This window comes from Camellia sinensis, chromosome 13 (genome assembly GCF_055761805.1).
Source record: "Camellia sinensis isolate YWXY chromosome 13, ASM5576180v1, whole genome shotgun sequence".
In the NCBI taxonomy this organism is placed as follows: domain Eukaryota; kingdom Viridiplantae; phylum Streptophyta; class Magnoliopsida; order Ericales; family Theaceae; genus Camellia; species Camellia sinensis.
This window is the reverse complement of record NC_138973.1, coordinates 76,333,129-76,405,217: the sequence shown is the minus strand read 5'-3', so window position 1 is coordinate 76,405,217 and position 72,089 is coordinate 76,333,129. Positions and strand designations below refer to the sequence as shown.

At 36.6% G+C, this 72,089-nt stretch overlaps 2 protein-coding genes and 1 long non-coding RNA gene across 3 annotated transcripts; all 3 read right to left on the bottom strand.

The window, feature by feature from the left end:
• Positions 1 to 33,681: 33,681 nt before the first annotated feature.
• On the bottom strand, positions 33,682 to 36,695 carry LOC145805497 (uncharacterized). The gene is made up of 3 exons (XM_082900643.1): positions 35,369 to 36,695; positions 34,536 to 35,287; positions 33,682 to 34,449 (listed from the first exon to the last, which is right to left on the bottom strand). The coding sequence occupies exons 1-3, from the start codon at positions 36,693 to 36,695 to the stop codon at positions 33,682 to 33,684; spliced, it is 2,847 nt and encodes a 948-aa protein (XP_082756769.1).
• A 2,953-nt stretch (positions 36,696 to 39,648) lies between these two features.
• LOC145806225 (uncharacterized) lies at positions 39,649 to 47,700 on the bottom strand. Its single transcript, XR_014349062.1, has 5 exons — positions 47,430 to 47,700; positions 40,526 to 40,571; positions 40,266 to 40,289; positions 40,078 to 40,155; positions 39,649 to 39,983 (listed from the first exon to the last, which is right to left on the bottom strand). It is a non-coding gene; the product is annotated as an uncharacterized LOC145806225 (long non-coding RNA).
• A 424-nt stretch (positions 47,701 to 48,124) lies between these two features.
• Positions 48,125 to 50,521, bottom strand: LOC145788721 (uncharacterized). The gene is made up of 4 exons (XM_082900642.1): positions 50,484 to 50,521; positions 49,116 to 49,428; positions 48,781 to 48,831; positions 48,125 to 48,172 (listed from the first exon to the last, which is right to left on the bottom strand). Exons 1-4 carry the CDS (start codon positions 50,519 to 50,521, stop codon positions 48,125 to 48,127), a joined length of 450 nt encoding a protein of 149 aa, XP_082756768.1.
• Positions 50,522 to 72,089: the final 21,568 nt, after the last annotated feature.

The following is a 72,089-nucleotide window of genomic DNA, read 5'->3' as shown; positions in this document are numbered from 1 at the left end:
CGCTTGCCTGTTCCCTTTTGGATAGTAGGGTGTGGATTTGTGATGATTCACTTGGTAAGTCTCTAGGAGGCTCTTTACATATTTGTTTAAGAAGGGTGTGCCGTTGTCCGAGAGGATGGTGTTCGGCACTCCGAACCGGCAAATGATATTTTCCTTGATAAAGTTTGCGACTGCGGGCCCCGTAGCATTCTTTAGAGGGATTGCTTCGACCCACTTTGTGCTCAATTCTGTAGCTGCGAGAATCCATTTGTATCCCTTAGAAGGTGTGGAGATGGGCCCTATCAGATCAAAAGCCTAGGTATGGAACGGCCATGGCGTTCGAATGTTATGCAGGTCTACGACTGGAGCATGAATCAAATTTCCGTGTTTCTGACAGGTCTGGCACCTCTTCACGTGATGGGACGCATCTGACTCTATGATCGGCCAATAATACCCAAGGTGTATAAGTTGCTTGAACAGTCGAGCCCCTCCTTGATGCTCAATTTTATGGGCTCTTCTGAGGACTAGATCCGACTCCTCCTTGGAGAGACACCTCAGGGGAGTGCCCTCAATACCTATTCTGTAAAGCTTGTTCTGATCAAGAAAGTACCGCCTCGCTTTCCTCTTGAGGTGTGCAATGTCCCTTGGGCTCTCAGGTAGTGTTCCCTCTTTGAGATAGTCAATGTAGACTTGTCTCCAATCAGGGGTATCAATTTCAAAGTAACTCTCATCCTCCCGAATGTATGACTGACACTTGGGGCATTCTTTCTGTAGTTGATTCGAGGCCTTCTCCATCTTGGGCCAATAATAACCTTGTCTTTGGATCCTTCTGTACGGACTAATATGCCCATCCTCGCAGGACTTGTCATGAATCTGTTGTAGTCGGAAGCTTGCTTTTTGTTGGTTAACACACCGGGCTAGGAATCCGGGACCTCCTCGGAAATAAAGTTCACCTTGAATAATTATAAATTGGGCAAGCTTGGCCATAGTAACTTTTCCAACTTTGTTTCTAAGTTGTTTGAGGACTTCTCTTCTCCAGTCCTTCGGAAGGTCTTTATCCTCGGGTATTATTGAAGGCTCTGTTCTCTTGTTGATAACAATTGTCGCCTCCTCCTCTGGAATGTCAACTCTTGCCCCTAATGTTGTGAGGGCATCTGAAAATTTGTTGTCGGAGCGAGGCACATGCTCTATTTCAACTTTCTGAAATTTGTCAAGAAGCTTTTGGACTGTTGTTCGATATGTGGCCAAGGCAGGCTCCTTTAAGACGAATTGTCCTGAAACTTGCTTCACTACCAGCTTTGAGTCCCCTCGAATCCGAATCTTCTTGATACTATGCTTCTCAGCTGCTATCAAGCCTAAAATAAAAGCCTCGTACTCGGCTTCATTATTCGAGCAATGTAAATCCAGTTTATAAGACAAACATAACTTGTCCCCATTTTTTCTTGTAAGGACTATCCCGATTCCTCCTTTCCCTCCGGCTGCTGCTCCATCAAAGCTCAATATCCAAAAGCTTTCCTCGGAAGCCACACCTGAATGTACTTTTCCTCTTAATTCTTTATTCACTGGTTCATAGTCACCACTTGGAAATTGGGCAAGGAGATCGGCTAAGACTTGGCTTTTGATTGCCTTGGGAGCTACACATGTGATCTCGAATTCACCCAGCGCTAACAACCATCTTGCCACTGTGGACGCGCCCTCGGGCCCCCGATGCCACAGTTCAAACTCGTTTTGTTGTCGGTTCTTAATCTGATCTCACAATGTGCAATGTGAGACTGATAAATCACCAAAGAGTCCAAATCCGACAAATCGTTTTGAAAAACAGATTTTTAAGAAAGAAGTGCCAAACATGAACTGCTTTGCCAGATACAGAGTCGCCACCTAAATATTTTTTATGGGGAAATTTAGAAAACCCTAACTCGTTTGCCTAAGGCCACGTGTCCGTCATCACCAAAGTTGTCTCGGCTCGAGAACTTGGCTACAATTGGGGAAGGTCAGCTATGAGCACCCCCGCTCGCCCGATCCGAAGATCGGCCTCTACTAACCATGATATCTAGTTTTGAAAACGTTATGTGTTTCTTATTCCGGTTAATTAGCTAATCTTACTATGTGATGCGCACAATACAAAAGTATAGACTAGATCGCCTAATTTGGAACAAAGCATCGCATATCCGTTTGTTTGGAAATCGGTTTGAAATTTGCTACTCGCAAGTAGGCTAAAACACGGATTTCAAGGAGTTGTTCCAACTCAAACAATCCAACCTTCACCCACAGGCATTCCGGCAGATATATCGCATAAGCACATAGCCACATGGTAAGCATGCTGTCATGTCATCATTCACACTAATGCGAGATGCCAAAGCATAAATACTTACATCGTACTCCAAGCCAAAACAAGGAACTTGTTAGCAATCAAATGTATGATCCAAGTCCATGTTAAATGACTAATGCATCGCATACAAAATACAACTAGAATAGGCTCGGCTAATCTAGGGATGGCATGTGAAATGCAACTAATAGCATGTATTCAAGTTTGGGTTTGAAGTACTTATGCAGTTAGTATGATGCGCCGAGCCCGGTGCATGCAATATGAATGAATGATGCACACATGCATAGCATAAGGTATGCCAAATGAAACGTGCCCTAGTACTAACCATCAAAAGCAGGTAAGTAAAAGGGAGAAAGAAGTGGGGATTGGAAGACATGCACACATGCACCCACACTTATTACACAATTATGCTCTCTCTCGGAGAGACCGAATAAATAATACAAACCCGAATAAATAATCAACTATTCTAGCTAATTAAATATTACAGACCACTTAACTAGTTAAGCAAATTAACTAAGCTAAGAAAGCAATAAAACAGCCTCGGGAAGAGGGTCCAATGCATTCGTGCTCGGGTTCTCTTGGAAATCCGTCGCCATGCACAAGCTGCCTCTGTTTACATTGCTCTGCATCTCTGAGATTTTCACAAATCCCAAGGATGCTTCAGCATCACTCCCTGAAGGTTGTGGGATGTCACCGGCCAAGGGCGAACACCACCGGCTATAGGGAATTGGTCATCGACCATTGATATGGCTCTCGGCCTCAAATGTTTGGTCGGCTGGCAATAGAGATGGTCGGCCGACCATGTATCCCTGCAGAATCCTATTTTGACAGTAGCAGAGGACAAACATGGCATGGCAATACATTTCAAGCAAATGTGTGCACCAATACCCTCCTTATCATGTTCATGACTCAAAGGAGGATGGGACGACAAATCGCGCATTTCAATGCGTGATGATCCAAGAAGCCAAGTATGTATTTTGATGTCAAAAGTAATGCAAACCAAACAAACAAATGGACCCAACCTCTATCATAATCGATTCAAGAGGCAAGGCATGCATGCCAAATGCAACCTAAGCATATAGGCTAGTATGCAACAAGAACATGGAGACAAGTATGCAAACATGTAACAAGTATGTAAGCTAACAAGCATGCAAAATGTAATGCCAACAAACAAACATGCAAGACATGTGACATGCTAAGCAACCAAAGCAAAAGAAATGCATGCCAAATGCACTACGACCTAAGCATGCAACAACATACAAAGGGGTCAAGTGTGTGATAACAGGCAAGGCGAATGTACACACAAACATTCATGCACGCAAGGTCCAACACTTATGCATCAAAGAACAACTTTTAAGCACACTTAAAAAGAGGATGAAAAGCATGCAAATGTGACAATGTTGCAAGCTCTGAAATGGTGCTAAGAGTGATGCCAAATCACATAAACAAACCAAGCATGACATGCAATAGAGCTTAAAGCCCAAAATAGCAAGAGGGCTTGAACCAAAACCATGCAAAACAGAGGGCATATGGCAAATGCGACCCAAGACAGTCCTAAAGCAGGGCAAAGTAAGCTTAACACATGTGATGACCAAAGCCAACAAGCTAAAAACAAAAGGGGCAAGTGCATGAGGCATGCAAGGCCACTAGAGAGGCATTACACCACACTTAATGCAACCAAACATGGCATGAATTAAGCGACCAAAACAGAGATATGACATGCTAAAATGAGCCCCAAAACCCACCTAGATGGCATCTAAATGGCCTAGACCTAAAGACATGCAAAATGACCCAAGCATGAGGCATAAGGCATCAACCTTTTAAAGGATTAAAGGAGCATCAAATGCAAACATACAAGCATGCCACAAGGACTGAAATGACATGATAAGTGGTTCCAAACCACTGAAACAAAGCAAGTAAAGCATGTTAGAGGGGTCAACACTCATGGCCTACAAGGGAGATTTTATGGTAGCTATACAAAGCAAAGCATGGATAACCCGAGCAACCAAAAACAGACCTCAAGCACACCAAAACATGAGTAAAAGCTTCACAAAGCTAGGCCAAAATCATGCTAGACACAAGGCTCAAAGCACAAAGCATGTTAAGGCAATTTCATGGCATTACAAGACAAGTATGCTAAGCATGCATAGTGCGTCTAAACCAATTAAAAACAGTGCTATATCATGACAAAATAAGTACAAATACTACTTAAGACATGGCCAACATGAACTTAAACAAGATGCTCACACATGAGGCTAAAATGACCAATATTGAAGGCAACAAGGAGAGAAGATGGCCCTCTCCTTCTTAGGACCTTAAAGCACCATCCCCACCATTGAAATCCCTCTGGATTTCAGTGGTGAGGAGGCCAAGACAAGGTAGTCCCGGAACTCACCAAAAATGCACAAAAATGAGGCCAAACAAGGCCTAAGAGGGGTTAAACAACCCCAAACACCAAAACAACCTTAAACAACTATTTTAAGCACTTAAAATAAGAACTTTTATATGTTATAAGTTAAGCTTAAAAATAGATTCAAGGATGGCTAAAAGCCTATGCACAAATGGGGAATAAATGGGGAAAAATCTCACCCTTGTAGACCTCTTCAAGAATGGAGCTCCAGCAGCCTTTCCAAGCTTAAATCCACTCAAAAACCTTAGCAACAACCCTTTGGCACCTCAGCAACCAAGGTAAGGTGTGATACTAGGTGTCCTAGTACAAAACTAAGAACAAATGCACCGTATATACATACAAGATTGAAATAGAGGGAGATATAGAGATAGATAGATACACAAGACCTAACCCTAATCTCAGAGCTCTCTGGAATTTTTTGGAACCCTTGAGGAGGGAGGAAAAGGCCTTTCTTTATAGAGATTCACTTTTGCAAAGCTTACAAAACAAGCTAAGCAAGAGTGAAATCCCCCCATACACGTGTATGGAGGGGGTACAAAGTGGGTGCCAGCTATCACAGTTGGCACAAAATATCTGTCAAAAGCAGATGCACAGTGGTCGGCTAGCCAAAAATGACAATTTGACCAAAACAATGGTCGGCCGACCAGAAATAGTGCCAACCGGCCAAACATTTGGCCGATGGGAACAAAACAATGGCCGGTGGCCTCAAGCCATGGCCGGTGAGGTGTGGGGATGGCCAGCAAGCCATTCCTTGCCCCTCACAAGCAAAACACAAGTGTTTGGTACAAAACCAAACACAAAACAGGCAATTCGAGAGGTCTTGAGACAAGGTGCGTGGTCGAGACCTCCGAGAACTCAGGACGAACACGAACATGGATGATCACCGAGTGTTCAAACGGTGACGTCCAAGTCTTGAGGACGGTCAAAAATGGGGTGTCTACAGCCACCTTCCCGGTTAGAGCAGGCTTGCTGAGGAGGTATCGGATTGGATCACTTCTAATAACAATTTGAATCTGATGTGCTAAAAAGTAATGTCTGAGCTTTTGGGCGGTGAATACCAAAGCTAAACAATGTCTTTCTACCGGAGTATCGGACTTCCGCTCCTCGAATCTTCCGGCTGATGTAATACACCGGGCGTTCTGCTCCATCTACATCTTGGACCAATAATGCCCCTATGGACTTGGGGGTTGAGGTTAGGTATAACATTAGAGGCACCCTGGGCTGCGGGGCTATCATGGTTTGAGGCGAGGTTAAGGTCGCCTTGATTCCCTCGAAGGCCTTTTGGTGCTCTTGGTTTTACTCGAACTTGGCATCTCCTTTTAACAATAAGCCGAAAGGGGCAGAGATCTCTACAAGTACTAGGATAAACCTCCAAATATAAGACACCTTCCCGAGGAACTTCTTTAACTCCTTCTGAGAATGCGGGGGAGGCATTGCTCTGATAGACTTGACCTTGTCTTCATCTGCCTCGATACCATGTCTGTGTACAAGAAACCCGAGAAACTTCCCAGCTGTCACCCCGAAAGCACATTTGAGAGGATTCATCCTCATTTTGAATTTCTGGCACCTTTTGAATACTTTCTCAAGGTCTCGGAGATGGTCCTCTTCTTTCTTGGATTTCACCACTAGATCATCAACATAATCTGCCACCTCATGATGGATTATGTCATGAAAGATTGCAGTCATAGCCCTGTGGTAAGTTGCTCCGGCATTCTTTAATCCGAAAGGCATGATTGTATAGAAGAAGTTTCCCAGAGGTGTTCTAAAAGCAGTCTTTTCTGCGTCCTCTTTAGCCATCTTAATCTGATTGTATCCGCTGAATCCATCCATGAATGAGAACATCTGGTGTCTTGAGGTGGCATCCACGAGGGTGTCGATGTGAGGTAGGGGGAATTCATCATTCGGGCAAGATTTATTCAAATCTTGAAAGTCTACACATACTCTGATTTGACCATTCTTCTTCTTTACTGGCTCTATGTTTGCCAACCACGTGGGGTACTGTATTGGCCGGATGAAACCTGCCTGTTGAAGTTTTTCAATCTCCTCCTTAATCTTCTCTTCGAGATCTGGATGATATTTTCGAATAGCTTGCTTGATTGGCTTGGAGTTTAGGAACACATCAAGATAATGGGAGACTAGGTCAGAATCTAATCCGGGCATTTCTTTATATGACCAAGCAAACACATCTGAGTACCGGCTTATCAATTTTAACAATTATTCCCACTTCTCTGGGCTAAGGCTCGAACTTATGAATATCGGCCTTGGTGCATCTTGTCCATCACTCAGATCTATTTCAATAAGTTGTTCGGGCTGAGGCTTTAGCCCATCTTGCATGCATTCTGGAGCCACTTCAGGCTTTATTACTATGTCATTGTTAGAAGACTCTTCTTTTGACTCGGAGTCAATGACTGAAGAAACCGACTCCTCGCACCTTCACAAATAGTACACCATCTTGCCCCCTTCTCGGACTTTTATCACCTTCCGAGGAATAGGTGGACTTTCTGGTCGAGACGTCGCCCGTTTACTTGATTCTGCCCTTGGCTCCTTGTCATCTTTGATATCCTCCCAATGAGCAATTTTGACCCCCCAAGGCTTAGAGGTGGTGGAAATTTCTTCGACAGCCAATTCGGTGAAGTAGATGGCATCAGAATAATGAGCTTCATGGGTTTCAAAAGACCTTTATGTAGCCTGAATTGTCACCGTCTTCTTTCCCTATTTAGCCTTAACACATTGATGATAACTCGATGGTACAGCCCCATATCTATGCATCCAGGTCCTCCCTAGAATAATGTGACAATTTGCCTCGAAATCGATAATATGGAACTTGGTGGCCCAACGAATCTCTCTGATGGCTAAATCAATTGTTACGCATCCTATAGTACCTCTCCTTTCTCCACCAAAGCCAGTGATGACTAACGGCTGCTTCACGACGCGCTCTTCAGAGATTCCAGCCTTTTCTAGAGTAGCGCGAGTCATAATGTTGATAGAGGCTCCACTGTCCAGAAAGGCCCTTTTGAACTCAAACCCGTTAATAAAAGTAGTCACATAAAGCGGTAATTGTGAGAAAAGGGATACTTCCGATCAGCCTCGAAGAACGTAATGGCACTAGATTGCTCTTTTGCCTTCCTCGGGATAGATCCCTCAGTTGACACGCATTCCTTATGGTGTGCCTTGGCTATATTAATGATAGACTTGGTGATTTTTGTTCTTGCCTCCTTGGAAAGTCCAAGGTGGTCGAAGAATTGCTTGAACTTTACACAATCTTGCAGGGTTTTGGCATAGTGATTCGGATATTTTTCCATTCTTGGAGGCTCGTAGTTAACTATCTCCTCGGTCTCTTCAAAATAAGATGCCACATAAACATGGTGTCCTCCTCTTTCGTAGTACTCTTCTCCTCATTCTGGATCAAAGGGATCTTCGACACGAGTCATAAAGGTTCTTCCCTCTAGATCAAGAGCACTTCCATAGTAAACTTGCTCACCCTTAGGCTCGAGGATGTTGTCCAAATAACAATCATCATCATCGAGATTGGCAATAGCCTAAATCATCGGGCCTTCATAAGCTATCATAGCAACATTCTTGCCTTTGTCTCGGTGCTAAGGAAATGGTTGTTCTCGGATGTCTTGAGTCCCTTGCTTTTTGAACCTCAATTCGTCTGCTACGACTTTATCTCTGAAGATTCTCCTGAGAGTCCAACACTTTTCTGTCATATGTTTCAATGTGCGATGATAGACGTAAAATTCGGGGCTCTCGCGGTCCTTCTTTGATGGTATTTCTTCAATATAAGGAAATTTTAGCTCTCCGTCGGCCACCCATTCCTTAACTAGAGCTTTTACCTCCTCGATTCCACATGGATAAGAAATATTCCCCTTTTCACCATTAGATTGCTTCCTCTTCTGGCCTCTATGACCCCCTCCTTGTGACTTTCGGGTATCTAGAGCAGAGGCAGCAGCAACAATAGGTCCACGAGACGATTTGAAGCTAGTCTTGTAACTGGCCTTAAATCCGGATTCCTGAGCCTGAGGAGTGCTAATGTTCCGAGCTGCTTCTAATAGTGCCGAGAATGTGGGTAGCTTGTGATTAACTTAAAACATTTTGTACCTACTCAATGCCCCCTCTAGACAGATTTGAACCAGATAACTCTTCTCCACTGTTTCATGGCAATCCACTGCCTTGTCCTGAAACCTTTTGACATAGTCAAGGATGTCTTCACTTTCTTGTTGTTTTTCTTTACACAATGTAAGTGTGGTCACCTTCTCCGCCACTTGAAAGAACTTGGAGTAGAATTTGTTAACCATTTCCTCCCAACTTTGGACAAAGTTTGGGGCCATATTAACATACCAACTATATGCTCGGTCAGTGAGGGACTTAGAGAATTCTCTCAGCCGGAGGACGTGATTTGAATCATGAATACCCAGAGTCTCGATGAATCGCACAACATGTTCTCGAGCATTTCCATGTTTGCCATCGAATTTGATGAACTTCGGCACTGTGTACCCCTTAGGGTATGGATAACTCAGCATCTCAATAGGGTAAGGCGGCTTGACATCCGGATCAGGCAAAGAGGGTAAAGTCCTCTTGCCCCGTTCGAGATTGAACATGGCTTGTACATCAGCGAGAGTGAGAAACTGTTGAGCGAGAGAGTTTGATGGTGGTATTCCCGAAACTTGGCTTATGGACCCAAAGACTGAGCTAGGGGCGACTTGGCCATTCTGGTGTTGAGAATTCATCATTGGTGAAGACACTTGGCGATACTGGCCATCAGCACCTATGGACAAGCCAGTTGGTGATGGGAAATTGAATTGAGGCCCGTAAAGTCCACCACAGGACGTTGCTATACCGGGTTGTGCTTGCAAATTTGTTGTCGGCACCAAAGGAGGCCCGCTTGGTACTTGAGCAACATTTACTGGTGGTGTAACAAGATTAGATACGGGCAGAGCTCATTTTTGCGCCGTTATGCCCCTTATATTTTCCTGGACACCAACCGTCGCTGGAGTGCCATTCATTACACCAGAACCTCCCCTAGTCACCATTGGATCTTGGTATGGTGCGCCATGGAGCCTGGGCATGGGCAAACTGCTGCCGCCTACTGTGGTTTGAGCATGTGTTACTGCGGCTGTGTTGCCATGAGCCGTAAGCTGACTGGGGCCTACTTCTCCTTGGATTTGATTTTGCACTCCGGCGGGGATAACTCCACCGCCAGTTTGATTTTCGTTTGGCGCCGGTGCCAAATTAGAACTCATCACTAACATGGTGTGAGTGAGATTTTGAAGAGTGGCAAGAATCTTCTACTGAGTATTTTGAAGTCCTTGAAAGGCTTCGAGCAAAAGTGGCTGATATGGAGCCATGGTCTTATCATCACCACCATTAGAGGATCCTTGTTGGTGAACTTCTTCTTCTCCTGCCATCTTCGCTGGAGTTGTGTGGGTTCCAGATCTCGTTGAGACCATTAACCAATCTGCCTCTGCAGTGGAGTCGCCAAATGTATGAAAGGGTTCAAGACTACTGTTGGAAAATTCGAAGATCTTCGAAGACCCTTGAAGAAAAAACTTCGAATTCTCTAGAAGATAATGAGAGACTTAGATTCTTCAATAGTCTCAACTAAGAACACAAAAGAAAGGAGATGATGGAGATACGAGATTGGGTGAAGAAGAAGGTAAAGTAGCTAGAGAGAGAATAATGGCAAGGCTCTCCCATGGATCTCCCACTTTCACTCTCATGGTTGATAATGGAGAAGGGAAATTAGTTCTTTCCAAATAGTTAACTCTCCAAAATCCATCCCTTGTAAAGCTATGGGTGGGTGCTATTTACAGGTACCTCATGATGTAGGATGGAGCCAATGTGCAAGGCACATGGGGAATATTCTCTTTAACCACCTTGTTCGAGGAGCTGACCTCTCCGAGGTTGAGGAAAGCCCAGAAGAGGAGATCAATCTCTCGGCGAACCCTTTTTCTTAGCCACACCTAACCAATGATCCCCAATCCTCCCAATGGGCTGAGGTAGTCCTAGAGGACCCCCCGCCACTAAATATTGCAGAGTCTCATAGACCCCCCGAGGTCGTGCCACCTTGACCCGGGTATAGGCTTGTTTAACCAAAGAGTGAATTTATATCCACTCACCGTCCTCGGGATCGGGTCTTTTGTTTCAACTCCATTACGCTCATGATTCTGGTACGTAGATCCCGGAAAGCTCCGAGCCTGCAAATGTTCTGGGACTCATTAATGGAGCGACCTTTAGATTGCGTCTGAATCCGTTCGAAGCCAAATGCTTCAGATCTCTAGGTTCGTGGATCCAAACCCTTTCAAGTCCGAGTCTGAGTAAGTTTCTAAGTTCGTGGATTCGAACCCTTTTGAGGCTTAGAGCGATTCGGCCCGTTTGATGGTGATTAATCCGGGCCCACCAATCTTGGACTTGCGATAAATTCGGGCCCACCTGTAATAACCCTGACCTCCGATTAATGCTAATCCATGATTAGTTATGCCTAACAGTAATTTAGAAAGAATCCGGAATTAATTTGCATATGTATTGCATTGTCTTTGCATTTCTGTCTGTTTGCCATAGAATGACCTGTTCATGTTTTGACTTTGAACTGCAAATTGAAAGCCTTATTGGTGCCCGATTTCAAAATTGATTAGTGCTATGTGATAATTAGAATTTATGTGACTTTATGGTAGATTTAATTTAAATTTGATTTGGTATGATTAAATAAAGTCAAATTACATTAAATGAGTTTATTACATTTTTGCCCTTTAGTGGGCCACTTTGTTCAATCTTGATTAGGAGCTTTTGTTACATATCTCAGCTATTCTTTCTTAGACTAAACTGAGTGAGTGAGAGAGGGAGAGTAGGAGAATTGATTTCATCAAGTTTTGGCTAGGAAATTTGAAGAATTGAAGAAAGGATTGCATAATTAGGCTCCTACACCTTAACATTCAAGACCTAAGGTAGATATACATCCCCTTGAACTTGAATTTGAATTGTTCCTTTCTTGGTTCATGGTTAATTAGTGTCTAAAGTTAAGAATTGGTGAATCAAAGTTTAATGCATACATGTATGTGTAATTCATGGCATTTGGGGTTGTCTCTCTAAAGAATCCTTGCATGCATGTCATAATCCAAGTTTTGGTTTAGAAATTCTTCATGTTCCATGTCATATTATCATAGTTGATCTTGTTTTTGGGTTGAACATTGCATTTGGTCATGTTTTGGAGGACATGAGTTCAAGGATTTGCATAGAAGTCATGTGCATGAAATTAATTTCAAGTTTCAAGTTGAGTTTTGTACAATTGGTTTACTCTTGGGCCATGATTTCTTGAATTGAAGCTTTAAACATGTTGTTTTATGGGTTACTAAGTGTTTTCCAAAGATTTGGCCCAGAAAAATGAGTTTTGGATGGTTGAAGGTCGAGTTTCATGCTTGGAGGTCAATCTGGATTTTCCAGAATTTTGAACCACGCTCGAGCGGGGACTTTCACGCTCGAGCGTGAAGCCTGAGTACATGCACTTCCGCTCGAGCGGCGAAAGTCACGCTCGAGTGTGAAATGGGTATACCTAGAAGTTTGTGTGTTTTGCAGTCCACTCGAGCGGAGGAAGCCATGCTTTAGTGAGGGTCTGTGTCACACGCTTGAGTGGGGGCCGAGCACCCGTCGAGCATGAATTTCATCCATCCAGCACTTTTTCATAAGTTTGCAGTTCACTCGAGCGGGGAAGTCCATGCTCAAGCGGGGAAAGCCACGCTCGAGCGTGGACCTTATCTTCAGCAAAATTTGAGAAATGTTTTCCAAGGCATCTTTGCATCCTCATCCCATCCTAGGCATTCCTAGGCCATGTTTAAGACTCTATAGTGAGGATTTAAGGTTAGAAACACACTAATAACCAACGACGTAAGTTTTGTGCAATTAGAATGTATGTTTCAAGCGTGTGTCCGTTATGTGTTATGAAGGTCACGTGCTGCATGTCGTGTGATCAATCTGCTCCGTCTGTCTGTTTCAAGGCCAACTGTGAGTAATAATTTAGTAAAGTTATGTTCAAACTGTATCTACTTTCTGTGTGATAAAACAAGATCTGTTTTCCGAAATGATATGTTCTGTACAATGAATGATTGTTCAATTTCTGATATGTATTCGTGACATCCTTAGCATCATGTGATATCTGTTAGCTGTTACCTGGGATCGGAGGTTCCTTTACGGAACTTATTTTTGTCTGCACTCTGTTACCCGTACCGGAGGCCCTGTCACGGGGGCTCAGCTTCTGTTCTGTTCTGTTGCCCGGATCCGGAGGTTCCTTTATGGAACTGGTTATTCGTAACCTCACGTGTATACATTCTGTTCTGTTAATGCTAATGGATGTATCACGTAAACTTAATCATGACTTATGATTTCTGTCTGTATATGATCTAGACAAACTATGATTTTGATATGAACTGAATTATGATTTCTGAATCTGTACGAACTCATTCATTGAAACCCTTTACTCTATTATTATTCACTGGGCTTTCGCTCACAGTTTATATTATGTATGTAGGTGAGCCGACACATGACCAGGGCCAGAGTTGACGGCCTTTTGTTCTGTTTTTGTCAGCCAACCGTTGTGCCTCCCGAGGAGGTTCCGATCGAGTCTAAAGCCATGTCTGTTTTTGTATTAATGCTAGTCTCTGTATGTGTTTTGTAAGGACATGTCTTGGGATGTAATACTTTGTAAATATTGGTGCCCTTTGGCATGCTTATGTATATATACAAGTTTTGAAATGTTCTGTCCCATGTACGTTGTCACAGCTCATTGGACCTCGTCTATTTTGTATTATTGCTTCCGCAGCCCCTTATTATTTGCTAATCTGTTCAGAGGCCTTTGGTAATCCACGGATTACTGGCCGGTTACGGTGCTAAACCCATAGGGGCGGGTTTCGGTCGTGACAGAGTGGTATCAAAGCACGTGTAAGTGTGTGGTAATTCAACCGAATATGAAAACTTAATGTACATTGAAATCAAATGAATTGAAGGAAACGAATAAGATTATGCCTGCATTTATTATCGTCTGATGTCTGTATAGTAAGATGGAGAATACAAGGGGAAGTGGTGAAAGTGAATCTTCAGAGGCTCGCATGGGCCGAATGGAACAGATGTTAGTAGCGTTGACTGAAGCCTGGACACAACAATAGAGACAACAACCTTTGCCCCCTCCGCCTCCACCGGCACAAGCCGAGGCAGATAATATTGACATCATCAATTTGACACAGAAATTTATGAAAATGAAACCGCCAACGTTCTATGGTGGAATTGAACCTTTGAAAGCTAAGACGTGGTTGCTTGAGATGAAACCGCCAACGTTCCTTGTTCTGAAACTCAGAAAGTCCTCCTAGCCACCTACACTCTGAAAGATGAAGCCCGCAGGTGATGGTTACTGATTCGAAGTGGCAATGGGAATATGACATGGGCACAGTTCAATGCAATATTTTATGATAAATATTTTCCCCAATGCTTCAGGGATCGGAAGGTGTCCGAGTTTAAGGAACTCAAACAGGGAAGAATGTCTGTAGCAAAGTATGAGGCTAAATTCATTGAACTGGCATGGTTCGCTCCACACATGGTGGATACTGATTACAAGAAAGCACGAAAATTTGAAGGTGAATTGGATTTAGAGGTATTTTATCGGGTGGGCGTGTTGAAATTGCCTACTTATGTGGAAGTCTTGGACAGATCCTTAATGGCGGAAGCTACCATAGCCGCCATGAAACAAGGTAAAGCCCCAGCAACTACAACAACTAAGTGGAGAGGAAAAAGATCCAGGTTTGGTTTTAAAAAAAGCCGGTCCTTTGTTAGTAAGAAGCAAAACATAGGGACTTCGGACAGCTAGAGTCAGAGTAGTGGGTTTATTTCAGTCTGTTCTGATTGTGGTAAGAGGCACAGAGGTGTGTGCTACCGGGTGTCCGGTGCTTGTTTCCGATGTGGCCAGCCAGGTCATGTAGTGAAAGATTGCCCGCACAGGTCTAACATTACTAGCCGTCTTGCAGCAAGTTCAGCGGGATCCGTTTCTGTGGCTAGGACCAATGCCAAAGCCAATACTGGGAAAGAACCTCTGAGACAAGGCCGTGTGTTTGCCTTAGTGCTCGGTGACGTAACGAACACCTATACTGTGGTGTCAGGTACACTCCCTATATGTTCTCAAAATGCATGTGTACTAATAGATTCTGGTTCTACACATTCCTTTGTATCGCATCCTTTCTCTCAAAAATTGACTAGACCATTAGAACTTATGACATATGTGTTATCTGCATCTACGCCATCTGGGGATTCTATGGTGTGCACTCATATTAGCATGTGATGTTATGATTGACGATATGATGTGTATGTGGACTTATTACCCTTGGACATTAATCATTTTGATTGTATTTTGGGGATGGACTGGTTGACTAAATACTGTGCTACCATTGACTGTGCAAATAAACTATTGTGTTTAGACCACGGGGTATGCCTGAATTTATTTTCATTGGGAATGGGGTAGTTCCTCCCCCATATTTGAATTCGGCTGTGAAAGCTGTAAAACTCCTTAGGAAGGGATGTAGGGGTTATCTGTGTTGTATATTGACTACACCATCTGACAGTACTACTGTAGAAACAATCCCTGTTGCTTGTGAATTTTCCGATGTGTTTCCGACTGACTTACCTGGGGACTTAGTAGATAGAGAAATTGAATTCACTGTTGAGGTGTTTCCGGGGACACAGCCTATTTCCAAGACTCCCTATAAAATGTCTACCTCTGAATTGAAAGAATTGAAAACCTAACTTCAGGAACTGTTAGATGAGAAATTTATCCGTCCGAGTACTTCACCTTGGGGTGCTCCAGTTTTGTTTGTCAAAAAGAAGGATAGATCTTTGAGAATGTGTATAGACTACCGAGAACTGAACAAAGTGACTATCAAGAATAAATACCCTCTGCCCCGAATAAAAGTCTTGTTTGATCAACTTCAGGGTGCCCAAGTGTTTTCCAAAATTGACCTCAGGTCTGGGTATTATCAATTAAAGGTTAGAGCTGAGGACATAGAGAAAACCGCATTCCGAACTAGATATGGACATTATGAATTTTTAGTAATGCCATTTGGGATGACTAATGCACCTGCAGCTTTCATGGACCTAATGAATAGGGTTTTCAAACAATACCTTGATGAATTCATTGTTGTATTTATTGATGACATTTTGATTTATTCTAAAGAAAGGAAAGAACATGAGAACCATCTGAGAACTACCTTGCAGATTTTGAGAGGGAAAAGGCTGTATGCTAAATTGTCCAAGTGTGAATTCTGGCTTGACAGTGTGGTATTTTTGGGACATGTAATCAACAAGGATGAAGTTTCTGTTGACCCTCAAAAAATTGAAGCTGTTGTGGATTGGCCTAGACCGACAAATGTGACAGAATTCTGAAGTTTTCTGGGACTTGCAGGTTACTATTGGAGGTTTGTGAAAGACTTTTCCAAGCTTGCCATGCCATTGACTCAGTTAACGCAGAAAAATGTGCCATTTGACTGGAATGAACAAAGAGAGGCAACTTTCCAAGTTTTGAAAACCAGGTTAGTGACTGCACCAATCTTAACCTTGCCTAATGGTACTGATGGGTTCCAAGTGTACAGTGATGCTTCCTATAAAGGCTTAGGGTGTGTTTTAATGCAAAACAGAAGGGTGATTGCCTATGCTTCTAGACAACTTTGACCTCATGAAAAAAGTTACCCAACACACGATCTTGAATTAGCAGCTGTAGTGTTTGCTTTGAAAATCTGGCATCACTACTTGTATGGGGTAACTTGTGAGGTGTACACCGACCCCGACCATAAGAGGTTGAAATACTTCTTCACCCAAAAGGAATTGAACATGAGACAAAGGCGATGGTTGGAGTTAATCAAGGATTATGACTTGTAAATTTTGTATTATCTAGGAAAAGCTAATACCGTAGCAGATGCCTTGAGCCGAAAATCCAGTGCGAATTTGTCATGTTTGCTATCCAACCAAAAATAATTGTTGACTGACCTAGAGCAAGAAGGGCTATTTACTGCTATTACCGCTCAACCTACAATTCTTTACGAGATCAAACAGAAACAGTGCGAGGATAAATACTTGAAAAAGATCACGGAGGAACTTGATTCAAAGCCAATGCCAGAATTTGTGTTTGAGAATGATGTGCTGAAATTTCAGAACCGTCTTTGTGTGCCCGATTGTTATGATTTGAGGAAACGTGTTGTGACCGAAGCTCACAGTAGTAAATTTGCTATGCATCCCGGGAACACGAAGATGTATCATAATTTGAAACAGAATTTTTGGTGGCTTGGAATGAAAAAGAGTATTGTAGATTTTGTGGCTAGATGTCTACATTGCCAACAGGTTAAAGCCTAACATCAGCGACCCGCTGGTTTGCTACAACCACTCCCAACACCGAAATGGAAATGGGAGCACATTACCATGGACTTCATTGTGGGATTGCCTCGTTCTTCTCGAGGTATGGACTCTATCTGAGTTATAGTTGACCATTTAACTAAGTCTGCCATTTTCTGCCTGTTAAGACTATTTATAACGCTGATAAATTGGCCAATATCTATATGACTGAAATTGTAAGATTGCATGAAGTGCCAGTATCTATTATGTCTGACAGGGACTCAAACTTTGTATCGAGATTTTGGCAGAGTTTACAACAGGCTTTGGGGACTGAATTGAGACTGAGCAGTGCCTATCACCCACAGACAGATAGCCAAACTGAACAAACGAACCAAACTCTGGAAGATATGCTCAGAATGTGTGTGTTAGACTTCCAAGGGAATTGGGAGACCTACTTGCCATTAGCTAAATTTGTGTACAACAACAATTACCATTCGAGCATTGGAATGGCTCTTTACGAAGCTTTGTATGGAAGAAAATGTCGTTCTTCGATATGTTGGCCTGAAGTAGGTGATAGACCTTTGTTGGGACAAAACTTGTGCAAGAAACGACCGAGAAAGTGAAACTGATCCAACAAAGTCTAAAGACTACACAGAGTCGGCAAAAGAGCTATGCTGATGTTCGAAGAAGAGATAAGGAATACGAAGTTGGGGACCATGTGTTCATAAAGGTGACCCCGATGAAAGGTCAAACTCGGTTTGGCGTTAAGGGCAAATTGGCGCCAAGGTATGTTGGACCTTATGAGGTCCTTGAAAAGATCAATCCAGTGTCGTATCGGGTAGCCTTGCCTCCGGTAATGGAACATATGCACAACGTCTTTCATGTATCGATGCTTTGGGAATATTTGAGGGATCCACTCCACGTCATTGAACCGACACATGCGCTTTTGAAAGATGACTACACCTATGAGGAAAGACCTATCCAGATTGTGAATCGTCGGATCAAAAAGTTAAGAAATAAAGAAATACCGTTGGTAAAAGTTGATTGGTAAAACCACGGAGGAACCTATGCAACTTGGGAAACCGAGGAAGACATGATGAAGAGATATCCGTATTTGTTCCTATTGGACCCAATGTTGATTTCGAATGAAGGTAATTTGAGTTTGGAGGACCAAACTCTTTTAAGGGGGGAAGACTGTAATAACCCTGACCTCTGATTAATGCTAATCCATGATTAGTTATGCCTAACAGTAATTTAGAAGGAATCCAGAATTAATTTGCATATGTATTGCATTATCTTTGCATTTCTATCTGTTTGCCATAGAATGGCCTGTTCATGTTTTGACTTTGAACTGCGAATTGAAAGCCTTATTGGCGCCCGATTTCAAAATTGATTAGTGCTATGTGATAATTAGAATTTATGTGACTTTATGGTAGATTTAATTTAAATTTGATTTGGTATGATTAAATAAAGTCAAATTACATTAAATGAGTTTATTACATTTTTGCCCTTTAGTGGGCCACTTTGTTCAATCTTGATTAGGAGCTTTTGTTACATATCTCAGCTATTCTTTCTTAGACCAAACCGAGTGAGTGAGAGAGGGAGAGTAGGAGAATTGATTTCATCAAGTTTTGGCTAGAAAATTTGAAGAATTGAAGAAACGATTGCATAATTAGGCTCCTACACCTTAACATTCAAGACCTAAGGTAGAGATCCATCCCCTTGAACTTGAATTTGAATTGTTCCTTTCTTGGTTCATGGTTAATTAGTGTCTAAAGCTAAGAATTGGTGAAATAAAGCTTAATGCATACATGCATGTGTAATTCATGGCATTTGGGGTTGTCTCTTTAAAGAATCTTTGCATGTATGTCATAATCCAAGTTTTGGTTTAGAAATTCTTCATGTTCCATGTCATATTATCATAGTTGATCTTGTTTTTGGGTTGAACGTTGCATTTGGTCATGTTTTGGAGGACTTGAGTTCAAGGATTTGCATAGAAGTCATGTGCATGAAATTAATTTCAAGTTTCAAGTTGAGTTTTGTACAATTAGTTTACTCTTGGGCCATGATTTCTTGAATTGAAGCTTTAAACATGTTGTTTTATGGGTTACTAAGTGTTTTCCAAAGATTTGGCCCAGAAAAATGAGTTTTGGATGGTTGAAGGTCGAGTTTCATGCTTAGAGGTCAATCTGGATTTTCCAAAATTTTGACCCACGCTCGAGTGGGGACTTTCACGCTCGAGCGTGAAGCCTGAGTACATGCACTTCCGCTCGAGCAGCGAGAGTCACGCTCGAGCGTGAAATGCGTATACCTAGAAATTTGTGTGTTTTGCAGTCTGCTCGAGCGGGAGAAGCCACGCTCGAGCGAGGGTCTGTGTCACACGCTCGAGCGGGGGTCGAGGGCCCGTCGAGCGTGAATTTCATCCATCCAGCACTTTTTCATAAGTTTGCAGTTCGCTCGAGCGGGGAAGTCCACACTCGAGCGGGGCTTCTTTTCTGCATGTCCGCTTGAGCGGGGAAAGCCACGCTCAAGCGTGGACCTTATCTTCAGCAAAATTTGAGAAATGTTTTCCAAGGCATCTTTGCATCCTCATTCCATTCTAGGCATTCCTAGGCCATGTTTAAGACTTTATAGTGAGGATTTAAGGCTAGAAACACACTAATAACCAACGACGTAAGTTTTGTGCAATTAGAATGTGTGTTTCAAGTGCGTGTCCGTTATGTGTTATGTAGGTCACATGCCACGTGTCGTGATTTGTTTCGTCTGTGTGTTTCAAGGCCAACTGTGAGTAATAATTTAGTAAAGTTATGTTCAAACTGTATCTACTTTCTGTGTTATAAAACAAGATCTGTTTTCCGAAATGATATGTTCTGTACAATGAATGATTGTTGAATTTCTGATATGTATTCGTGACATCCTTAGCATCATGTGATATCTGTTTGCTGTTACTCGATATCGAAGGTTCCTTTACGGAACTTATTTCTGTCTACACTCTGTTACCCATACCGGAGGCCCTGTCATGGGGGCTCAGCTTCTGTTCTGTTCTGTTGTCCGAATCCGGAGGTTCCTTTATGGAACTGGTTATTCATAACCTCACGTGTATACGTTCTGTTCTGTTAATGCTAATGGATGTATCACGTAAACTTAATCATGACTTATGATTTCTGTCTGTATATGATCTGGACAAACTATGATTTTCATGTGAACTAAATTATGATTTCTGAATCTGTACGAACTCATTCATTGAAACCCTTTACTCTATTATTATTCACTAGGCTTTCGCTCACAGTTTATATTATGTATGTAGGTGAGCTGGCACATGACTAGGGCCAGAGTTGACGGCCTTCTGTTCTATTTTTGTCAGCCAACCGTTGTGCCTCCCGAGGAGGTTCCGATCAAGTCTAAAGCCATGACTGTTTTTGTATTCATGCTAGTCTCTGTATGTGTTTTGTAAAGACAGGTCTTGGGATGTAATACTTTGTAAATATTGGTGTCCTTTGACTGTCATGCTTATGTATATATATAAGTTTTGAAATGTTCTGTCCTATGTACGTTATCACAGCTCATTGGACCTTGTCTATTTCGTATTATTGCTTCCGCAGCCCCTTATTATTTGCTAATCTGTTCAGAGGCCTTTGGTAATCCATGGATTACTGGCCGGTTACGGTGCTAAACCCATAGGGGCGGGTTTGGGTCGTGACACCACCAACCTTGGGCTATTGGGCCTAATTAATTTAGTGGACTCAAATTAGCTCCTCTTACATATTCTATCTACTTTTTTTGATAAATCCGGTTCATTAGACTGATTAATTCGGGAGACCAATCTCACCGACCACTAACGGAGCCTCAATTAAAGTAAGGACAAAGTCCAATATGAATTGACTTAAGAAATTATTTACACATGGGAGATTTCGGGCATGAGATCTTGAAAGAAGCACACCCCAAATCTCAAGCCTAGACTAGAAAAATTAACGAATTTTTTAATCTTACAACTAATAATGCGAAATAAACATATATTTGAAATTATATATTGTCATATGTATTGCAAAATAAATGTGAGTAATTTAGTTAAATAATTAATCCTAAATTAATTTTTTATATATTGTTAATTTCTTCACTATTAATTTCACTAATCAAATACAACCTTAGTTTTTCATGTCTAGATAGAACAATTTTTAGGGATGAGATACTTATAAAAATTAAGAATTCAAGAAATTGGGCACGCAGCGAAGTTATTAAGCCCCATAATAATAATAATAATAAAAAAAAAAAACCGAAGTTGTTAAGCAAAAGGTTGAGATTAGGTGATTGATAAAATATCTCCCAAACTAAGTGTAAATTATTAATAGGTCTTATTTTTTAGATTAAAATTAACTATCAGGTTTTATTGGTAAATTTATTAAGTGATAAAATTTATCAATCTCATTTTTTTTTATGAATAATTTTATAGTAATAAATTTATCAACTAAAATTTATAAGTAAATAAATTTAAGGGATAATTACATTTCACCCCTTGTGGTTTCAAGTGTTTTCACATTACCCCCTTGACGTTTGTAAATGTACTCATAAACACCCTGTGATTTTGACTAAAGTGCAAAAGTGATGGGACGTGACAAAATTATAGAAAAGACTAAAATATCCCTAGATATTTATATTGCTTACATGCTAGAGTTCCTTCAGTTGTTTGATTATGATTTTCAGGGATAGAGAGAGAGAGAGAGAGAGACACACACACACACACATGGGTTAGGGTTTCAAAGGATTTGCAAATCAAATCAGTAACAATCAATTGAGACTACAAAGAATATGCTTTTCGAAATTTTACTCCAGGTAACAATTGACAAACTGAACAAAAATCTGTTTTGTGTGACTGTTTGCTGGTTTGATTGCGATTTTGTAAATTTATTGTATAATATGTTTGGAAAATGAATTTTTTGATGGTTAATATTTTTGAAAATTAAAAAAAAAAAGGGCTTTATTGGTAGGGTTTTTGCTTTACGATGTATGTTTGTTGGCTTGTTATTACCTTTTTGTTAAGGTTGTTGTCTTATTGTTAACTTTTTTGATAGGATTTGTATTTTGATAAATGACTATGATTTTTGTGCATGAAGGTAGAGTTGATAGTGGTCCCCTAACTGTTTGTTGTGTATATCTGGAATAATAAATTGAGTTTTTTTTTTTTTTTAAAAAAATTTATGCAAAAATGGCCATAGATTTGGGGTTTTGTTGATTTTGATGCATGGCTATGATTTTTGTGCATGGAGGTGGGATTGATAGTGGTTCCCTAACTGTTTGTTGTGTATTGGGAGGCAATATGTCTGTTTAGTGTTAGGTTTTTTATTTGTTTATGTATTCTTTTTTTTGTTTTTTCCTTTTGTGTGTTGTAATGTTCAAGCATTGATTTGTTTATGTATTATTTTTGTCTTTTGTGTCATGTATGATTAATTAAGGTGAGGTGATGGCAACAGAGTTTAGTGTAGAGTTACATTATGGAGGTTACTTTACTAAGCCTCCAAATATAGTGTACAAGTGAGGGAAAGTTAATTACTTTCAGTACTTTGATCCAGATAGGGTTGGGTTTTTTGATTTTCAAAAGTTTTACTTGAGCCTAGGTTATCCCTTTTCTCGCCAACTGTATTACAGAGTTCCTGGGGAAATACTGGACATTGGTCTTAAAGAGATGAATTCATATAGGGATGTAATTGATATGTTATTCCATTATATGGGTCTGAATGTGGTTGCCTTATATGTGAAGAAAGGCCATGAGGCTTTTCAGGTCTTAGGTCCAAATGGAAAAGTCATAAAAGGGCCACAAATTCTACAAATAGAAGTACAAATAGAATTGGATTTTGGACACAATAGAAGATTATGCAAAGGTCTAGTACACAATAAATCCACAATGTTCAAGAGGAGGGGTGGACCAGCCACCAGTTCCAGAAATCTGCAAGTCAACCAAGCAAGGTAAATTCATTTAAATTTGAATTGAATTCTTATTGCAGATCTCAAATGCTTCATCTCAACAAGCTGAAACACATACATCTTTATCCCAACCAGCTGCCACTCATCCTATTTTATCTCAACAAGCTGCCAGTACTCATCTATCTTCATCCCAACCAGCTACCAGTACTCAATCACAACCAACAATGCCTTGTGGAGTAAGTGCAAACAAGTGGATTTGCAGCACCTAGAATTAATGCAAAGGACAGGGCAAAGGATTTGAGGGATTAGGTTTAGGTGGCCTATCTTATGATTCAAACAAAAGAAGTTTTTTGTAATGTTGGAATGTTATCTTATGTTGGAATGTTGGAAGTTTTTTTTGTTGACATGTTGGAATGTTATCTTAAATGTTGGAATGTTGGAATGTTGTAAGGCTTGTTTTTTTGTCAATGCACAAGCTTTTATAATTGAAATGTTGGAATGTTGTTGACATTAAAATAGGTTTTGTAATTCAATTGTTGAAATGTTGGTCTTAGGGAGCAAGTTTTGTGAGTACAATGTTAAGATATTGATGCTTAATGAATATGCTTCAGGTGTTGGAATTGAACAAGTTTTGTAATGCTTCAAAAATATATTTCATTTATAGCAAAAATAGTCTTCGATATTACATATCTTCCTTCCTTATATTAGGTTACATAACATTTTTTTTTTTTTGCTTTCATTTGAGTATATGCAATATAGCATAAAAATAGTATCTAGCTTCCTAGCAACATGAGCTTTTTCCACTTCTAACTCCATATGACTTAATTGTTGCACGAGTCTTGGTAGTAGATTAGGCGAGTGGTGGCACAATGGTGGGTCAATCTACTCAAAATATTTACAAGTGACATGAATCTAAAAATTTTAATAAATAAGTTTCGATTTTTATTTCAATATTATATAACATAATAATAAATTAATTAATTACTTAATTATTAAATATTGAAAGTGATTACCCCATAATTTGCACATCTTATAAATCTTCTTCCCATATTTGTATTTGTCCAAGCTGTTCTCACCGGAGATCTTTGGTCATAGTGACATGTATGAGCTAAACTTTGTCCACTATAGTGGGAACCTTAGGATGATGACATCTTTAAAAATGAAAGTGGTCCCAGAAATTTTTTGGCTGGAAAAGTGGGTTTGGAATTTTTTTTAGTTGCAAAAACTGGGTTTGGTTGCTTCATGTTTATATAGGCAAGTGGATGGCCAAATTAGGGACAAATTGGTCATTTAATCCTTCCATTTGGGCGCCAAAACACTTAAAACCAGCGCAGGCACACTTTTTTAGCTCGTGTTCCACACTCGCTGTTAAGTCTATCGGATCCCGTTACTTTTGCACTTTAGTCAAAATCACAGAATGTTTATAAGTACATTTACAAATGTCAGGGTTAATGTAAAAATGCCTGAAACTATAAGAGGTAAAATGTAATTATCTTTAAATTTAATTAATAAAATTGATTGATTTGTGAATAATTGCATGTATTCACAGTTTACTCTATACAAGAAAAAATGTAAATACCTGCACGTGGGGTTCATTGTCAGGTAAAAGAAAAAATAAAATAAAAATTAATTATGTATCACTTGGGAATGTTTGACATTTGCGCCATTGACTTCTTGAGCTAATGGGAAAATAGTTTTGATTACACATTGATAAAGTGTTAGAAGAAAATGGAAAATGGAATCAATGGAAATTGGGGAATCATAAAAATCCCTATTCGTGGAAGAAGATGGAGTTCAAAACTTGGACTTGTGCCTAGTTTGGTAATATTCAATTTTAGTTGATAAGTTAAAAAATTATTAAAAAAAATGAAAAATTAATAAATTATACTAAAAAGTCAAACATTTGTTTCTCTTTATTTTTTACATATCTTTTTGTAAAAAATTAAAATATTATCTCAAATATATATATATATATTTTGTATCTCATATTTTAATTAAAAAATTAAAAAATTATTAAAATAACTTATTCTTAAATGAGTAAATGTCCATTTCGGCCTATTTTGACAACACGGTTAAAAGTCAATTTTTTTAATTTTTTTAACTTTTTTGAGTCATATTACCTATCTATTCTTTTGTACGTTCTTTTGAAAACAAAAATTTTAAAAATCAACTTTTAACTTACTCCCAAAAATAGGCATTCGGAAGAACATGGAGAAAGAATGATTGCTTACTCAGCATCAAAGAAAATATTACACTGGGTTTGTATTGTGAACTAGCTTCAATTGAAGGAAAAATTTATCTAGAAATCCTATATTAAGAAATGGTGATTTGTTGAATATCAATTTTTTTTTATAAACTAATTAGTCTCATAGATTTTAGAAAAATAGATTTAATTTATTATATAAAAATTGAGTTTACAGTTATACCTTTATTTTAATTATGTTAGTATTTCTTTTTCTTTATTTATTTATTTATTTATTTTTTGGTGGTAGAAATGTAAGATACACAACCTATAAGAATCAAATTTGGGATAAATTTTTTATATGGAATTTTGTTTTATTTGGAATGACTTGAAATGTGAGATTCTTTCAATATTTCAAAAGGAGTACAAAAATAACTTGAAATATGAAATTCTTCAAACATTCTAAAAGGATGTCAGATTCTTCAAACATTTTAAAAGAAATACATATACTCCTTAACAAGTTTTGGCCAAATGTATAATTTCAAACTGTAACACTATAATGTAACTCTCCAAAAAAAAAAAAAAAACTTCTTAATATATTTTTTTCAAGCGTAACACTCTAATATAACATTCAAAAAAAGATGTAAGATTTTTCATTCCATTCTAAAAGAAGTACAAAAATTTCTTAGTAAAATTTGGACAAATGTATAATTTTAAACTGTGAGTGTCACATTTGAGCAAAGTACAATAAAGAGTTTTTTTTAGTATTTTTGTGTGTTATATTAGAGTGTTACGTTTAGAATTACATTGATTGGAGTGTTAATTTTAAGAAAAGTAGAAAGAATTTTTTAGTATGTTACATTGAAATGTTACGTTCTTATTCGTAATGTGGGATTTATTTCAGAAAGAGGGAAAATCTAAAACCTCTTTAGTACAGATTGCCCAAATGTATAGTGTCACATTTGGAGAAACCTACTATTATCTCTCAAAAATTAAACTCAAACGTGTAAGTGACTACCTTTTTGTGTAATCTCTACTTTAATAGGGCCTTTTGATTCAATAACAAAAATGAAAGACCAAATAATTCACAAGATTACATTTTAAAATTTATTGGTGATTCACTCTAACTAAAGACCATTTTTTTGACTTTTTTCTTATTTATTGATTTTTTTTTTCTTAAATGGATTCAAACCTTTGGTGATTATTACAATGAAATTTGGCCAAAACTATTTCATTGGACTCTATTTTATTATTACTTTTTTTTTTTGTGAAAAGGATAATTCATAATTTTTTGCTTCATAAACTCCCTCACTTGGAGGGAGATTTTGATGGACACAGAAATATACATATATATATATATATATATATATTTTGACAAACTTGCCATTCCATGTATATCGTTGCTTGTTGTGTGTTCTGTGATCAATGTCGTTGCTTGTTACATCAGCTACACTTTGGAATTGAGTTACCCAAGCAGACTAGCCCTTCCCAAGAAGAGCCAAAAGCGAAAGAGTTTTCGTAAGTAAGAAGAGAGATTAATGATTTGTGAAGCATACTATTGACAAAGATTTTAATCAAATTTGTGAGTGTGATTATCGTTCATTTTCTATCGTTCTTGTCCTTCATCAATTGTTTTTCAATTTATAATGGTGAAAGATTCATCGAGTGCAACACAAGAGAAACTCGTCGAGTTGCAGATCTTCATTGAATTCAATTCTATTTGAGCTGTTTGTTGATTGTTGTTGATTTATTTGTAAGCTTGCAGTAAAGGAACTCGTAAAACTTCCTTTAGTTCATAATCTGTTTTTTTGTTATTGATGCCTTATTCAAGAAAATACTAAAATGTTATTCTGGTAGTCAGTAACATGTTACTGTTAATGAGAGTAACATTTTATTGTGAAATAGAGTAAAATATTATTGTTAAACAAAATAAAATGTTATTATTTATATCAATTTTGACAGTGAATTTTTGTAAAAGAATTTTATAGTCAACTTGAATCTTCTTTGATATATCTTGATGAGAGAATTCTAAAAATATTAATTTTATTAAAACCAACATCTAAATAAAATGTTATATCATTTTAAAGTTTAAAATATTAAATTACTAATAAATGATATTTTGATAATAGTGGTATGTGTTAGGGTCCGTTTGGGAAGGGTTTTTTCGGATTTTTTTGGTTATTTTAACCACAAAAGACAAAATAGGCTATTTTAGCCACAAAAAACAAAACATCACATCTAACCCATCATCATTACACTATTCTCTCACAAAAAAGTCAAAAAAAGCCAAAAAGTCAAAAAGCACTTCCTAAACCAAGTTTTTTAAAAATAACCAAAAAAATCAAAAAATCAAAAAGCCAACCCACTTCCCAAACGGAGACTTAGAGTTTTTAAAGATTTTTTTTATACATGCTCTTAATCTATTAAATTTTTATTATTAGAAAATTTTAATCAAATTCCCCTAATAGTTTTCACTCATTAGAAGAAATGTTGTTGTGTAGCTTGATATTTATGAGGACAAATGAGATTTTGATCCACTTCATAACATACACTGAATAAAGATGTTTATTTTATGATCAATAACTATAAAAGGGCGGCTCAATTATTTTTGGGCCTCAGGAAAAACCCCAAAAGGAGGGCACATATATTAAATATTAATTAAAATAATAATTGCTTCTTTTTAAAAATAATTACTAATTAAGTTCTTACAATAAAATTTCTAATATATTTTTTAAATGATAATATATTTAATCCACTTACTAGTTAATTTTTATAATCAATTTTATCGAGAAGAAATGTTGATTTTGTTGGAAAATGTTAGGTAGTGTTTGACAGAGTTTTAAATTATGATTTGAGAATAGAGTTATATTTTGAGTTTGTGAGTTTTGAAATTATGATTTAAATGTGAAAAATTTGTTTGGTTATGAGTTTTGAAAATAATTTTAAATTGAGTTTGAAATTTTTGATGCGACATATGATATTTGATTTAAAAACTTATAATTCATAACTAAACACACAATCTAAAATTCTATTCAAAACTCATAAAAAATTTTAAAAAAATTCGAAAATATTTTTTATTTAAAATATAAAAATAACAGGTGTTAAAAAAAAAAAAACAAACAAATAAACACTATTCCGGTCAACCGACCGGACATCCAAATAAACGTATTTACAAATGTGAGTGCGGAATCAATTTTTGAAAATTATAACCAAACACTACATTCAAATCAAAGGATAAAATTAAAGTTGGTCTACTTTGGGAGACAAACTAAAAAGGAAAATTCCCTAAATTTGTTTGCCGTTTCCCTTAAGGATATAATTAATAATTTGAAATTGCACATTATCCCTTTCTTGCAGTAGATTGGGGGAAAAGTGTTACTAAATTTATACCGTCTATTTTTTTCATATGTGACTACAAGTCGATCTAAAACAAAATACTCCCTCTTTGTAGGCGTGATCAGTTGGAAATAGATCCAATTTTTGGGCGCTTTGGCAAAAAAAAAAAAACAGAAAAAAATTCCTTATTCCTGGTGGTATCAAGATGTTACTGTGTCGATTTTGTTAGAAGATGTTAGGTTTCTAGCCCATTTGACTGCTTTGGCGTCCAGAGAAGCCAATTTTTTCTGAAATATTATAGTACTAGGGATAACCCGTTCCTGAAGGCACGGTCAATAGTTTTTTTGGTACCACACGGGTTACGGAATTCAATTGTAATAAATCAATTTAAAATGATATATCACTCTAATTTAATACTTCACAAATAAGAAGTTGAAATTGTTTCTACATAGTAAACTGGCAAAAACATTCATAAATTTCAAATAACAAACTTCAAAATTACAGTCCAAATAATAAATTTTATATTACAGTGTAGCATAAGCAAATAATAGAATCTAAAAATATTTGCTAAAATTCAAGTCCAAACAACAAATTTTAGAATTCAATCCACGCTAAAATGACACATGTATAGCAAACCTTCAATAAAAGGATGTTACTGAATTAGTATCATAACTGATAACCTTTTCAGTTTATCAAATTTCAATACCTTCAAGAAAATGTGAACAAACATTTTGGTACAAAAGAGTAATCATTCTAACTAAAAATAATAATAATTAACCATCCGGTTTAGAATGAGCGCCAACTAACTACACACATAAAGAGAAGCAACAACCCAAGGTTTCCAATACGGATCAGCCACCTACAACAAAATCACTCGCTTAAATTCACTTTAAAAAACCAATAGCTATGAGAAATCACATTAAAATACATATGAGAAATCAACAAAATGATTCTTTAAAAGCAACTCTAATTTGACAACAAAATGAACTCATTGCAGTAATAAAAATAATTTGAAGAACAATAACAAATGCATGAATAGCTTAATATAATATTATTGAATCAGATTATTTTACGGTTTCAATTTGAACAATACCAAAAAAACTCAACAAACCCTTGTTTAAGAGTTATAATTGCATATTTCACAATTTTTTGCAATGATCTTTGACAAAAATCATAGAATCCAAAAATCAACTCAATAGGCAGGATAACAAACTGAGTGAATATTAAATTAAATTAAGTGAAGCTTAAGACAAAAATCATAGAATCCAAAAATCAACTCAATCAGAATACTTAAGACGAAGCTTTAAAGATAGAAGTTTAGAATATATAAAACTTAACAAATTGCTTAAAATTTGAAACATTCTAAATGACTCAAATAGCATGATGAAATTCTCAACAACCAATAAGAAATTCTAAAAAAAGAAGACGACTTTTGCTAATGAAAGTTTGAAAAGTATGACACTACAAATTCAAACCAATTAAGATATTAATTTCAAAATCAATTAATTGAAAAATTCAAATCCTAATCATTAACACAAAGAAGCCATGCATTTGACCATGAATTTGAATCTTAGTAAATAAAAACTCGAACTTAGCTTTATAGCTTTAAAACAAATTAACTCATTAATTCTATAATTCTGTTAAGAGTCCATTGGTTGAATTTACAAAATCATTGCATTCATATAATGCCCTAATGTGACTAAGTGGTATTTTGGGAAGATAGTAAAAAGCAGCTTTTTTGCTTTTAACCAAGCTTTTTGGGAGTGTTTGCGAAGTTAGTAAAAAACTGATTTTTTTTTAATTAATATTTATTTATAGTGTCACATCACACCAAAATGACTAAAATAACCTCACCAAATTTAAAAAAATTACGTTTGACCCAAATCTATAAGATGTAAATATTGAGAGTAATTATGTAATTTCCTAACCTACTTTTTCTACTTGCGAAATGAGCAAAAAAACGCTGCTGTGCGTTTTGCTCCAAACGCCAACCTGGCGTTTTTCCCTTTCCCCAAAAGAGCCCTAAACTAATCATGTAAATGAAAAAGTACTTTAAATAAGAGTAATTACACAGATGATTAATTTGGAAGTCATTAATTATATCAACTACAACCATTTTAAAATTGAAATTGTTGCATTAAAAAATAACTATAGTAAAAGGACTTTAAAATGGTCCAATAGTCATTTTAGTAACTATATATGAAATAAATAATAAAAAAATCAAATCAAATCAGACGGATTAAAGGAATGTTATCCAAAGAAAAAAAAAATGTCTAATATGAATTGCTAGCATATCACTCGTGCCTAAAGGCACTCCCATATAAACAACTTAAATGGTTAAATCTTTTCTCTATAAAAAATAAAAAATAAAAAATAAATCATACAACATAGAAGTTTGAAGAGATTACCTTAATTGGAGCGTTCAAGGGTGCCGTTGGTTTGTTTCCTCCTATCAATGAACAACCCCTGACTCTTTCAAAAGCTTCTTCATCTCATCCAATTCCTATAGATTCATATCCAACCAACAGTGGTAGAGTATTTAGCATGAATAAGGAAGAAGATCAAAAAAGCAAAAGTACTTAGGAACATGACATATTTCAAAAAATTATTTAGGAACATAAAGTCTAAATAGGAGAGTATTTAGGAATATGACATATTTTCATAGTACATACCGTAGAAAAAAGTAGAAAATTTAAAATTTACTTCGCAAAAGTGTCACCCTTCCAAAAATATATATTTAAAAAAAAAAATCCATTTTCACTACTAAGATAAATGTGGAACATAAAAACTTTATAAAATTCATGTGAGTTTACCACTTTGGATGCCATTTAGGATAAAGATGAAAGAGATTGTCATATCTTTTCAAACAAATTGAACGAAGTATGCACAAATTGTTGCTCACTCGAGATTGCCACTCTTTCAACACTCATCAATCAAAGAAGTGCACGTTTAGTTTAATATTGTAACTCCCAGAACAATAAATACAAAATCATTAGAGAGATAAGAAAAACTTAACCTTAAAAAAATGTAGACCTATAAAAGGGAGCTGATATTACCATTCGCTTCTAGTCTTCATTCACCTGTAAAATACAGAAAAGAGCTAATATGATAATTAAAAGAGACTACCCAATTCAAAACAAACACACGCATTGTCACACTATTAAAAGGTTTTTCATAAACCACCCAATTCAAACTAAACACAAACAATGTTGCACAATAATAATAGATTACCCAATGCAAACACTACCAAAAAACACAACACATTGTCAACACAGATACAAATTAATAACAGAACAAAAACCAAACAAAGAAAAGATAACCCTGCTCTTGAAATCATAGAGAATGTTAAGCCCTTTGTGATATTCACGTCTTTCATAATGACTGAGAATATTTTACAGAGCAACAACATGAAAGTAGTTAAAAAAACCCAAGTACTCCATTGTGAATCTGAAACCCAAGTACTCCATTGTAAAAAAACCCAAGTAGTTAAAAAACCCAAGTACTCCATTGGTTTCAGATTCTATAAGGAATGTCTTCGTAATTATGTTACAATTGTGAAATTTGTTGTATTTTTTTTTTTCAAATCTCAAGGGAGGTTAGTGTAATTTACCCCCATTTTTTTCTATCAAATGTTTTCAGATTATTGCCTTTGCTTTCTAGGTATCTCTTCACTAAATTAACGGCAGTATATCTTAGACTTGGGGTTTTATGGGTTGCTGTGGTTTGATGCTCTAGTGAAACATGATGTTGAAAAACATAATGCATTAAGTTTTCTATTTGTTTATTTTTTGTTGTTATTATTTGAATAGAAAAATAAGAATGCATAGTTGTAAAGGTAGATGTGTAGGTGAAGATATACTTACAAAACCAGATTAGCCAATGTGAGAAGAAAAGGACACCTGAGAGTCTTTCTCACAAAGTTATCCATAATGTTGTATTGTATCCATCAAGTCAAAGTCAATTCTTTTGCCATCTCTTAAGGTTCCCAAATGATAGGGCCTCTTTCATATGTAGAAGCAGCTTCAGATTTGGCATCCTGTCCTCCTATGGATTATTACTAGTGTATGCCCGTGCCTAAAGGCACGGTGTAAATAATATTGAGATTAAAATGTAGTTGTAATTTGTACATATCATATTAAAATTTGTAGAGTCTGTAGCACCTGATAAAAGTTCAAGTCAGCACTCCTACCATTAGTTTGTGGCTAACACCTAATACATTGGTGAGTGTCATAGTACCCCAAACCACAAATATCTGATTGAAATCTATATAATACACAGAACATAAATACCATAACCTCGCAAATAGTAGTCTTTAGAAATTGTTTTCACATTAAGATACGGAAATCAAATATTTTGAAATAATTTTCCAATCAAGATACGGAAAGCATTGAAAAACTAAATGCATCATATCATGAAGAAGAAATCAACTCTATGCCATAGCATCCCAACAATAAATGGTAAAAAAAAATAATTCCTGCAACTCATATGGTTTGTCAAATTAATGTGAAAATCATCAATTACATCAACTATAGAATACAAATTGTTTCTTTACAAAATAGTCAAATTAAAAAGATTTTAAAGTCATCTAATAGCCATCAAGTATTGCTAGTATCAATACTTGAAAGAAAATGTATAGTAAGAAGAGTAAATTAAATAAGAAAAATTATAAATAGGTGATAACTTCATAAAATATTTAAAAACTCATTGATTTGTAATTTTCTCAATGAAAAAAGAAGATGAGTAAAGAGAGCCCATATAACAGTTTGGTGCAAATCTCCATCATCCTATGACAATAAAAGAGAACATAATTTTATACAAAAAGGAAAAAAAAATAAAAAAGTGTATACAAAGTAGTGACAACTGACATGTCCAAAGTAATAAATCAACTTACATGTCTAAAATAATAACTCAATTGTAAAAGATCAAGTCAGCACTCTTAAATCAAACTTAGCTATTATGGAAATGCAAAAATATAGGGGAATAAAAGGCTTCACAAAAATATTTGAAATACAACAAAGTCCACATAGGTGGAAAGCTTTACAAAAAGTGGGTCATAGCTATCGTCTGCTTTACAAAATGTATATACTTTATAAAAATATGTGTTTGATAATGTCTTCAAATTTGTTCTTTCCCACAATTCTTACGAACGTCTCATCAATTTCTGAAAGGTCTTCATAACAAAACTTCAGGGTAAACAATATTTGTAGTGGAATCTGGCTCATCATTAGGGAGGATGATACTTATACGATCGAAAGATGTGCATCTGGATAATGCCACGTATAGTTGCCCATGACTAAAAACAGGTGTACGCAAATCAACCCCAACAAATTTCACAGATTGTCCTTGAGATTTGTTAATGGTCAAAGCGTATGCCAATCGAACTGGAAATTGACGTCTTGTCATTCGGAAAGGCATTTCTGCAGAAGACGGCGTCAATGATATCCTTGGTATAAATGCCAAATTGCCAAACTTCTCTCCAGTTAGGATTCGAGCTTCAATTATGCGAGTGTCGCACCTTGATACCATCAATCTTGTGCCATTACACAGTCCATCTTTCGGTGCAATGTTTCTTAATAACATTATAGGACAACCCACTTTCAACTCTACCTTAAAAGCTGGTAGCCCAGGAGGATCCAATGAATTTAAAAACTCATTAGGATATCTGTTTGTAATGGAAGGATCAATTTCATCATCTTCAGCCATCTTATCTGCAGCAAGATACGTATACGTATTCCCTGGAAAAATATTCAACGCAGCAATATTGATAGCACTGACATCATCATTTCGTGTAGAAAGAATTGTACGTTCCGTTAAGAATGATGGGGTTGATGTATCTGCCATATCCAATTGTGGATAAACTGCTGAGAGTAATTCCTTTAGATCCTGGCATCTGTGTATTGTTGATGGAATTTTAATGATTTCTTGCGGATTGGTTCCAACCTAATAAATAAAATAAAATAAATTTAAAAAAATGGTGTAATCAAAGTATCCTTAAATGGTATAATCAAAGTTCGAATGAGTATTACCTCCGTTAAGAATTTTGCAAAAATAGCATTTCCAAGGTTTGCAGGATTCAAGCGCATATTCAAATCTAAAGATAAACCATGTAGATCTTTCCACAAAACAGAGTGTCTCAATGATGCATTCACAATTTGCTCACGAACTCCTTTGGTTATAACTGGTAAGATTTGTCGAAAGTCTCCACCAAGAACAACAGTGATACCCCCAAATGGCTTTTCACAATCACAAATATCTCGAAGTGTGCGATCAACCGCCTCAACACAATGTCTATGTTGCATAGGAACTTCATCCCAAATTATGAGTTTTGTTTCTCTAAACAATTCAGCCTGTAATGATTGCTTGCTAAACCCACAAACTGAATTTTCCAAGACATCCAATGGAATGGAAAATGTTGAATGTGCAGTGCGACCTCCTACTAATAGCAATGATGCAATTCCAGATGAAGCCACGACAACAACAATATGGCCAAGGCTGCGACATTTTAATGCAATCGTATTGTACGAAAATGTTTTCCCCGTTCCAGCACCGCCATTCAAAAAGAAAATAGTCCCTTTACTTTCAAAGACTGAAGAGGTGATTGCGTTATAAGCAGTTCGTTGTCCATTATTGAGGCGATCAATAGTAATTTGCACATCTGTCTGTTGTGCCTCATTATGTAATTGTTGATGTTCGAATATCAATCGGTTACCAACTGTTGCACTCCAATTTGCTGTAGGTTGTGGCATGGGCGGGAAGTCAATTAAACTCTTTCCTGATTCTTGAAGCATTTGATTCAAAAGATACAAACCATAATCTTCAATTTGAGCCTCAGTTGGGTTAGAAATGGCAAACAATGTACGAAGCTTATGTGCAAGATCATCACAGATATGCATTGAAAATTGATTCCATAACGCATGTGGTTGAAGTGGAAAACATTGGGTCAGAATAATACAAAACAATCTCCTCAATTGATATCCGGTTTTCATAACTGCAGCCTCTTTCAAGCACTGTATCCATTCTTCATCATCTTCTAAGAGTCCTCTGGCAACACATGCTGATTTAAACGTCTCATGCAAAACATTGTTAACTGTACGTAAACATTGAAACGATCTTGGCCCTTTGACAACAGTTAACAACAAACGCAAATAAAATCTTTCACCACAGTTAGGGCTAGCAAAGTACATTCTACCAATTGCATATCCATGTTCTCTTGGTTTCCATCTATGTTCTGACTTGAGCCAAACAAAATGTTGCTGAAATTCTTGGTAAGTGAATTGGCATTCATTTTCATTGGAAGCACAGTAATCAAAAAAGCCAGTAAGAGTCGATTTTTGTTGTATAGCTCTAGAAAGAATCATTTCCAATGAGTCATTAGGATTGAAAAGAACACGATGCATTCCAGGTAGATGAAGTGCCAAGCGAACAACTGTTGGCATCTCTACATGCAAATGATGACCGAATATTCGCCAAGCAGCTTCTGGTGGTCCAATATACCACGCATCAAGATATTGTTGGATCTCATTAATCAATCCCAAAACCATTGTTGTGCGATCATAACCCTTGTAAATATACTTATGTATATACTTAACACATCTCACTCCAGCACAAACTTCTACATTTATATGACAGTTGAACCGTTTAGAAAGATATGCATTGTATGGTACCACATCCCTGTTATCAACTTCCTGTCCTCTCACAGTATATACTTGACCACTATTACGACGACGATAGATTGGATATCCATCTTGGTCCATAGTTGTTGATTCTGCAAAGGCTCGAGGGTATCTGTTAGTACATCTACCATTTTCCATACATGGTGCTTGGGGATTTCGAGCACCACATGGTCCATGTACCATGCAACACTTGACAGTTTCAAAAAGTGTAGGATCATCTTTTGGATCTGGAAATTCTGCACAAACTAATTTGTCTACTTGAGCACATGTTCGAATTTTGTCTGGACCTTTAAGAAAGAGAAGTGCATGCATATGTGGTAGGCCTCGTTTTTGGAATTCAATTGTAAAAACATGCGCAACTTTATTACCGAACACTTTGTTTGTCTCTATCTCCTTCATCAAACACTTTCTTTTTAGCTCAAAAACACGGGCAATCAAATCTGGACGATCAATAGGCTTTTGGTGTGGTAATAATGCCGAAGTAATTTCTGGCCAATTGGGATTTGCAGTCATGGTGAGAAAAATATCTGGGTGCTGGTTGTATCACGTGATAGCCATTGAATCTTGAAAGATTTCAAACATATGTCTAGGACTACCAGTAAATGAAGATGGCAAAATAAACCTTTGACCAATTTGATTAGGTCGCAAGTCATCTGGATCGATATCGCTTAAATCTTGGTAAAGTTCAGCCCGAATTTTTTTTTGATTAAGCTTGTAGTACGTCAACCGATTTTGCTCAGTTGCAGCCCAAGCATCTACAAAAACTCTTGGAATAGTTTTCCACCTCTCAAAATTGTTGAATACTCTGTAGGTCGCTCAAACAAACGATAACTATAAAAATCCATTTGAGTAAGTCGATCAGTTGAAGGCCGATCATGTTTAACGTCCCACAATTTCAACTCAGGTTCCCATCCGAGCTCACCATACGGGAATAATAAAACATAATGCAATGGCAAATACGCTGGGTGACATTCATTAATTTGCATCAGTTCATTATTTCCCTGTAGATGTAAAACAACATCTCTCATTCCAGTAACCTCGGTTCCATCACCTGGTATTACAATTGCAATCTCATCAGCAGTTGGTAGGTTATACCGTCGTCGGTCTGTTGCTGAACTATAGTGAAGATGAGCAGGTAGATTTTGTCCAGTGAAGGCTAATTGATTCAAAATTGCATGAGCTTGGCGAAATTTGTCTACGAATGCATTAACTTGCAACAAACTATCTTGAATAGTTTTGAGAACATCCTTTTGTAAGTGAGGATTTCTACGATTTCGAACTTCTAAAGCTGAATCAGGATCATAAATGTACAACTGAGCATAAGTCGCATCCTGACCTGGCTGTGGTAGAAGTGATCCTGTTCGATGTCGCAATTCCCCATGGATAATAAATGGTTTAGGGCCACTTCCCCTTAGTACTCTTGGATCCAATGTAGCACCAAGACTTGTAAAAGCATTGGCTGCATTGTATACTCGAGTATAACGTCGAAACGATCTTGCTTGATCATCATCCCCATCATATAATGCTTGAAGTGGTGGAGGGGGTGTCATAAGCAGAGGTAGCCTAGTCTTTCCTTTTGAACAGCAAGTTCCAAATAGGGGACGCTTTCGAGATGATTGTGCTAATTTTTCGTCCATCCAATGTAAGGCTGAACAGTAAGGACATAACACATCCATCTTGCCGAGAGAATGACGACATGAATTCATGTGTGATTGAGTGTTAATCGCAGTACTTATAGTCATATCTTCTAATTCATCATCTGTACATAGATCCTCTTGAAGAAATGTGACTGTAGAATTAGGCCTACAAATATTTGTTGTGCATAAATTAAAATTTATACACATGAAAAAGTAAGAGTGTTATTTAAAGAATTAAACATGTTTTACCAATTCCGAGCTAAAGATGTACTTTCCATAGAGAACGAACATGTGGATGCATGTGTAACCATTGTTCGTTTTTGTGCCAACAAAGTATCCGCAAGTGTCTTTGTACCCTGTTCTAGGCAAGCATGACTGCGACGACTCGGTGTTAATGAAAGAAAGTCTTTAACATATGCTCCTAATCTCTCTCGTTCTTGTGGCAAGCGGTGTCTTGATTGATATGCAGAGCATGCATTTTCATTTCTTTCACGTTCTCGTCGTGCACGTTGAGCCAATACAGCTCTTGATATAACATAACCATTGGGTCCCTAAAATATGAATATTAAATCGTTGAATGCTTAAAATGCAAATATTATCAAGTACCATTTTCCACTGTCCAAAGAAAATACCAAGAATTTAGAGAAAATGTATTATATTCTTGCCCATGACTACCCATAGTTTTATAATAATAATAATAATAATAATAAATTGTGTGATTTTGTAACAGTAATGAACAAATGTTCGATCAGCAGATGAGCTTCATAAAGTATCCCCATTTTCTTGTAGGGCCCATGCACTTACAGGAGACACTATATATTCCTTTCTCACTATATATTCCTTCATAAAGTATCCTCTATATATTTCTTTCTTCCTAAGAATATACAGGAGACACCAAAAAATGTGTATAGTTTCAAAAATAAAATACAATTATGGCTAAATAAAATACAATATATGAAGATATAAAAATAAAAACTAAAAAAACTGACCAAAATCAATAACAACCATACCGCTAAACATGCATTTTCCTTTCTCTTGCCCTTGCAATCAGTGGCCCTTAATTTAACGGATTGTGTCAGTTTAGTTGACATAAAGTCAAACTATGTGTCAATTTGGTTCTTCTAATTTACACAATGTGCTAATTTAGTTCCTATCAAAACCGAGCAAATTAAAATAACAGGGACTAAATTGACACATTGTGTAAACTACATGGACCAAACTTACATATTGTGTAGACTTTCCGTCTACCAAACTTGACAACCGTTATTTATTGGACTAAAATGACACAATCTGCTAAATTAATGGGCAAAATCGAGCAAATTGAAACAAATAAATTGACACATCATGTAAAGTATAGGGACCCTTTGCATAATTTACCCAATAAATTTATTATTATTATTTTTTTAAAATTTGAATAGCACTTCTCTATATTTATAGATGTAAAATAAGTTGTCAAAATGATATCTCTCACAAAGGAAGCACCATAAATGGTGTGTGACGTATGCACATTATAACTAAAGAAAAAATAGCATAATTTCATACTTTTTGAGTTATAACTATACATAAAACTAAAAAAACATCAAAATCAAACAACATGCGAGGCATAACTAAAATAAGGTCATTGCTAAAGAAGAAAATTGGTCATAACTAAAAAAAAAATGACATAACTCAAAATTGTCATTTATAATCTATATAATAAATTGTATGGTTTTGTTATACAAACAAACAAATGTTCAGCCAACTTATGAACTTCATAAAGTATCCCCATTCACATAGCTGGAAAAAAAAAAAAAAAAATTTGCCCATTTTCTCTCTCCTCTCTTTATCTCTTATCTCAAAATTTTCGCCCACTTACATTGAAAAGTGGTGCAGATTTACACATATATACAGGAGACACTTAAAAAAGTGCACAGTTTAAAAGATAAAAATACAATTATGGTTTAAAATAAATAATTAGACATGCATTTTCAAAAACACTCTACAATTATGGCTTAAAATACAAACATAGGAAAACTAACAATTTAAGGAAAAAAAAAAAACACTTTACAAAAACCATTAAGAACTATACCGCTGGACATGCATTTTCCTTTCCCTTGCCCTTGGAAGCATAAGACACCTTTTCTTTTCCTTTCAACATTGCATTTGCATTTTCCTTTTCCATTGCCTTTAAAAAATAACCAAAGTCTAAGAAATAACCAAAGTATAAGAAATAAAAATAAATAAATAAAAAATGATAAGAAAGTGATTTTTGGGCTGACATTAGAAATACGAACGACATTGAAATCATGCTCATCACGAATCACTACACTGACATTTCTTTGTTGAAGAAACTGAACCTATACATACAAAAACAAATAAGTAGCTATACATACAAAAACAAATAAGTAGCTGATATATACACAAAATGAAATTTTATAAGACGATAATCAAAGGGAACGAATATTACAGTTCGTTGTAAGTCTCCATCTTGCTGTAAAAAATGAGGAAAGTTTTTTAATCAGTTTATAATCAGAACATATAATACAAAAGTTTATAAAAAAATCAGTTTATAATACAAAAGTTTATAAAAAAATGAGGAAAGTTTTTTAATCAGAACCTATAAGACGATGAGTAAAGGGAACGAATATTACAGTTTATAATCAGAACCTATAATACAAAAGTTTTTTTAAAATCTATGTGCCAGCTTTTTTAAAAAAGACAACTTACATTATCCATAATGTTAGAGGTCGTTCCAGCTTAATATTGCCAAAACCTGTAATACAAAAGTTGACTTCAGTAAATACATATTAATCCAGTAATACATAATACAAAAGTTAACCTATAAAGGTTTTGGAATACATAACTTACGTAAATACAAAAGTTATTTTAATTCACCAAGTGAAACCAAATGAAGCAATCAATCGATACTTAAATGGAATCAAACCTATCGATGGCTTAAGCTTTGTTGAATTTAATTGAACTAAAAGAGGTTTAAATGAAACTGCAAAATTTATAAAGTTAATTCATATGACAAACTAATAAAAAATCATCAATCATTTTGAAATCCACAGTTAATTCATATGATAAAATATCTCATTCAAGGAATTAATAAAAAATCACACTGGAAAAAAAAAATCACACATATGACAAACTAATAACCCAACAATCATTTTCCGCCACCAAAAGGAGTTGTGTTTCCAAGAATGTATTTATTGAAATTAACAAATAACAAAAGATTTGCAATAAATCCACAGTTTGAAAATAATAATTTAACTCCAAACATTTTCAGGTATTGGTAACACAATCTGAATCCAAACAACATCAAAGAAAATAGTAATGAATCTTACTATTTTTCTTACAAATTAATAAATATTAAAATTGTCCAACATGCCACATCATCCCAACTTGGCAAAGGGTGCAAATGAGTAGAAACATGTATAGTAGTAAAGTCAACAAATATGTATTGTTGCACTTGAAGTGGACAAACTCAATCTCACAATTTCCATGGCTATGAAATTATCCTCTGTAATTTAATAAAGTCAAACTCAACCACCCCAATCTCACAATTTCAGAAGCCATGAAATTATCCTCTATTTTTTTCAATAATCAAACACCCAGAAAATCCAAAAACCAACAAAGTAAGGACCAAAAAAAGTCAAAAAATCGGCATATTTGACTATAAAAGCCTATTGAAAGTTTCTTCAATGGCTCCTACATTATTGTTAGGAATTAAACATATTGATAGCTTAAGCTCTACTGAATTGTATTGAGCTCATTCAAGAAATTAATAAAAAATCACATAGATAAACAATTTATCAAAAATCACATAGATAAAATCACATAGAAACTAATACCCTACAAATCATTTTCCGCCACCAAAATGAGTTAAAAAATTTAAACAATTTATCAAAATGAGTTGTGTTTCCAACGGAAACTATCAATAAAACACATCAATCACTTAGTACTTTGCTTCCAAGAATCTATTTATTAAAATTAACAAATAACAAAAGCTTTGCACATCTACATAGTTTTAAAATAATAATTTCACTCCAAATATTAAATAAATAAAAAATAAATCAATCTATTAGAAACACAATTTGACTCCAAACAACAGCAAAAGAAAATATTAATGAATGTTACCATTTTTCTTAGCAAAAGGTGCAAATGAGTAGACATATATGTATTAGCAAAGGATGAAAATATAAACTTCTGCAAAAGAAAACAAAGTGAACCACTAAAGTCAACCGCTAAAGTCAAAAAGCCAACAAATAATTTCATAAAAAATAATTCATCCACCAGGTGGTCAACCACTAAAATGTCTCCAAGATATACCTAAGCTAACTTTTTTTTCACAAAAGATAGATATGATAAAGGAAGATTTCACTGTACATAAGAAAATAACCTTAAAAGATATAAGAATTGACTTTCCAAGATTGTTTCATTTCTGCGAGAAAATACAAAAAAGAAGCGGAAAAGATAAAAAATAAATTGGTTTACTTAATTTTTTTTTTCTTCCATAACCTTAATTTATTTTGTGCTTCCTCAATTTAAGAAAAGTTATGATACACTGCTTTAGGCATTGAAACCATATAAATCCCCAAACATAGGAAAACGTCTTAACCATGAACAACAATAAATAAAGCCAATCCCAAAAGATATGTTATATTTACCATAAGTCTTAATGGCACTTCCAAACACAATCAGACTCAAATCAAAATTGGGTGAATTCCTATAACGAAGCTAATTAATTTTAGAACTTGAGATCCAACTGATGCCATCTAAGACCTGGAACACATCTTACAGAAAAGGTATAAACTGGAACACATCTAAGACATGAAACCAATACAGTGTATACAAACCAAACTGTTTTAAAAATAAAAAATAAAAATGTAGTGATACTGTACGATTTCCTGAGCTGATAAATAAAATAAAATAAAAGATTCCCTAGGTTTATTACCAAATAGGATAGAATATTTTCCAAATCCTTAGAAACACAAACACATATGGAGGCCATTATCGGCCAAAAACAACCCTTTATTGGCAAAAAACTGTCCGATTTATTGATTAATCCCCAAAAACTGTTTGACAAAAAAATTTCAGATTTATTAAAGCTTGAATAGTATATAATAGTATGAATTTAAAATTTCAGATTTAAGAAATCAAACAGTACGATACCATAGTATGGATTTAAAAAATTAACTCATGAATTCTATAAGGGCTTTTTCATTGAAATAGAAAAATACAAAATGTGGTTTAGATTTCCATACTTACCACAAACTAATAAAATTAATAAAATTTAACTCTTAGTAAAATTAATAAAATTCAAACTAATAATAGATTAATTTAAGTCCAAATAGATTAATTTTACAAACTAATAAAATTCAAATGTTAACGAATGTTACAAACTAATAAATTCGAATGTTATCAAAATGCTATACAAACTAATAAACATGTGTTTTATGCAATAAATAAAACTCAAACAAAGGCCTTGTTTGATTAACAGGTTAATAAAATAGTACCACTAATACTACCAATCAAACATGCCCTAAATGTCATTCAAGGAGAAAAGAAAAAAAAAAAAACAAAAACAAAAACAAAGATTAATTTAACTCCTATCTATATTGGTTAAATTTGAAACATTAGATAAAAAGTCAAAAACTAATACAAAAAATAAACACATTCAACACAAAAAACATGCCCTAAGAGGCATAGGAAGGTATGTTTATTTTCTTCTTCCAATTTTTCATTTTGTTTATTAAAAAAAAAAAAACGCCCTAAAAATACGAAATGTGGTTTAGATTTCCCTACTTACCACATCTGTAAAATTAATTTAACTCCTAATAAAATTAATAAAATTCAAACTAATAATAGATTTATTTAAATCCAAATAGATTAATTTTACAAACTAATAAAATTCAAATGTTATCGAATGTTACGAACTAATAAATTCGAATGTTATCAAAATGCTATACAAACTAATAAACATGTGTTTATGCAATAAATAAAACTCAAACTAAGGCCTTGTTTGATTAACAGGTTAATAGCTGCTAATCAAACATGCCCTAAGTGTCATTCAAGGAGAAAAGAAAAAAAAAACAAAGAATATTTAACTCCTATCTATATTGGTTAAAAGTAAAAAACTAATACAAAAAATAAACCCATTCAATACAAAAAGATATGCCCTAAGGCAGAGGAAGGTATGTTTATTTTCTTCTTCCAATTTTTCATTTTTTTTTATTAAGAAAAAAAAAATAGCCCTTTGTTTGGTTGCCTAGAAAGCAGAAACCCACTTCAGTTTGTTAATTAATTGGCACAGGTTTTGTTAGACATGACTTTTTTAGACATGGCTTCTCAATATTAGGGGGTTTGGGGTTTGGAATCATACATAAATAGGGGGTTTGGGGTTTGGAATTATATATATAGATATAAGTGATTCTGTTATGAGGTGTAAGTAAAAAATTATAGGAATGCAAGTCCGTAATCATATATAACCAAATGTCATGTGGACTAATATGGAACCAATTAAGGCCATAAAAGTTTTGGCCAATAATCATATATAACCAATTAAGGCCAATAATCATATATAACCAATTAAGGCCAATAAGGCCAATAATCATATATAACCAATATTGGCCATAAAAGTTTTGGCCAATATGGAACCAATTAAGGCCAATAATCATATATAACCAATTTTCATGTTTTGGCCCCAAAACATAAAACTCATACACTAATATGGAACCAATTGAGGCCATAAAAGTTGCCCACAACAGAAGTTATTAAATGGGAAGACTTGCAACTTATTATGATATATACCACATATAATTGTTTTACATATTTGATAATACATTCCGATATGTATTAAAACTTCATAAAATGGATGCTTAAATCTATTCATTAACGTGCTCAGATTTAGTGCACATTCATACACATTTATCAAAAGAAACACCACAAAAAAAATGTCAATTCTGTTTATTACTACCAACGGTGGCGGCAATGACTTCCATTTTCTCAAATAACCTATACCCCACAATAAATAAAAAAAATACATATTGGAACGTGGCAAAGCAGCTTTAAAGATTAAAATGCCATGGCAAAGCAACTCTAATGGTATGCTTCCCCTTCATGCGAAAGCCAAAATTTGGCAACAACACTTCCAATTCATGTGCTATTTTTTGGTGCCAAATTATAACAATGCCAAAATTTGGCAAGAGCTCATCTCTCTATTCTCTAATGATAGAATCCTATTTGTCAACAATTGTGACCATTAGTACTAAAATTTTTTTTTTTTTTAATATACAAATTTAAAAGGACAAATGAAAGAAACACTGAAGTTGAATTTTTTAAACAACAGAGTCCAACAAGAAAAGACATAGTTGAATCAAAGAAAAAGAAAACAATAATTAAACACACACGCTCATTGTGAAATGAGTTTTTGGTTATGTCATTAATTTATATTACTACATAAATAATACTACATAATGTGCTTAGAGTATCCAATAATTAAATTATTTTAGGAAAATTCTTGAAATACTTATGTGCTTAATAATTAAATTAAATTAAATTATCCAATAATGTGCTTAGTAATTTAATTAATTAAATTATCCAATAATTAAACTTTACCAAATACTTTAGGAAAATTCTACTATACACATCCCTCTTGTGGTATGTACATCTTTTCAATCCAGTGAGCCAAACAGTGTCTCATTCCTACCCTAAAGCCCATCCCCTACTCTTGTGGTATGTTTTCAATTTTTTGAGTTTATAAAAACACATGTGTCATTTAATCATTGGTTTTTGTTATAATATAATATTTATGACAATTTTTCTAGCAGCTAAACCTTTGCAATTTAATTTATAAACTAATGTTATAAATATAAATTTTATACCATAACCATAACCATAACCATAACCATTGAAATTAAAAATAGTAATAATATCATTACATGATTTGAAATAAAAAAATTTAAGTAAATAATACTAATATATTATTGGTCATGACTAAGAGGTTTTAAAACCTGTACCAATCAGGATCAAGATTTTGTCTAATGAAATCAGGATCAAGATATATAGACAAATCAGTAAATAATATGAATATATATAGACAAATCTCAGGTTAGGAGTTGTATGCCAGAGTCATACTCATACATACAAATGGAACATTTTCTTTTATCCTCTCCTAAGAAAAGCAAGTTTCAAGTTGTTAGACAGACTTGATACATCAATCACTGTTAAAACTATATTAATTGTCAACCTAACAACATTCAATTATTTTCGGTGAAAAAAAAATGTTTTTAACAAAAAAATAGAAAAAAATGAAAAAACAGAAAAGAAAGGAAAGAAAGAAGAGAAAAGAAAATAGTAGCAAAAAACAAAAAACACAATTATTCAGTAATCAATCCAAATACCCAAATACTTGAGAAAAACATAAATGTCCCAGGTGTTCAAGTTGTTTGTAAACATAAAGATACATCCCTAATAGTTGAGAAAAAACATACTCTAAAACATGCTATCATAGATTTTCAGTACACAACAATACATAATCCTTTTAATCATTACTACATGGTGTTAGATCAAGATTTTTGCAATTTTAAGGAGATTAACAGTTAACCAAGTTTTTCTAATGAAATCAGGATCAAGATTTTGGAAGAAAGCCACTTAGTTCTGACATCAATACAGAAATGTCCTAGGTGTTCAAGTTGTTTGTAAACATAAAGATACATCCCTAATAGTTGAGAAAAACATACTCTAAAACATGCTATCATAGATTTTCAGTACACAACAATACATAATCCTTTTAATCATTACTACATGGTGTTAGATCAAGATTTTTGCAATTTTAAGGAGATTAACAGTTAACCAAGTTTTTCTAATGAAATCAGGATCAAGATTTTGGAAGAAAACCACTTAGTTTTGACATCAACCCTTGATAGTTTTAATTTCAACTTATAATTCATCGAAAGAATCTTTTAATTCATCAAAATACCAACACACACAAAAAAAATGCGAGATTCAAACATATTCTAATAGACATCACAAATACGACATGGTTTTCAAAATATGCAAGTAGCAATCAACATGTCCAGAAGGAAGTGAGAAAAAGTCCAATCTTTAACAACGCAGAATTAAAAAATCAAATTATTATGAAACCATTCCATTTTCTTTCATATCATTAACATGCGAACATGTTGTTCCAACCCACTCTTTTTTTATTAAATAAAAGCACTCTAAGGCGACCAAAATTTGGGCATTTTGAAATTAAATTACTGTTAAATTTTATTGGGTCATTCTATCAAACACTTGCAATACATGACTTATTTGGTCATTTTATAAGATGAAAAAGATGAACAAAAAATAAGATGAACAAATTAAGGGTTTAAAAACTGTCTAACCTAGAACAGAAATTTAAAAAAACAAAGCAAACCTTCCCTACCAAAACAAAAAACTGTCTAGTTGTAGAGCTCTTGATCTAACACCTATCAAAAAACTGTGACTCTGGTTTTTGGATGATACACTCTGGTTTTTGAACAAATTAAGGGTTTAACACCTATACAATCTGTGAACCCTCCTCCAAAAACCAAAGCTCTTGATTAATAAATTTATAAATGATTAAACAACAAATAAAATTCTTTACCTCTGTGGATTTGGAGGAGGGTTCACAGATCTGACTCTGGTTTTTGGATGATTGAGAGAAATTCTTTACCTCTGTGCCAGAGCCACGCTAGTTGTAGAGCTCGGATGGAGGAAGAGATTGAGATGGGGCGGTTCAAAGGGATTGAGATGGGTTTATTGTGGCTTTTCAGAGGGATTGAGGAAGAGAGAAGATGAAGAGAGTGATGTAGAGAGAGAGAGAGAGAGAGATTCTGAGCGTGTGTTTTCAAAATTTGAAAGAGTGTGTGTGTGTGTGAGACAGAGAGAGAGGGGATCATGTATTGACAAAGGGACAAAAGTCCCATCAAGAAAAAAAAACTGAGCTTCCTTATTATATAGATTATATTATTATTATTATTATTATTATTATTTGTATAATGTATTTGAATTATAGATTTGAATAGAGATTTAAAAAGAAAAGACAAAACGTGAATGAAATATAATTATATTTTATTTATATTTCATTTATTTTTTTTCTTTTCCTTTCAAAATTACTTCTCAAATTTATGAGAAGTAAAAAACCCAAGTACTCCATTGTAAAAAATTCTTAGAATCTGAAACCAACAGATTCTGTAAATATTTCTGTAAGTACCCACAAATTTGAAATCCATCTATAAATACCATATTTATAACTTGAGAAATATGAAATCCATCTATAAATACCAAATCTGAAATCCATCAATTAGCAGTAAACTTGAGAAATCTAACCATGTTTGTAATAGGAATCTTCAAAATCACAGAGAATGTTAGAAAAATAATCAAACTAAGAATAACATTAGCATGAATCTATATGTCAAATCACCAAAAGCAGTAGTTAGAGATTGAAAGTGCTAATGATTTTTGCATGGGTCTACCCACAACGCATACCATAATCTCTACTTAATAAGTATATACCATATTCTTAACTCTCAACCTTTTTTCTTTTTTTCCAGTAATCATTCTGGTTCCAGGATATGAAATCTCATTACCTTAAAGACATTGGTGCAGGAAAACCTTTATGAGTTGAGTGCACCGAATCGAATGAAGCTAGAAAGTAAAAAGTAAGGAAAGAGATGGTCTAAAGATCTGGCAAAGATAAAGAACAAAGGTAAGAAGGTAGATATTATGAAAGGGAAGGTAAGAATAAGAGAAAAAAAAGCCTAAACAATTACCATATTGTTTTTTTTTTATGATATTGAACTAAATTGTTATTGTCAAATTTTTCGTTAAAAGTAATGAGGTATGTTAATCATGTTGTTTGATTTTAATAATGTTTAAGTTGGGATGACAAATTCCCCCATCCAACCAACCAAAAAAAAAAGTGAAGAAGAAAAAATAGTAGGGTGGGGGGTAACCTTCTTAGAACTCTTCTTCTCTCTTAACAACCATGCCCCTGGACTCACCAACTGTTTCCACATCCAACCACAAATTCACAAATCATTAGAAAGAATCATAACCCACCCAAATCACTGCTGATTTTTCTTTTCTTCTTATCTTATTTTATCTTAGCCAAAAAGAAAAAGAAAACCCAGATCATATAACTGAAATTGAATTCCTTTGCATTCCCAGGTAATAATTTCAGAGACATAAAATCACACGCAGACAGAGACAAAGTCAGGGAAACACACACACACAAAGAGAGAGAGAGAGAGAGAGAGAGAGAGAGAGAGAGAGAGAGAGAGAGACTTACAAGTAATGTTCTTTGGATGATTTTGGCCCTTTTCTTAGGCCTCTGAGGAGGTTTACAGCCTTTGATGGCCATAAAATCCTCCTCTTTCTCTTTACTCGACAAACTTATATACAGCTTCGGCCAAACAATCTCTCCTCTGTTTTCATCCCCGCCACTACCACCAACTCTCTCTCCTCCATCCATCATAATCGAACCACCGGCCTTTCCATTCTCATCCAACCCCAACCCCAACCCAGCCACTGACCCTCTCGTGGTGTAGTACCTGTCTTCCTTCTCTGGAGAACCTGATGCCGACTTCCGATTCTCCGAATTCCTGCAAATCACACCCACATGCAAATCAATATGTAATGACAAAGTGAGGAAACACAAATCATTAATTTTTCAGTGAGAATAAGCCAATTTTATAGCTTATTAACATTTCTATTTTCCCCTTTGTTTAGATACTCTCAGAAGATAACAAATAAGATTGGTTTGCTCACCTTTAGATTCTTCTTTTTGCAGGGCGTTTGGGGCTGCCACTGTTAACGAAGAGGGATGGCAGAGACAGAGAGGGAGGAAGAGAGTAATTGGGGTTCGGGGTTGGGTCTCTGGCAAGGGAATGGGCTTCGATGGAGGTAGAGAGAGAGGTGTGTTCAAAATTTGAAAATTGAAAGAGAGATTTTGAGCAGAGATGAGTACATATGAGAGAGAGATTTTCAGCCACATTAGAGGTGAGAGACATTTTGGACCATTAGATGTTGATGGTAATTGATCTCAACCATTGAAATGTCTTTGTAGGACAAATGAGAATGAGACATTTTTAAAGTCAATAACCAACTTGATCGCAGATTATGTAACGAATACAGAGCTTAATGCAATAGATGTGTTTTGACTGAAATTGTTGCTGAAAACACTTGAATTCTATTAGTGAAGACAAAAAAACATAGGGTATTTTATTAAACAATGAACTCCATGCACATGGAGCTTACCTACGGCGGCGACAACAACGTACTCACTTCTAATCTATTTAAACAGAGTGGTCTTTACCTTTAGTTTGAAAAGAGTGAGCGAAGTGATCGACTCGAGACAAAAAGAGAAGGGGAGCGAGCAGTTTCGACAGAATTAGAATCTGAAACCAACAAAAAAATCTGACCTCACCACATATAATTTTAAACAAACAAACAAAAAAGAGAGGAAATTTTTTATGGATTTTGAATAACAGTATTTTAAACAATGAAAAGTTGAATCAAATAACCCAAACAATCCCAATGTGGCCAACAGCTAACAAAAAAACAACAAATAAAAAATAAAAAAATCAGTAGACAAATCACCAGAACCAAACACCAAGGATGCGGGGGGGTAGATGTAGAGAAAACTGTGTAACTATACCTTAGCATCATTCCAACTTGATGTAGATCAATCAGCATTCCTATTTGAGAGCCATCAACCCCATTCGATACGTACGATCGACTATGGACTCTGGATTCTCAACATCCCTTCTCTTCGTCGTCTGATCAAGCCCCAAAAAACCCCCAAACCCAAAAAATAAAATCACAAATTTAGGCAATGATATTCGAGAGAGAATCGATACATATATACATAGAATATATACATAGAAGGGTTGGATGAGGAATACCTTGAGACGGTAACAGAGAGAGAGAAAATCGATGGCAGGAGAAGCGGGGACCGAGGATGAATCGGAGTGTGGTGGTGATGATGAGGATGAAGAAGGAGGCTCGGTGGCCATTCGAAAAACCCTAGAAGGGTTGGATGAGGAAGTTCGAGCTCTGAAAAACTTGAATCGAATGAGTTCAGTCGAAGCGAGTGAAGGTACCAAGAAGGATTTACAGAACACTCGACTCCCATTTGAAATCAAGAAGAAGAGAGGGAGAAGGGTTAGGTGGGAGGCAGACCTGTGAGACACAGAAGAAGAGGAGTGTTTGATACACTTGGGTAGAAATGAGAGGAGTGTTTGAGAGACAACCGTTAGATGCTGATCAGGAAAGATCTCAACCATTGATACAAATGTATCTCTCATACATTTTTACACATTTTCAAAATCCTTCCTCCCTTATTATATAGATATGTACCTTTTATTTATTTGATTCAATACAAATATAGAAGAAAAAAATAAAAATACTTGAGGCTTTCCTTTTTCTTTTTTCTTTTTTATTTTTTTAAATTATGCTTTAAGCATGTGAGGCATTATGAACTTAATTTTTATAGAGATATTATTTCAAAAGAAATTGAATTCACTAATATGAAAGCCGATATTATTTCAAATTGAATGACACAACCTTTATCCACTGTCATTTATAAAGATATATCAAATAAGCAATGTCTCATGGTAGAATACTAAACATAGTAAGGAAATACACACAAGCATGATTTTAAAGCATAAAAACTTATATATTTATCGACATCCCGTGAACAATTACAAAACAAAGTTAGTAAAATATGCATGATCTTATGTACAAAATCCTAATGCAATTCACTTATGAAATGCAACTCAAGATTCGGCTCTAATATATGACATGTGAATCATCTCAAGATAATGAGGTAACACACATAATCACATAAGAATTAATTAAATCTATAAATGTAAATTTAGCCGAATCTTAATGCATGAAATATGAAATGTGATGCTATTTACAGATATGGAAAGCAAGTAAATGAAATGGCTAGAAAGAAGCAGGGATGTGGAATTATTACAACACCGAATGAAAGTAAAATAAAAGAAATGAGGTTAGAAATTATTACAATACAAACTAAATCTAACAAATTATGGGGAAAAAAATTAATAGAAAACTCCAATCATCCATCGAAAATTGCCTTGTTTATTGCTTGGAAACTACTCTAGTTTGCTCTTCTTGAAATTCCTGTCTTTCATGTAGCAAAACCAAAACAAAACCTTTCCAAGAGATGCTATATTTGTTGGCTTTTTTGGCTTTCGAAGGTTACTTTCGTAATTATGAGCGTGCCAGCAAGGATCAATCAGTCCTTACAAAATTGCCAAACAATTATTCAGACGATTGTGTTATGGTTCTTTCGGCCTCAATAAAGAGGACTTTTACTGGTGGCTTACTGGTAATTAAACTTCAGAAAATCTGAGCATAAGAACAGTTAACTAAACTGGAGTATTCCATTAGTATAAAAGAACTTACAATGATCTCAGTTCCGTAGAGAATTACAGCGGCAATGTACTTGACAACTACTCCTACAAATGAAGTGCAGCGCAGAAACTAAAAATACAGGAATATAAAGGACAGGAAATAACACTGGAATATGTAAAGTGATTCTCTAGATTTTTCTCCGTGCCCTTCTCTGAAGTCCTTCCTGCTATTTATACTCTCCGAAGATAACCATCGAATTGTACTTCAAACCGTCGAACTGCCCCTCCGTAGTTGCTGATCATGCTACCTTATAAGTAGTCCCACTACGCCTTCACTTGCAGTTAGGCTTCCCCCTTATATTTGAATTTGAAATGTGAGCAACCGTTGAAGCCACGTCACTGTACGTCTCTTTGTTGATCTGCTACTACTCAGATCTTATAACAACCAATATTAATTGCCACGTGTATGGTCAGGATCGAAGACCTACCTGGTCTCCCCATATTACCCTCACTTTGCCACGCATTGGATTGTTACTGGCTTAGTACAAAATGTATAGCCAACATTACCCCCCGCACTAATATACCCAAGACTTGGTGATATTAGTGGATCAGAGTCCCTTTTCCCACGTCTTAGAACGTGCATGGGTTTTGCATCTTCCCAGAAATGCAACTGTCACACACCATCTGTATTAATAATCTCATCTTGATCCTTAAGCACTTTCACTGTCTTATTATTCGAACAGACTGATACATTTCATGGCCAAATTAATTCTTTCTTCCAATGATGAGGCATACGAAGAGTCATATGTCGATGTTATTCCTTGTCGAAAGCATGCATTTATTAGCCACCTTTACCCACCGTTCTATATTCAGGTCATGGACGCCTTTGCAGATTACCGACCTTTGGATTACGAACATATTGCTCTTAATCCTCTGCTTCAGAAGGCTAAAATCAAAGACATAAGAATTTTCCCTTCTGACCTACCTTTACAGTTCGAACAATTTGCTCTCAAACCTCTGATTCGTAAAATTACAAATATGGATTTGAACAACTCTTCTTCGCAAATTTCTGTATGGGATAAAGCTGCAGTTGCTTCCTCTTCTGGCTCTGCTGGAAGTTCTGACTGGACAAATTGGTTAGAACCTGAGACTCCTGATTTAAGGGAGCGAATCAACCATCATTTTGTTGAGTTCACTGACCCTTTAGAGTTTCCCTCATATGCTCGAAGTTCAGTTGTTTATCCTTACGTGCCCATTGACCATCGGCGTAGTCTAGAGGAGAATCTTCTTGTAGCATGGTATACATCTTCCATGCCTACAAAGATAGTGCACACTGCCCTACGCCCAGAAGAAGCACAAGGGTACAACCCATCATTCTTAGCCCAGAAGGCGAAGCTCTGTTCTTCTGACTGGCTTGATTATATTAATGCCTTTGTTCCTTCTGCCCCTGTATCATCCCCGGAAACAGAAGCGTCCACATCTTCTTCTTCGTCCCCCGAAGTTAAAGTATGCACACCTTCTCCCCCACCAATTCTTTCCTGGACAGAGAAACTAAAGATTGCTCTATCCATGGAGAAAGTCTTTCCCCCTTACAAACTTCCACCCCCTCCTACCTCAGCTGAGCGGAAACAGGCTCTACTCCTGCTTGCAGCCTTTTCTCACTTGCCTTTCAATGTACTCGAGGATGAAGTCCCTCTCATAAACCTTCAATGGGCATGTGATATTCTGACTAGGGGTCATGTCCTTAATCCCCTTGCTCAGGCAAAACTTCACATGTTTCTAGACCAACTTCCATTACTCCTTTACTGGCATCGTAATTCTATGACTACTACACAATCGTTGGACCAGCTTTCGTCCCTTCGAATTCATACTCAATACGAAGCAGAGAACTTTATGGAAGAATTCAATGATTTCAAGAATAAAGACTCTGCCTATTGGGATGAATTAGACATTGATGAATTGGAACAAGGGTTAAGAGAAGTGGCCTTCGAAATAAAGGCTGAAGAGCTCTACTATGAAGTGAGAGCACATCAACTCATGCAGCCGATGGTAGAAAATTTAGAAGATAGAATAAGGAAAGAACAAAAGTTCATTGACCATTGTTGGACCAAATTTCATGATCTTGTTATTTATTCCATTCCTTATTTTTATGAACTCGAGTTCATACCGAGATAGGGTCGGCTGATGTAATCACTCTGATCTTAATATGAACAAAATTTGTCTTTGTTTGACTCTGTCTTCATTTGTATTTTAAAAGTCAACTCTGAACTTCGAACAATTTTATCCTTTAAATTCGGACTTAATTGTTTTAAATAAAACACTAAATGAGCCAATCGTAATCTTTCCAATTTGTGGAGTTGAGTTTTGGCTGATTTTCAATTGGAAACAGTGCTTCGAATCTAACAATCTTACATTCAAAACCTGTTTCGATCACAGCCAATATCTAGTCATTGTCATCGTTGCTTTTGATGTTTCGAACACCAAATCCCATCCTTGAAGAAACTCAAGTTTTGCTTCGAAGGACATTATCTTTGTAAAAAAAAAAAAAAAAAAAAAACTCAGGTTTTGCTTCGAAGGACATTACCTGTGTTAAAGAAACTCAATTTTTGCTTCGAAGGATATTATCTTTGTTTAAAAAATCCAAAAACAGGTCTTTAAGCCCTTTTTAAAATACTCGAGTATTTTTATTTCCTGGGTAGGGCAACCCACTTCGAAGCTGGCTTCTCTGTTTTCGAAGCCGTTTGACTCGGCTTCGAAGCAAAATATCTTATTTCGAAGCTAGTCTTAACAACCGGGCTTTGTTTTTCCCTCCAAAAGCATCAATGTTGAAGGAAGCTTTTGTACTCGTACTTTTAATACTTAACAACTCATGTAATATATTTTCAAATACGAGGGCTTTAAAAACCCTTTTGTTTTGTGTTCTGAAATCACTTGCTCTTCTAATCGCACAAACCCCTTTTATTACCAATCGTCGACTTCTCTCCACTTCCTTTCCCGAAGAAAAACATACCGTCAATGGCTTCTCCTTCAGTATCAGTCGTAGAGCGTATGAGTCCATCTGTGGCCCTGAAGAGAATTATTGACGCGGAATGCGAAAAGTACAAAGCTGGGGAAAAGAGCGCTATTGATGGACGCATCTTTGTCCCTCGTCGTCATGTGCAGTCAGACTATGTGCTCGGGCCCATATTCAAAGAAGTCCTCGCTGAACTCCCAGCCCTGTACCCCCGACTGGAAAACCAATGTCTTCTTTATGAAGGTGGTCTTGACTGGAGGAACTGGAGGATGAATCGCCCCCACCGATGCTGGCCAACGGTGAGGCCAGAGTGGCAAGAGTGGTATGATCGGGTTATTCCTGCTAGGACCCTGGACCTTCAAGAACTCTGCCTTCTCGATGCTCTCAGACTGTCTAGGGTAACTATTTCAGAAGACCCTTTCCTTGTTCCCGCTGCTCTATGTTTTTGGAACCCTGTCTTTAACTTTTTTCAATTTAGATGTGGGATGATGGCCCCTACTGTTCTTGATATTTGCCATTTATTGGGACTATCTCCTATTGGCACTCCCTTTGGACCAGATTATCCTGATTTAGCAGTCCCTTTCTCTCTCCCCCCCCCCCCCCTTAACTCATCTTATAGTGATTTTGCTAGGGCTGAGAATAAAAGACAGGGCCCTGTGACTGATAGGGAATTTTTTTCTTTCCTATTGTATTGGCTTTGTAAATTCGTTTTTTGCACTTCCTCTCAGAGAATTATGCCTGAATTTGCCCCTCTTGCCAAAGCCTTTGTTTTACAGAAAAGGGTGGCCTTAGCCCCACATGTTCTAGGGCATGTATATAGAGTCTGCTCCCCTTTTTTGTGAGAAACCCTTAGATGCTAATCAAGAGGGGCCATTATGGATTCTTCAGTTTTGGCTTTTCGCCTATTTTACCGAATTACAATCCAAATGCCTTAAATTTTCCTAGCCAAACCCTCTTACCCATGGCATGAGGATAGCCAATGCTTCACTTTACCCTTCTACCTTTGCTTTTTACTTCTCTTTCTTCCATCAGCTTCCAGCTTCCCTTCCTACTTACCGCTTTCGTCCCTTCGAACCTTCCATAGGTCCATCTTGGTTGAGGAATTTTCTAAGTGACCAGTCCTGCACTTCACTTGCTCACCAGGATATATGGGCTTCCATTCTGATTCCCAGAGAGCTATTTATTGGGACTTTAAACCTAAAGGCATATAAATGTATTGATGAACCCTACTGTCCAGCGCAGTTTGCTAGACAATTTGGCCTTTCACAAGGGGTCCCAATACCCCTCTGTAGCAACACAAACCTCAGCCTCACCAGAAGGGACTTGAAAGTTCGGAAATCAAGGCTAGAAGAGGCAACTTTGAAATTTATAGATGACTTGGCCAACTTTGAATTCACCCCTTTCATTCCTCAAGGTACCGTGTTGAAGAGGTACCAAAACTGGTGGGTGAGTAACATGGAGATTTATCTGGCCATTCCACCTTCAAGCCTACTAACAGTGTTAGATGTGACCAAGCCCAAAGAAACCGGGGAGGTCACTTCTTCCACTGTTTCAGAATTGGCACATGCTGCTCCTGCTGCTTCAATTCCTCCCAGAGTCACTCGAGCTGCTTCGAAGAAAGGTATACCCTTGTCTCTTCTCCTTTTGTCTTTCATAATGCATTTGCCTTATCTTTAATTCTTCTTTTGTGGAGGTGGTCAATTACAAAAGAAAAGGAGCCTCTTTGAACTCGAGAAGGGAATATCCAATATTCCAAGGGAAGAAAAGGAAGAATCCGATGAAGAGGAAGAGTTATTCTTAAAAAGAAAAAAGAAGGCAATCGTCTTTTCATCCGACTCGGTAACTGCCAGAGAGTCAGAAGATGAATTCATTTCTCTGGAATCTAGATCGCAGCTTGAAGAACTTGAGGGAAAAGTTGAGAAAGAAATTGAGAAAAAATAGATCCTGCCAATACAGAGGAAAAGGAAAAGAAAGATGACTGTTTCTCCTTCCGATATGGTCGAAGACTCTGATTCTGAGACAATCGCCAAGGCCATAGAGAAGAGAAAAAAGGTGTCTGCTCCTGCTCCTATCTTAGTTGAAGATACCATCGAAAAAGCAGCCATCAAGACAATAGAGCAAGAACATCCTAAAGCCATGATTGTCTTTGAAAGAGCTGAGAAGAGGCGGCAGCAACAGTTTCTGAGAGATGAACCTGCTGCTGCTGACACACTACAAAGGGAAACTGTAAGACGACAACAGACTGCCAGAGCTTACACCCTTCACAGTTCCCCTATTATCGCCGATACTTCTGGAACAGGTAATTTTATGCTTTTTGCGACTTTTCCTTTGTTAGCCTTTCGTATCAGGGTTTGACATTGCTTTATATTTCTTCCTCATGCAGCAGCAACTTCTGAGCTCATCTTTCCGATACCTCTCTCAATTTCATTCGAAGTAGATCAGACGCAGGATGTAGGGACTACTCAGACCATACTTCCATTTTCGGGGTTTAGATTTTCTACACTTTTCCTGAGGCCAAGCATTCCTATACCTTTTCCTCTTGGTTTAGCTCTCTATCTTTCTCACTTGACTCTTGACTTTCCCCAATCTACTTCTTTACTGAGTCTTGCTCCTCCCTCCCCTTTCAAGGAGGCTCCAAGTGCTACCTTGTCTTTGATGAGTGCTGACAGCTCTCCAATTCGTGACTCACCATCTTTACCTAGCTCCAGCCCTCCTTCTCTTGATTCATTGGTGACCAGGACCATGGAGACCATCAAAGATGCTCCATCCATTTCTCCTGTTACTATGCAATCTTCTGTGTCTCTTAAGGCAACTCTTTCTGCTCCCCTCATGTCCACTGATGAAATTGATATTTTTGAAGCAAGATTAGCTAGCCTTTTTGACATCACTTCTACTTATTCGTCATTCGATGAGGAGACTGAGCCATTAGTTTTAGCTGATTCTTTGCTGGAAATCTTTGAGAGCTCTTCTTCCTTCAGCAACCAACCTTCTGTGCCTTCGATAGACTTGGACACTTGTCTAGACTTGCTACTATCTTTTTCGAGGATTCCCTTCGAGGCTCTACAAAGGCCTATAATAAAAAACAGGTTTCTTCAATGCTGCAAACTTGCTGAGCAGTCTGGTATGGATGTCTCTAACCATCTATCTCAAGCAGCAGCTACCATTGAGTTTTACATCAGCATCTGTCATGCTGCTAAGGCCGCAGATGAGAAATTGGTCAGAGATCAAAGTTTTGTTTCTCAAGTGCATACTGAAGTATCAACGCTTAAGGAACAACACTCCTCTGCCTCTCACTTCCGAACTCAACTGCTGGAGAGGAAAGCTCAACTCGAAGAAGAGCTTTCTGCAGTGAATCAAGCCTTACTCCGAACTGACCTCAAACTGCAAATCACCAATCAAGGACTGACTGATCACAAGAAAGATATGACTGCAGCTATTCAACTGTTTGCATCGTTTACTAATAGGAAATTTGTTGTACAAAAACAGCTAAAACATTGTAATGATTTTTGGGCCAACTTGTGGCACAATGTACTTGACTCTTTATAAAGCATTTCCTTGTTTATGTTCTTGTACTCACTGTTTATTTTATTCCCTGTGTTTCCCAAATAGTTGGAAAATAAGGTTTTAAATATCTGCCATTAATCTTTTTGGGATGCACATGACCACTCAGATCTTTCAAATGGTATGCCCAAAACTCTATGAATTTGATATGGTCCTTCCCAGTTAGGTGACCATTTGCCAAATCTATGGCTTCTAATCCCTACTGGGAGTATTGTCTTCCACACCAAATCACCTTCATCAAAGCCAATGTGTTTGACTTTCTTGTTATAATTTTTGGCCGCTTTCTTCTTCTGAAAGAGAATGCTGTTTAATGCCAAAATTCTAGCTTCATCTATATCTTCTATTTCCAAGCACATACTTTGATAGTACTGCTCAGGATCCAACTGGTCTTGGCATCTTACCCTTAAGGATTTAACATTAATCTCCACTGGTAACACTGCATCATGCCCATAAACTAGAGCATAAGGAGTGACTCCTGTGCTTGACCTTGGGGAAGTTCTATAAGCCCACAATACATCTAACAATAAGTTGTGCCAATCTCTTGGATTATCTTCCACAACTTTTTGTATTCCCTTTTTTAAGGAATTGTTAGATGACTCAGCTTGACCATTGGCTTGTGCGTAGTATGGAGTGGAATTCACAAGGCTAATCCCGAACTCAGCCACAAAAGACTTCACCATTTTCCCATAAAAAACAGTCCCATTATCGACCGTTATTGTTTGTGGGATGCCAAATCTATGGATCAAATCTTTAATGAACCCAATAACCTCCGTCTGATCTACAACTTTATATGGTTTGGCCTCGACCCATTTGGTGAAATAATCAGTTGCCACCAAAATAAAACAATGATGCTTCGAAGAGGGGGGGTGTATTTTCCCCATCATATCCATGGCCCATCCTCTAAATGGCCAAGGCTTTACTACTGCGTGTAGATCAGTTATGGGCACATGCCTTATTATACCATGCTTTTGACATGCCTGGCAGCCCTTTGCATATTCTATGCAATCTTTAAGGATAGTCGGCCAATAATAGGAATGTCTTCGAAGCAGCCACCTCATTTTTACACCAGGCTGATGTGCACCACAGATACCTTCGTGAACTTCAGCCATAGCTATTAATGCTTCTTTTGGCCCTAAACATTCTAATAATAGACCATCTCCCCCTCTTTTGTAGAGGTCATTGTTGTATATGATATATTGCATAGATTGCAATTTAATTCTTCTACTGGCTTTCGAAGATGGGCCAGCCAAGTATTGTATTATTGGATGTCTCCAATCCTGTTCCTGCAAATCATTATAATTGATTTCTAGAACCATGTTCCTCTTACTTAGAGGTGGTATAGGTTTTTGGTATGTCGTTTGGCTTATATCCCAATGGGTACCATCTTTACTCTTGAAATTCGAAGCTTTCTGTGCCACGTCGTTAGCTCTATTATTCAAGAATCTCGGGACATAAGTTACATTTACTATTTCAAATTGAGAGAGCAAATGTAATGCGACAACATAATATGGCAGCATACTTATACTTTGACACTTGAAAATCCCTTTTACTTGATTAACAACCAATTGGGAATCTCCAAATATATCCACTACATGTACTTGTAATCCAATAAGAATTTCCAATCCTACTATCAAAGCTTCATACTCAGCTTGATTATTAGAACAAGCAGTTTCATCTATTCTGAAACCATGTGTGGTCTCTATTCCTTGTGGTGACTTAATTACTATACCAATTCCAATTAGGCCATTGGCTTTCGACCCATCAAACCACATTCGCCATGGCTCGACACTAGCTATACTGAGTTCCATTATTTCTTGATTTTCTGTTTGAGATGGATGGTCTGCCAAAAAATTGGCTAACACTTGTCCTTTCACTGCTCTTTGGGGCATATATTCTAAGTGAAATTCTGACAGGGCTAATACCCATTTGCCAATTCTTCCCCTCAACATAGGTCTAGATAACATGTATTTAACCAAATCTGTGGTTGCAATTATCAAGACAGTTGTAGGCAAAAGGTAATATCTTAATTTCATTACAGCAAAGTACAGTGCAAGGCAAAGCATTTCTACAGCTGAATATTTACATTCGCAAGAATTTAAAAACCTACTAAAGTAATAAACAGCTTGCTCCTTGCCTTCCTCATTGTCTTGGGCCAAGAAAGCTCCCAATGAGTCTTTTGCTGCGGTTATGTACAGCTTTAAAGGCTTAACGCCATTTGGTGGCATCAGTATTGGAGGATTGGCCAAGTAGGCTTTGATTCCATCGAAAGCACTTTGATGCTCCGTTGTCCACACAAATTCCTCTTCATCTTTCAGCCTTAATAAAGAAGAAAAAAATTTTTAGTTTTCCCTGCAGTGTTAGAAATGAATCTTCGAAGAAAATTAACCTGACCAAGGAACTTTTGTAATTCTTTCTTACTTGATGGAGGTCTGGCTTCAATGATGGCTTTGGCTTTATTCTGGTCGATCTGTATTCCTTTCTTGTGTACTACATAGCCCAAGAAGTTTCCAGATGATACGCCAAAAGCACACTTAAGATGATTAAGCTTCAATTTGAACCTTCTCATTCTTTCAAAGGCTGCCTCTAGGTGAAACAAATGCTCCTCCATGGATTGGGATTTAACCACAATGTCATCAATATAACATTCCAAATACCCACCAATAAGGTCATGAAAGATAGTGTTCATAGCCCTCTGATATGTGGCCCCAGCATTCTTCAGGCCAAACAGCATTTTAACCCATTCGAAGGTCCCAATATTCCCAGGGCACCTAAATGCTGTCTTGTGAACATCTTCCTCCGCAATGCAGATTTGGTTATAGCCTGAGTGTCCATCCATCATTGATAAAATGTGATGTCCTGCCGAGCTATCTACCAACAAATCTACTATAGGCATAGGATATTCATCTTTTGGAGTTGCCAGATTTAAGTTTCTAAAATCAATGCATACTCTCATTTTGCCATTTTTCTTGACTACAGGTACAATATTAGATAGCCACTCAACATATCTGGCTGTTCTGATAAAGCCTGCTTTGAGTAGTCTAAGAATTTCTTCCTTGACTTTCTGGATCACCTCTGAACCCATTCTTCTTGGTTTTTGTTTGTATGGCTTGAAGTTAGGCTTCATGGGAAGCCTATGTTCTACTAATGACCTATCCAATCCTGGTAGTTCATTGTATGACCATGCAAAACAATCTTTATATCTTCTTAGAATAACCAACAACTGGTCCTTATCGGGAGAACTCAACCGAGCACTTATATAAATGGGTTGTTGTACAGAATCTCCCCCCAAATTTATTTCTTCTAAGGGGTCTTGTATCTGAGTACCTACTGGAACCCCTTCTTTGATCCTCTCTGACTCCGCAGGAATCTTCTTACTGTGTTTTGCTTCCAGGCTCTTTGATTCCTCCTCTTTATTTTCCTCCTCATGGACAAAATCTGTCCAAAAGGATTCTTCTTCCTATATCTCTTGGACCTTTGTTTCTATGTCCAATGCATAGTATTTACCAAGAGTTAAAACTCTGGCTTGTTGCTTCTCCCGCTTGCAGCCAATCATCATGACCTCTTTCTCCTGCTCTCGAACTTTCTGGACTATTGACTTTATATCCAATATTGAAAATTTGATTAAAGCCAAAGGCCTGGCTTCTGGTGCTTCATCTTGTTGCCTATAACCAGGCATCATTGTCATCTTTAACCTCTAATTCTTCACCAGCACTCTCCTGGACTAAATGCTTCAGGCGTGCTACTTCCTTATCAGCCGTTTCTTCGGCTGAACCATCGAATTCCATCAGTATACTGAGCGGTGCCACACCGTCAATATACAACTTGGCTTCTGCGAAATCAGCACAGGCTACGAAAGGTTGAGGATCTGCATTAATTTCCTCCGTCCTCCCATTGCCTAGAGCTATTATCATTTTTTGATGCAGAGAGGATGACACGCATTTATTAGTGTGGATCCAATCTCTACCAAGTAAGGCATTGTACTTTGCATTGCTATCGATGACGAAAAACGCCGTCATGCAGTCCTTGGTTCCCACACTGAGATTGATGGGTAGAATTCCCTGGGCCATCTGCTTGTCTCCAGCAAAACCAGCGATGGTTGTACTGGTTGGGATCAACCTGGGATTCCTCTTCCCTAATTTCTTCAAAGAAGATTTCGGTAATAAGTTCACCGCTGCTCCATTATCCACCAAGACTCGGTTTAACTGAACTCCATCGAAGAAAGCCTTAATGTACAAAGGCTTAACATGCTGCGTCATGGAATTCAAGGGATATTCAAATGGATACGAAAGGTTAATGCTTACCACTTCCTCGCTCTCATATTCAGCTCCCATCGGGGTAACCATTTCGAAATTATCTTGCACCATACTTGCTTGTGAATCTTCACTAGAGATCTGAATTGGATCAGCTCCCTGCCCCTCTTGATTCTCATCTCCAGCTTGGAATTCCTGTGGTAGTATGTGTACCATGTTCACTGATACTGGGGGAAACGAGCCAAACTGGATGGCTGGCTATACCTGTTTCCTCTCTTGGTCACTTTGGTCGACTTCCTCAGAAACATCCTGCATGATGCATTCTGGTATTCCATTGCTAACGGGTCCCTTCGAATGATTTTCCTCAGCTGGCTTTTCAACCAGAAATGTTTGCTCAGCCATGAAGGCTTCGAACATTTCTTCTTCCACCATTTCTTTCTTCTGGCTTACGCCAACATCTTCTTCCGTTTCGCTACCACTCTCCATAAAAGCTTTCTCCAACCCTGTTAGACTTTCCTTCTCCCTGGCCTTTAGTTCAGAATGAACCTTGACCAACTGTTCTCTGCTGCGATCCACCTCGTTTTGTGTAACTGCCTTTGAACTATGGTCTGACTTTCGATTCTTCTTTTCTCCAGTCTGGATCATCGAAGAACTCTCTCCACTTTCTTTCAGGTCTCTCTGGTATTGGGTGTACCTACGCTGAATTTTTCTCCTTTGTGATCTGGAAATAACAGGGACCATATCTGGTTCCCTCGTTCTTGGGTGTTTCAGCAATACCCAGTTGTTGAGAGCCACCAAAGGAGGCTTAACCATCCTATTTTGATTTCCAAAATTCCTTTGGGAAGGCATTTCCCTGGGTTTGTTTTGCATCACAAACCAATCTGAGACTCCAGGTACCCAGGAACTTACTGACCCAGAAGTTGAACCACCTCTTTCTTCTTTCGTGATCACCTTCGAAGCTGGCTGTGAAGACAATTGTTTGTTTGGTCCTGTCTCCAAGCTTTAAGCCTGATTCAGGTTCTTGGTGATGGTGATCATTTTCTGTCCTTCGTGAAGCTGACCCAAGGGGCCAATTCCTAGCTTTGATACCAAAACCTGACCTCTTCTCCAACTTTCTTTCAGGATGACTACTCTCCAACCTGTAATAGTTAGGAGATCTGGACTCATAGAAAGGCCTCTTGCCTTTAGCATACATTCTATCAGCTGCAGGTTCAACTACTAATGGCTGCTGTCTGACATTAGCCGGATATGACCTTTTGTTATAAGCATTGGTTGGTTTGGGACGCCTCTGCACAACCCTGTAATACTGCTTCCCATCAACTGGAAGGCCCTTCAACCACTTATAACTCAGTCTGCACCTGGGACACATTCGTTGCATCACAGCTGCTTCTAGGGAATCATCATCCAGTGCTTCTTCATCAGAGTCTTCCTTCTGACGTGGGAATTCTCGTCCCATGGCTGGTGGACTTCTAAGGTCTTTTTTGGTTGCTGTCTGGTTGGCCACATGCATCTGTACATTGATTTCCTCCAATTCTTTCAGAGACAAGTTCTGAAAGTCTGACATAATGACATTGGCTGCCACCTTTCCAATTTCTGGAAATGGATTGCTATCGATCCCCATGGCTTTTTCAACTTTGGCTGGGAACTTCAAACTCCCCTTCCGAATTTGTTCTTGGATCCTGTCTCGAAAAACAACACAATTTTTAGTCGAGTGAGACCAAGAATTATGCCATTTGCAATATATTTTTCCTTTAAGTTCATCAAGAGATGGAATTTTAACACCCTTTGGTAACTTAAGGAAGTTGGCCGCAAGCAAATGATCAAAAATGTCATCTGCCTTAGTTAAGTCGAAAGAATATTTCCTGTGGAGATCTTTCTTTTTAAACTGCTGGTTAATTGTTGTATCTTTATGGATTAATGCTTCACAGATCATAGGCTCTTTTCCCACAATCTCTGCTGCATCAATCTCATAATTAGGATCTTTGTAGTATGTCCTATATGATGCATTATTTCGATCCTGTTCCTCTTCTAGTAATGCTTCATATCTAGATACTTTATAAGTCAGTTCCACTAAATCTCTAAACTCTGTTGAATCAAACTTCTTTCGAAGCCTGAACTCTAGGCCATTTTGAGCCAATCTTACAAATTCAGTTTCTGGCAAGATTACTCTACATTTATTTCGAGCCCTCTTAAATCTGGAAATAAACTGAGTGGCCTTCTCTTCAGGCCTTTGACTCAATCTGGCCAAGTCTGCCATGGAAACTTCTGGCTCTGATTGGAAGAACTGGGCATGAAATGCCTCTTCCATTTGCTGCCAAGTCTGGATGGAGCCAGGTGGAAGGTTAATATACCATACAAATGCTCCTCCGGTCAGAGAATTTGGGAATAGTCTCAACTTTATATAGTCATGGTTGGTAAATTCACCACATTGAGCGGCAAACCTAGCAATATGTTCTACTGTGGATTGGTTTCCGTTCCCATGAAAGAGGACACAATCTGGTATCCTGAAACCTCTTGGATATTCATGTACCCTATCGACCCATTCTGGGTATGGTTTTCTATACATAGGGGTTTGGACCCCCCGAGCCATTGGTCCACACAACTCCCTAACTATCTCAGTGATCTGGTCCCTAGGGACCATATTTTGTGCCTGTTGAACCACCACTGGGGGAATAAACACAGGATTTGATGGACACACTTGTGCTTGTGGTCCTCTTGGTCCATAAGGTGGTACATTTGGGATTGGTTGTCCCTGTGGTAGAGGGTGCTGTTGGGGGTGTAGGTAACCTCTTTGAGCCTGTCCTGCGAAAGAACCCACGAAAGGTGCTGGAACAGGTATTGTATCCCTTCCACTTGTAGGAAAACCTTCCAACCCCCCGGGTATAAATTCGAATACAGGATTATTGTACCCCCTGGTACCAGGTATGGCTTCGAATGTGGGATTTGGACTCATTCCTATGCCATTTTCTTGTACCGGGCCAGATCCACCAATCTGCATGGCTTCACTGTTGAACATTGAGGCATTCTGGCCTGCTACAGGCCTTGAAATGGGTTCGTACCAAAACTGAGGTGGTAATCTTTCATGGTTCTGATTACTAGTTTGACCATTAGAATGTCCATTAGCTTGCATAGGCTGTTTGTCTCTAGCCAATCTTTGCTGAGGGACATTTACCTCCTCTATGTGTCTTACATTCGTTGGTTGGTGGTTGTTCATTCGGTCAAAAAAGGATACTGCCCACCTTTCCATTGTGTTTATTAATTGCTATCCCATGGCATTTATCAAGCCGCCCCACGGATTGACTGGCTGAGTAGATGGGACACTGGATGGTCCAATTCCTTGGTCTCGTCCACTATTACGAACAAATGGTATTTGCTCTGAGGTATTGGTCTGTTCGACCATGGGTTCTGATAGGATAGGAGTTTCCACAGGATGTGTTATCACATTACCCTCTGGATTGGATGTCTCCACCTCTCCTTCCACGCCTTCTTCCAAACGTTCATTTTCTCCTTGTCTCCTACGTCTAGCCATTTCGTTTTTAAAAGGTCCCACTGGGCGTGCCAAAAATATATGTTGGCTTTTCTGGCTTTCGAAGGTTACTTTCGTAATTATGAGCGTGCCAGCAAGGATCAATCAGTCCTTACAGAATTTCCAAACAATTATTCAGACGATTGTGTTATGGTTCTTTCGGCCTCAATAAAGAGGACTTTTACTGGTGGCTTACTGGTAATTAAACTTCAGAAAATCTGAGCATAAGAACAGTTAACTAAACTGGAGTATTTCATTAGTATAAAAGAACTTACAATGATCTCAGTTCCGTAGAGAATTACAGCGGCAATGTACTTGACAACTACTCCTACAAATGAAGTGCAGCGCAGAAACTAAAAATACAGGAATATAAAGGATAGGAAATAACACTGGAATATGTAAAGTGATTCTTTAGATTTTTCTCCGTTCCCTTCTCTGAAGTCCTTCCTGCTATTTATACTCTCCGAAGATAACCATCGAATTGTACTTCAAACCGTCGAACTGCCCCTCCGTAGTTGCTGATCATGCTACCTTATAAGTAGTCCCACTACGCCTTCACTTGCAGTTAGGCTTCCCCCTTATATTTGAATTTGAAATGTGAGCAACCGTTGAAGCCACGTCACTGTACGTCTCTTTGTTGATCTGCTACTACTCAGATCTTATAACAACCAATATTAATTGCCACGTATATGGTCAGGATCGAAGACCTACCTGGTCTCCCCATATTACCCTCACTTTGCCACGCATTGGATTGTTACTGGCTTAGTACAAAATGTATAGCCAACAATATTATATGTACAAAAAGCTATCAAATGAAAAATCTAACATGTATAGGAACTGAAGCTAGAAAATACCAAACTAAAGACATAGATGGAAATCTATATTCATCTCTTTGTGAATAAGAATAAATTAATACGCAAATTCATGCTTATTAATTGGAGAGAGTAGATTACCATCATTTGAAAGGGGAAGTCTTACAAAGCTTGTAAAAACTCTATAGGACTTCTAAGAAAATAAGGAAGAATGGGAAAATACATATAACTCATCAAAAGTAGTTAAAGACTCAACTTTTTACTCATGGAATATGGATGTGGAATCCATTTCCATGTTCAAAATTAGTCAAGAAGAGAGTTTTTCACACTTTTTAATGAGGAAGCCTTTATAGCTTCAAATGAAAAATAGAACACAAAATATAAGAAAATAAAGAATATACATCAGCTAAGGGTAGGTGGCTTAGCCAACCATTTCTACAAATTGAGTTTTATATTTAAGCATAAGAAAATTCTGAAAATATAATTTAAGAAGATGAAAGAATAAGAAATAAAATACAAGAAATTAAAGAAACTACATCATCTAAGGATAGGTGGTTCAACCAATCATTTCTACAAGTTATATCACATATTTAAAGACGAGAAATATAAAGAAAATAGGTGAGAAATTTGCGAAAATTCATCTTTGGAGGAGATAATGAACTTTCTGATTTCCAAACTTTCTTCCTAGCACGCTGAAGGTTGTGGAATAAGTTTTTGAAATCTCAACAAGAAATTCAAGTTTTTAGCTTTAGAAAATTTTAAGTGGTATGTCAATGGATATTAGTGAAAGGGAAGAAGATGAAGGTTTACATCTCACTTTATATTTTCTCCCAATTTTGACAAAACAAACTCTTTCTTTGATCAAAACTTAGACCTCTCTCAAATAAAAAATTTTCACCTCTTTTTTCGTAGCTCTAATGATCTTCTTATATAGGCTATTGAATAGGGCTTTCTTAGTTGAGAAAGTAGAAGACAATGATGGTAGACAATGTATAACAGAGGTGGAAATAATGGATAATGAAGCTGGAAGGCAATGTATGATGGAGGTGGACAGAGGTGGCAAACCATGGATAATGGAGGTGGAAGACAATGTGTAATGGATGTTAAAGAGAGTGTATAATGGAGGATAAAGAGAAATAACCCTTTTCGTAGCAGAGATTGATGTATAGGAAATTTGGTAGTAGAGATTGAAGATCCAAGATCCTTTTGGTAGTGGAGATTGGTGAATTTTGGATGAAAAATAATTTGACCAAAAATGGGTGAAGGTTAAGATTAAAACTTAAATTTGATTTTTCTGTTAAGAAATTCATAAAATAAAACAATTTTCATCATTGGGTGGTTGGAAGAAAACGTCCAAGTCTTAAGGTCGATCAAAATGGAGTGTCTATACACCACGTAGAAACATTCTCAGCAAATCTTTACAAACAGAAATTTCACTTCCACATAACAGATTTCATCAATACACAAAAATAAGAAGTTTGTGGAACAATAAAAGAAAAGTAAACCTGTAAGTTTGAGTTTCAAAATTCAAAACTGCTATGAATAGAGGCAATAACCATTCATCGTGTTGGAAACTCCTCCAACCAGCGCTGACCACACCTTGCTGACGTTGGTATTGTTGCCCTTACGTTATCTTGGTCACCTATCTAGATGTGGCAAAAAAAAAAAAAAAAAAAAAAAAAAAAAAAAAAAAAAAAAGAAAAAAAAGAGAAAGGTCCTTGAATAGAGAGAACTGAAGATGGTGAAATAATTGGAAATGCACAGTAGTTTGGAAGACAAACAAGGGAAAGTGAGAATGTGGAAGTGATTGGTTATGATTTATTGAATCCTTATCTAAATGCTACATGGCAAAAGTTTCAAGAATCTAAGTTAAGGGCTCACTTTATATATTAGTATACATATTATAGACTAAAATAACATAAATTACCTACTTTAGAGACTAAAAATGTAAAAAATTAAATGTACACCTTTCTCGTTAAAAAACCCTAGTCTCTCTCTTTCTCTCTCTCTCTCTAAGAATTCATAACCTCTCTTCCTTTTTCTTTGCTCTTTAAAGGGGGAGAGGGTGATTCTTGTAGCTGCCCTTTCCTTTTTGTTTATTTTCTTGCGGTTTCTTCTTTTTTTCTTTTTTGTTCATCACCATGCTAGCCACTACCGCTCCTCTCATCTCCATCATCAACTTATCACCGAGAAAGCTTTCAGATCTAGACTCATCTTATTTTTAACCAAGATTTGACGCTGCTAAACGCACTTTTATACGTTACATGACCATCTCAGGTCCAAAATGTTTTATTTTGTAATGTCGAGGTAAGGATTAACGTACAACAGATATCGGTTGTCACAATAAACGAATCGTAAAGATGATTGGTAATGTTTGTTTTGTGGTAATTTTTTTGATTGTTTGTATTTCGTTTCATTCTATTTTATTTTTTTGGTGCTACAATAATGCCTAAAAAAAATTTAAAAAAAAAAAAACCTGAAAAGCAATAAACCTTAAAATAGGGTGCATTCATACACCCTTTAAGAAGTGAGCAAATGGATCTTATTTCCAAAACAATCTAATTTTTTTTATAGTACAATTATTATACTTTAAAAATATTAATTTTTCAAAATTAGCTTTTGGATAGTACATTTTTTTTGGAAATATTAATTGTCATAATTGTATTTTTTGTATTGTTACTGAATTTAAAAGAATGGCAAAATAGCAAATTTATATTATTTTAGTTCTTAATTTTTGAAAAATGACTAATATTTTGGGACGGATGGAGTATATGCCTCAAAGAAGTGAGCAATTTTTTCAAGCTCGAAGAGTATGTAAGGTGGATTTTTTTAAAAAAAATTTGGAAAATTTGTGATAATAGTCCCTGTACTTTGTTCTTTGTATCATTTTGGTCCCTATAATTTCAATTGGCTCAATTTTGACTATGAATTTATGATTTTGTTTTAATTTTGTTCAGTTGATTACAACTCTTAGCATTTTTTTTTGAAAAATATATATATAAGTGGCACGTGTCTTATTTTTTAGAATAAAATTATAAATTTACTAAACTCAGTGAGATAAACTCAACCAATTTAATGATTATTTTCCGTCAAACACACACTAACAGCATTATCAATTGGACTAAAATGACCCCAAATTTAAAATAAATAGTCAAAATTGAGTTAATTAAAAGTAGAATAATATAAAAGACAAAATATAGGAATCACCAGTATAATTTACCTTTTAATTTTAATGTAGTCCATCTGTTATGTTGACCTTTTTGGGAGAAAACATAAAAATGTGATGATTAGTAATTAGTGAAAGGTATAACCCTTGATAATTTTTCCAAAGTAATTTTCATAATCAATCTACCCAAACTATCATTGTGCTTCTATTCCATACAAAAAATAGTATATCAATATTGAATAAATCAATCTAAATTGCTCCAATCACAAAAAAATAAATAAATAAAAATTTACAAATAAAATCAAAATTAGGCACTTGATCTATAAATTCAAAGTTCAAAATTATTTAGCCAAATATTCCGACGTTAAATATTTTATTCAAAAGAACAAGTTTAGACAAAATAACTAAAATACCCCTATGTGTATATATATCATATAGACGGATCACAAAATAAAAAAAATAAAAAAATAATAATTTACAAATAAAATCAAAATTAGGCACTTGATCTATAAATTTGAAGTTCAAATTTATTTAGCCAAATATTCCGACGTTAAATATTTTATTCAAAAGAACAAGTTTAGACAAAATAACTAAAACGCCCCTATGTATATATATATATCATATAGACGGTCTACAGTCAACAACACAGGTCTCTCTCTCTCTCTCTCTCTCTCTCTCTCTCTCTCTCTCTCTCACAATTTCTCTCACCGCAATCTCACTCTCTCGATCTCAAAGCATCTCCAACGCAGGAGCCAAAAGGGGAGAATTAGGCATTTTGCCTATTGAAGCTGGATTTCGAAGGTCTAACACGCTCTGCAACTGAGGAGGCATTTTGCCAATTCTCGTTTTAGCTCTCCACAAGTAGCCAGCGTCCATTGCTAGGCAAAGCACTCTTCTCGCCATCGTGTTGGCCTCTATCGCTGCTTGTTTTGTCTCTGTTCTAGCCCATTGATTATAGGTATGGCACTCTTTCTCTACTTCCCTGTTCTTCCCCATCATCTATCTGTAATCATTTTCCATATACCGAACCATCTCCTGCACTCCGAAACCCTCTCTCAAACCCATTTCCCTTCTACAAAACCCTCTCTCAAACCTCTCTCCCCATGTGTGAATCCCCTTCCAAACTCTTTCCCTTTCTGTGAAACTTTATCCCAAACCCTCTTCTACCTTGCTATGTTAAATTTGTGCAAAGGAATACATGATTTAGGGCAATCCATTTGCAAAAATTGGGTTTGTGTACTGAAATTGTTCACTGCAAAGAAATTATGTACTGAAATTGTTCCAGTGGCTGCTGGGTCATGCTACAAATTGCTGGTTTTAGTTGTTGCTAAGGAAGAAAATGATGTTATTGCTATATGTGTAATTGCTAATTTTAATTGTTCCATTACACTTTGTTGCATTTGTAATTGTTTATGGGTACACACATTTTCAGATTTTAGAAACTGAAACATAGAAATTTGCAATGATCATTAATGGAGATCAATTTCATAGCCTTTGCAAAATTTTGGTTTTTCTTTCTAGTATACCAGTAGTAGAAATACTGTCAGCAATTTTG

Bases quoted from the DNA above. Each gene is read 5' to 3' on its own strand.
- LOC145805497 (XM_082900643.1), bottom strand. From the start codon at position 36,695: ATGACTGCAAATCCCAATTGGCCAGAAATTACTTCGGCATTATTACCA. The intron at 35,288-35,368 runs GTACATTGTTTG...AAATGCTTCAAG, and splicing joins TGATCTTGCACATAAGCTTC to AATCAGGAAAGAGTTTAATT. The intron at 34,450-34,535 runs GTAATACTCATT...TTTATTTATTAG, and splicing joins TTGCAAAATTCTTAACGGAG to GTTGGAACCAATCCGCAAGA.
- LOC145788721 (XM_082900642.1), bottom strand. From the start codon at position 50,521: ATGCTGATTGATCTACATCAAGTTGGAATGATGCTAAG. The intron at 48,832-49,115 runs GTAAGTCTCTCT...ATGTGGAAACAG, and splicing joins TCATCCAAAGAACATTACTT to TTGGTGAGTCCAGGGGCATG. The intron at 48,173-48,780 runs GTTACCCCCCAC...GTGATTTTGAAG, and splicing joins AGAAGAAGAGTTCTAAGAAG to ATTCCTATTACAAACATGGT.